This window comes from Scyliorhinus torazame, chromosome 16 (assembly GCF_047496885.1).
Source record: "Scyliorhinus torazame isolate Kashiwa2021f chromosome 16, sScyTor2.1, whole genome shotgun sequence".
Taxonomy (NCBI): domain Eukaryota; kingdom Metazoa; phylum Chordata; class Chondrichthyes; order Carcharhiniformes; family Scyliorhinidae; genus Scyliorhinus; species Scyliorhinus torazame.
This window is the reverse complement of record NC_092722.1, coordinates 186,251,762-186,320,206: the sequence shown is the minus strand read 5'-3', so window position 1 is coordinate 186,320,206 and position 68,445 is coordinate 186,251,762. Positions and strand designations below refer to the sequence as shown.

The window sequence follows — 68,445 nt, the reverse complement described above, 5'->3', positions numbered from 1 at the left end:
AGAGAGTGGAGAGTAATAAAGTCTTGGTTTCTATTTTTCAAATATCTGCTGAGTTCAACAACTTCACGGCTAGTTTCTCAGGAACTCGCACAATGGCCTCCTACTACATTCTCTGGAGAAAAATCTTTCACCTATGTATTATTGCTTTGGAGGGGCAGCGCGGTGGCACAGTTGTTAGCATTGGGACTACAACGCTGATGATCCGGGATCGAATCCCAGACCTGGGTCACTGTCCATGTGAGGTTTGCACATTCTCCCCGTGTCTACATGGGTCTCACCCCCCCAACCCAAAGATGTGCAGATTAGGTGGATTGGCGACGCTAAATAGCCCCTTAATTGGAAAAATATATAATTGGGTACTCTGAAATTTTTTTTTTTAATGATTGCTTTTGACTATGAAATAAGTGTTAAACAAAGTTGACAGTGCATATATACTGTGCAAAAACAAGTAAATTAGTAATGGTTAGCTAAACCTGATTAGTTGTAGGCTAGAAAATTAATTACTGCAAATTTCTGGATTGTTATCATAATGCAACTGGTTCTTTAAAGTCCTTCAAGGAATTAACTTTCCACCCCTACATAGTTTCTGCTTAGCTTCCAATCAGTGTGGTTGAGTTTTTGCCACTGAAGCAACCTAGCAAACAACACAATAACTGTAGAAAGCCCACCATCACAACTTCGGGGCAATTATGAACAATACATTTTGCCTAACCCAACGCCTCACATTAGAAGGGTGATTTAGATCTGAAACATTAACTGTTTCTCTCCACAGATGCTGCCAGACCTGCTGAGTTTATCCAGATTTCCAACATCCGCAGTATTGCTCTCATTCTGATCCCTGTGTCTATATTTGGTCAACTTCATTGTTCCTTAGTAACACTAGTATTTTTGAATTGATTTCCCCTTTTTAAACCTAATTTGCATTTGAGCCTATAACAGGCAGGTGCGATCATAATCTTTAATATTTTTCCCAGAACGGAACTCTGGCTCCAAAAACTAACTTTCACTTCTTTTATAAAACATGGAGCAGAGTCACAGGACTGCTAATTAGTTTTAACAAGAGAAAAAACATTAATTAACCATGAAAATATTGGATTATAATAAATACTCCTCTACTCCCTTTGACGTAACAATTTCACAGTTTTTAGGCTTGATAAGAATTGCAAAGTACATCTTGAACTACAATGGTCTCATTATCACAAAGTCCACTTTAAGCACAATATGTCTGTGGTCAAATATACACACTGTTCTGAACCCAAGTTAGTGTTTGTAGATTTCTACTCCGAAACTGGCTGTCAGGTGAGAGTTTTGAAACTGCACTCCAAGAGCACACTTTAAAATCTTCTCTGATAATTATGCTTTTCCTTAACGGTTTGCATTCCAAAATCCAGACCAGGTTTTCCAAATGGCACTTCTAAACAAAGCTTCCACTCCAATTTTAACAGCTAATCCAATCCAGGAATTTGCACCAAGCCCTTTAGGATTTTTGTTCTGACTGGATGCAAACTGCTCACAACTGCTTTACCTTTCAATTCCCAGACTGTATTAAAATAGCATCAAACGTTTCATCTACATCTGAAGCCTGCTGTCCCACTTTGTGATTGTGCCTTTAACTCAGAACACATTGTTTACTCTTGAATTCTTCTGAACAATATCTTGGTCTCTGTTCTGTTAACTTCAATTGTCTTAAACACTCTCCCTGTTCCAATTCCTGAGTTATTTGGACTTTAACTTGTACTTGAGGAAGCCTATCTCTTTGCAGCTCCCATCCTGTCCAGTCTTTTGACCGGCAGAGTTGAGAGATATTCACTCGCGATCTAAATTCAACCAACCAGCCAGGCGTGATATAGATTATTATAACAAGTGGGTGTGCTGTCATTGTACAATGATAAATTGCTGTTTGCATTCACTGCAGAAAAAGAATCTGCGCCGATCACCCGGGTTCAATCCTGGCCCCAGGTCACTATCTGTGTGGAGTTTGCACATTCTCCCCATGTCTGCGTGGGTCTTCCCCCCCCCCCCCCCCCCCCGCAACAGCCTAAAAGGATGTGCAAGTTAAGTGGATTGGCTATGCTAAATTGACCCTTAGTAATAATAATCACTTGTCACAAGTAGGCCTCAATAAAGTTACTGTGAAAAGCCCCTAGTCGCCACATTCCGGCGCCTGTTCAGGGAGGCCAGTGCGGGAATTGAACCCGTGCTGCTGGCATTCTGCATTGCAAGCCAGCTATTTAGCCCACTGTGCTAAACCAGCCCCTAATTGGATAAAAAAAGAATTGGGTACTCCTTTAAACTGAATAAAGGAATCCCACATGGTGTGTGACAGAAAGCAACTTGCACAGTAAGGAGCATGAACTGAGGCCATCAGGACCATTGAATAAATTAGAGAATTTAATGTCTACATTCTCCAAAAATGCATGTTCTATGTTCTGCCCTGATCGCTAACCAAAATCATTATCCATGACATTCAAACTTTCTGGGGCGGCACAGTGGTTAGCACTGCTGTCTCACGGCCCAAGGACCCGGGTTCGATCCCTCCCCCAGGTCACAGTCTCACCCTCTCAACCCAAAGATTTTTTTTATTTAGCAAAAAAAAAAATGAATTTAGAGTACCCAATTAATTTTTCCCAATTAAGGGGCAATTTAGCGTGTTCAATCCACCTACCCTGCACATCTTTGGGTTGTGGGGGCGAAACCCACGCAAACACGGGGAGAATGTGCAAACTCCACATGGACAGTGACCCAGAGCCGGGATCGAACCTGGGACCTCGGTGCCATGAGGCAGCAGGGCTAACCCACTGCGCCACCATGCTGCTCTAAGATTTTTTATTTTATTGTCACAAGTACGCTTACATTGCAATGAAGATACTGTGAAACGTCCCTAGTCGCCACATTCAGGTGCCTGTTCAGGGAGGCCAGTGCGGGAATTGAACCCGCACTTGATCGGTTACACCGAGGGAGAATTTAGAATGTCCATCTTACCTAACAACACATCTTTTGAGACTAGTGGGAGGAAACGAGCATCCGGAGGAAACCCACGCAGACACTGCACAGACAGTGACCCAGCCGGGAATCAAACCCGAGACCCTGACGCTGTGAAGCCACAGTGCTAACTACTGTGCTGCCTGTGTGATGTGCCGAGTAGGTGGATTGGCCACATTAAATTGCCCGTTAATTGGAAAAAACAATTGGATACTCTAAATTAATTTTTAAAAAACATTCAAACTTTCTAATGACCAGCAAGATATGCTCAAATGAGAGCTGTTATTGCTAGTGTCTCTGGGTGGGTGGAATTCTCCCAAGCAATTTTCCTTCATGTTTAGACCGGATTAACTGGGACTGTGCAGTGGTCATTTCTACTAATACTGTCCTGGACAGATGCACCTGCAGCAGGTATGATTGGTGACAGCGAGGTCAGTAGGTTTTTCTTCTCTTGGTTCCCTCATTGACTGCAGCATACCAAGTCTAACTTATGACCTTCAGACGACTGTCAGTTCAGTACGTCTTGGTGGTTGACATCAAAGTCCATCATCCAGAGTACATTCTCTGTCCTTGCTACCCTCGGCATTTCTTCCAACTGGTATCCAACACAGAAGCACTGATTCACAAACTGAGGCAGGGCTGTAGGTTGAAATTGGGAGGTTTCTTTGTTAGCAACTCCCAACTTCTTGCAAGGCACTTCGCTTATTCAGCACTTTAAAAAAAACATTTACAGTACCCAATTCATTTTTTCCAATTAAGGGGCAATTTAGCGTGGCCAATCACCTAACCTGCACATCTTTGGGTTGTGGAAGTGAGACTGACACAGACACGGGGAGCATGTGCAAACTCCACAAGCACAGAGCCAGAGCCAGGATCGAGCCTGGGCCCTCGGTGCCGTGAGGCAGCAGTGCTAGCCACCGCACCGCCCCCTTATTCAGCACTTTCACTCACTTCCTGCTGCCACATCACTGTTGTTCGCCTTCATGCAATTGCACCTTTGTGTTGAGGTGAAAGGGCAGAACCCAAACCACTGCCAACTGCTCCAGGCCTTCTCTGTTGCATGCCTCTTCACAGGTCAGATGATAAATCATCACTGAGACTCTAGCTCCTCATTACAGATGTATTCATTAATTGAATTTAAATTCCACCAGTTGCCATAAATAAATACAGAAGCCTCTGAAAGGGAGCGAGGCCCCCAACACAGTCTACAAGCAGAGGTTTCCTTTGGTTGCCGTAACGTGAAACTAATCCAAGCCACTCTGGTCACTTTTAATAAGACATAGGAGTGGAAGTAAGGCCATTCGGCCCATCGAGTCCACTCCACCATTCAATCATGGCTGATTTCAACTCCATTTACCTGATCACCCTAGCCCTTAATTCCTCGAGAATCAAGAATTTATCTACTTCTGTCTTAAAGACACTCCACGTCCCGGCCTCCACCGCCCTCTGTGGCAATGAATTCCACAGACCCACCACTCTGGCTGAAGAAATTTCTCCTCATCTCTGTTCTAAAGTGACTCCCTTTTATTCTAAGGCTGTGCCCCCGGGTCCTAGTCTCCCCTGCTAATGGAAACAACTTCCCTACATCCACCCTATCTAAGCCATTCATTATCTTGTAAGTTTCTATTAGACCTCCCCTCAACCTCCTAAACTCCAATGAATATAATCCCAGGATCCTCAGACGTTCATCGTATGTTAGGCCTACCATTCCTGGGATCATCCGTGTGAATCTCCGCTGGACCCGCTCCAGTGCCAGTATGTCCTTCCTGAGGTGTGGGGCCCAAAATTGCTCACAGTATTCTAAATGGGGCCTAACTAATGCTTTATAAAGCTTCAGAAGTACATCTCTGCTTTTATATTCCAAACCTCTTGAGATGAATGACAACATTGCATTTGCTTTCTTAATTACGGACTCAACCTGCAAGTTTACCTTTAGAGAATCCTGGACTAGGACTCCCAAGTCACTTTGCATTTCAGCATTATGAATTTTGTCACCGTTTTGAAAATAGTCCATGCCTCTATTCTTTTTTCCAAAGTGCAAGACCTCGCACTTGCCCACGTTGAATTTCATCAGCCATTTCTTGGACCACTCTCCTAAACTGTCTAAATCTTTCTGCAGCCTCCCCACCTCCTCCATACTACCTGCCCCTCCACCTATCTTTGTATCATCGGCAAACTTAGCCAGAATGCCCCCAGTCCTGTCATCTAGATCGTTAATATATAAAGAGAACCGCTGTGGCCCCAACACTGAACCCTGCGGGACACCACTCGTCACCGGTTGCCATTCCGAAAAAGAACCTTTTATCCCAACTCTCTGCCTTCTGCCTGACAGCCAATCGTCAATCCATGTTAGTACCTTGCCTCAAATACCATGGACCCTTATTTTACTCAGCAGTCTCCCGTGAGGCACCTTATCAAAGGCCTTTTGGAAGTCAAGATAGATAACATCCATTGGCTCTCCTTGGTCTAACCTATTTGTTATCTCTTCAAAGAACTCTAACAGGTTTGTCAGGCACGACCTCCCCTTACTAAATCCATGCTGACTTGTCCTAATCCGACCCTGCACTTCCAAGAATTTAGAAATCTCATCCTTAACAATGGATTCTAGAATCTTGCCAACAACCGAGGTTAGGCTAATTGGCCTATAATTTTCCATCTTTTTCCTTGTTCCCTTCTTGAACAGGGGGGTTACAACAGCGATTTTCCAATCCTCTGGGACTTTCCCTGACTCCAGTGACTTTTGAAAGATCACAGTACGAAGTCTTACAACACCAGGTTAAAGTCCAACAGGTTTGTTTCGATGTCACTAGCTTTCGGAGCGCTGCTCCTTCCTCAGGTGAATGAAGAGGTCTGTTCCAGAAACACATATATAGACAAATTCAAAGATGCCAAACAATGCTTGGAATGCGAGCATTAGCAGGTGATTAAATCTTTACAGATCCAGAGATGGGGTAACCCCAGGTTAAAGAGGTGTGAATTGTACCAAGCCAGGATCCTGGGGTTACCCCATCTCTGGATCTGTAAAGATTTAATCACCTGCTAATGCTCGCATTCCAAGCATTGTTTGGCATCTTTGAATTTGTCTATATATGTGTTTCTGGAACAGACCTCTTCATTCACCTGAGGAAGGAGCAGCGCTCCGAAAGCTAGTGACATCGAAACAAACCTGTTGGACTTTAACCTGGTGTTGTAAGACTTCGTACTGTGCTCACCCCAGTCCAACGCCGGCATCTCCACATTTTGAAAGATCATAACTAACGCCTCCACTATTTCTTCAGCTATCTCCTTTAGAACTCTAGGATGTAGCCCATCTGGGCCCGGGGATTTATCAATTTTTAGACCTCTTAGTTTCTCTAGCACTTTCTCCTTTGTGATGGCTACCATATTCAACTCTGCCCCCTGACTCTCCGGAATTGTTGGGATATGACTCATGTCTTCTACTGTGAAGACTGACGCAAAGTACTTATTCAGTTCCTCAGCTATTTCCTTGTCTCCCATCACAAAATTACCGGCGTCATTTTGGAGCGGCCCAATGTCAACTTTTGCCTCCCGTTTGTTTTTAATGTATTTAAAGAAACTTTTACTATCATTCCAAATGTTACTGGCTAGCGTACCTTCAAATTTGATCCTCTCTTTCCTTATTTCTCTCTTTGTTATCCTCTGTTTGTTTTTGTAGTCTTCCCAATCTTCTGACTTCCCACTACTCTTTGCCACATTATAGGCTTTCTCTTTTGCTTTGATGCATTCCCTAACTTCCTTTGTCAGCCATGGCTGCCTAATCCCTCCTCTGATAACCTTTCTTTTCTTTGGGATGAACCTCTGTACTGTGTCCTCAATTACTCCCAGAAACTCCTGCCATTGCTGTTCTACTGTCTTTCCCACTAGGCTCTGCTCCCAGTTGATTTTCATCAGTTCCTCCCTCATGCCCCTGTAGTTACCTTTATTTAACTGTAACACCTTTACATCTGATTCTACCTTCTTTCTTTCCAATTGGAGATTGAATTCGACCATATTATGATCACTGCCTCCTAAGTGCTCCCTTTAAGATCTTTAATCAAGTCTGGCTCATTACATAACACTAAGTCCAGAATGGCCTGTTCCCTCGTGGGCTCCATCACAAGCTGTTCCAAAAAGCCCTCCTGTAAACATTCAATGAATTCCCTTTCCTTGGGTCCACTGGCAGCATTATTTACCCAGTCCACCTGCATATTGAAGTCCCCCATGATCACTGTGACCTTGCCTTTCTGACATGCACTTTCTATTTCGTGGTGCATTTTGTGCCCCCAGTCCTGACCACTGTTAGGAGGCCTGTACATAACTCCCATTATGATTTTTTTGCCTTTGTGGTTCCTCAACTCTACCCACACAGACTCCACATCATCTGACCCTATGTCGTTTAATGAACGATCCCTTTGCCAAAATGGACATTATCCTCCCAACCCTCTTTGAAAAGTTGTATCCTGGACACCCAAATCTCTTTGTATAATCTAGCTTAGTTCCTAGACTCGTCACTAACACACAGTTTATCTTTCTTGAGTCTGAAGTGGATGATTACAATTCCCCACTACTTACAATATGATTTTTCAACATTTTAAGGTAATGGATTTTTGTTTCAATAAAATTAAGTTGAAGCCTGCCACACAAGTGCATGGCTCTCTCTCTCTCTCCCCCCCCCCCCCCCCCCATCCCGACTTTGCACATGCCCTCAAAAAAGGTGGTCCAGAACCCACTCAGCTTGGGACAGGACAAGAACATTTGGGATTGGTTAGCTGGGCCCCCCTGACATCGCTGCACTTGTCTTCCATCTCTGGGAAGAATCCGCTCGTGCTGTCATGGTCAGGTTTGCCCTGTGCACTGTTAGTTGTGTTAGGCTCAGCTTTTGCTTGAGGAGTATACAGTACTATGCTCCAGAGTCCTCCCTCTATCTCTGCCCAGTTCCTCATCACATCTTTCTCTTGTCTCATCTAGTGGGGCCCTTTCCTCCTATAACAGCCATCCATATATGTCTGCGCATTTACTGTCCCATAATTTGTTGCGGAGGAAATCTCTTAATTGCAGGAGAGCTGAAGCTTCTTTGTTAGCTCTCTCTCTCTTCTCCCCCCCCACCCCCCCTTCCCCGGGTTGCTACTACCATCTATGTAGGATCCCTTACTGTCAGCATCCCTTCTCCAGGTTTTGGAATTTTGCCAGAATGAACCTCTCGTTTGCTGTAGATGGGGACTGCAACAGACATGTCAGTTTCAAGTGGTTCCAAGTTCTTAGCTACCACTACTAGGCTCACCAAATACTTGGCTGGGGGAAGAATGAGAATGGGTTGGTGGCCAGTCCACAGATGTTCCAATAGAGGAGGCCTCCTCCAACTGCACCCATACTGCTTCTGGCTCCCCCAGCTACCCCTGCCCCCTTTCTACTTATGCTGCCCACTGGTAAAATAGGAGATTCAGTGGTGCCAGCCCCCCCCCCCCCCCCCACCACCATGCACCGCCCCCTCAGGACAGTTTTGTGGATCCTGGGGTTCTCTCCAGCCACACGAAAGCCATAATTTGTTTGTCCGCTTTGGTGAAGAAGGTTTTGGGGATAAAGATCAGGAATTTGGGGCAGCATGGTGGCACAGTGGTTAGCACTGCTGCCTCACGGCGCCGAGGTCCCAGGTTCGATCCCGGCTCTGAGTCACTGTTAGTGTGGAGTTTGCACATTTGCCCCCACCACCCAAAAGATGTGCAGGGTAAGTAAATTGGCCACGCAAAATTGCCCCTTAATTGGAAAAAATGAATTGGGTACTCTATATATTTTTTTTAAATAAAGATCAGGAGCAATCTGAAGAGGAACCTTTGCAGCACGTTCATTTTTATCGTCTGCACTCGTCACCCCAGGGAAAGGGAGAAATTTCCACCTTTGCAATCCCTCTTCACCACCTCCACCAGGTTGGACAGGTTCCACTTGTGGAGCCGCGCCCAGCCGTGGGCTCCCTGGATTCCCAGGTATCAGAACTTGGTTTGGGCTGGTTTGAATGGTAGCCTCCCCAGCCCTGCTGCTTCCCCCCCTCTTCTCTTTCCCCCCCCCCCCCCCCACCCCCAGGAGTTCACCGGGAGGATTTCGCTCATCCTCGGGTTTAGTTTGTATCCCAAGAAGGCTCCAAAATTCCACAGGTGTTCCATAATCTTACCCATGCTGACTAGAGGGGTTGAGACGTGGAGGGGCAGCTCATCTGCATAAAGTGAAACTGCTGTCTGGATGCCTCTCCACCCCTTCCCTGATCTTATTTAAAAAAATATGTTTATTAAGAAATTTTAAAACAATTTTCAACCTTACAAACAACCCCCACCCCCGTAACAAAAAGAAAGAACGCACATAGCAAGACATGAACATGGCAAATCAATATGATACAGAACTTTGTACATTGGATGCCTCCCGTACATGTTAGTTTTCCGGATCATTCATGTGTTTTCTTGCTCAAATGCCCCCCAGATAAACCCCACTTCCCCCCCCTCTCTTCCCCCCCCCCCCCCCCCCCCAACGAAAGATATCCCCCCGCTGGGTTGCTGCTGCTGCTGTTCGACCTTCATCTATCGCTCCGCGAGATAGTCTAGGAACGGTTGCCACCGCCTGTAGAACCCCTGCGCAGACCCTCTCAAGGCAAACTTTACCCTCTCCAACTTGATAAACCCTGCCATATAATTTATCCAGGCCTCCACGCTGGGGGGCTTCGCCTCTTTCCACATTAACAAGATCCTTCGCCGGGCTACTAGGGACGCAAAGGCCAGAATGCCGGCCTCTTTCGCCTCCTGCACTCCCGGCTCGTCCACTACTCCAAATAGTGCTAGTCCCCAGCCTAGCTTGACCCGGACTTTCACCACCTTAGATACTGTTCCCGCAACTCCCCTCCAGAACCCCTCCAGTGCCGGGCATGACCAAAACATATGGACATGGTTCACCGGACTTCCTGAGCACCTCCCACATCTGTCCTCCACCCCAAAGAACCTACTCAGCCTCGCCCCCGTCATATGTGCTCTGTGAACTACCTTAAACTGTATCAGGCTAAGCCTGGCACACGAGGAGGAGGAATTAACCCTACTTAGGGCGTCAGCCCACAGCCCCTCCTCAATCTCCTCCCCCAGCTCCTGCCCCCCTTCCCTGATCTAAGAGTGATAGCCAGTGGCTCAAATGCCAGAGTGAACAGCAACTGGAACAGCAGGCATCCCTCCCTCATGCCATTTCTGGTGTCTCCTCCCCGGGTGGGGTCATGACCACTTTCAGCAGACGTCTGATTGCCGTCAGATCGTCCGTGATTACTTCTGATAAGCAACTCTTCATTCGCCTCGCCAGAGATTTCATTGTCAGTGTTCAGGAGTGAGATGATTCTGTATGACCCAAACTCCATTGGGTCTTTGTCTTTCTTTGGTATCAATGAGATCAAGGCCTGTGCCAGTGTGGGCAGCAGGGTCCCCCTCGACAGCTAGTCATTGAACATCTCACGCATATGCGAGGCCAGTACTGCCGCAAACATTTTGTAAAAGTCAACTGGAATACGCCCGGTCCTGGTGCCTTCCTTAATTGCATGGAATTGACGGATTCCAGACCCAGTGGTGCTTCCAGTCCCTACCACCTCTTCACCCACAGCCTGGATGCCCAACCTTTCCACGAGCTGCTTCACCTTGGAGTCCCCGTCACGGAGCGAGGTACAGTCCCCGGTCGAAGGTTGCGATTGTTCCATTGATGACCCCTGGAGCTGTGACCATCTTACCATTCCTGTCCTGCCCCTTATCTGCGCTATCTCTCTTATGGCCTCCTGTTTCCTCAGCTAGTGTGCTAGTAAGCGGCTGGCTTTGACCGTGTGCTCATAAAAGGTCTTCCAAGCAGGGTTACTGCTTTCCCAGTTAAGAGCAGGTGAAATTCCATTTGTAGTTTTTTCTTCTCCACTGTTGAGGCCTTTGAGTACCGCTGATGCACTTCCAATATGGAGTTAATCAGCTGCTGTTTGGCTGCCCTTTCTTCCCTGTCCCTGAGTGCCCTATATGCTATTATACCCCGCCCCTGAAAACTGCCTTCAGTGCCTTCTAGAATGTGGAGGGGGAAACCTCCCTTTCTGGTTGCAGGTTACATAACTGTCGATGGCTTGTCATTCTTTCGCAGAAAGTCTCATCGAGGAGGGCTGTATCCAGCCTCTGGGGGGGGGGGGGGGGGGGGGGGGGTGGGGTGCTGAGCCTGACCCTGGCCCATCTCCAACCTCATCCACGCAGTGCGGTGTGTTCAAGATTGCAATTGCAGAGTATACTACCTCTGGAAGCACCGACTTTCCACTACGAAGAAGTCTATACGGGAATATGGTTTGTGGAATAACTCCTCCCTCAGGTGGTTGAAATTCCATGGGTGCACACATTTCTTCCCCCCCTCCCCCAAACTCTGCTCCATGAGGATGGTTAGTTCCTTTGCCATTCCTGATTTAGCCCCCGTCTGGGGCTGGACCTAACTGCCTTCAGGTCTTATACGCAGTTAAAGTCTTGCCGCATGCTTAGTTAGGGGAAATAGTAGGGGTCGGGGATTTCTGCTATGGTCTTAATTAACTCGACAGTCTCCCAGTTAGGGGCGTACATGTTAAGTAATGCCACTAGGGGCAGCACGGTGGGATAGTGGTTAGCATTGCTGTCCCAGGTTCAAACCCAGCTCTGGGTCACTGTCCGTGTGGAGTTTGCACATTCTCCCCGTGTTTGCGTGGGTTTCGCCCCGACAACCCAAATATGTGCAGGCTAGGTGGATTGGCCACGCTAAATTGTCCCTTAATTGGAAAAAGTGAATTGGGTACACTTAACTAATGCCACCAGGGTCCCTTCTAGTACCACGCTAACCATGATGTACTGTCTCCCTGGGTCAGTCACTGCATCGCCATAAAGGCTATCCTTTTGTTAAATAGTATGGTCACCCCACTCTCCCATGAATCAAAGCATGCCTGATGTGCCTGTACCCCCTAGCCTTTCCTTACCCTCAGTTGGTCCTCTCGAGTGGGTCTCTTTAAGAAAGACTACACCGGCCCTCGGGCTTTTTAGATGGACGAAGACTCTGGATCTTTTCACTGGTCTGTTCAGTCCCGTCCGCAGTCCAGGTGATGTGACTATGCTGACAGGGGTGGTTTCTGTCCCACCCCGTCCTCCGGGAGGAGATGCCTGGGTTCACCTTTGTTCTTGGGCCATCCAAGATCGCCACCGCCACCCTCCTCTTTCCATCACACACCATGTTGTGACCTGTGCAACCAGCATTTTACCCTTTCTCTCCCCCCCCCCCCCCCCCCCAGCCCCTCTGCTCGTGCATTCTAAAACTGAGCATTTTGTCCTAACCCGTACGCACTCACACCCCCCACCCAAGATCCCTTACCCCAGATGAACTGGTGGGCATACCTCCCCAAGTACACCTACTCCAGCCCCGTTTGTGTAAGTCTGTATTTTTATGTCTTCCTGCATTCTTTCCTCCCGAGTCCGTTCTGCTGCCCAAACTCGTTTGCTTCCTCTGCCGTAATAAACTAATGTTCCCTGGCGTTGTGCGCGACCCATAGTCTTGCCGGGTGCAACATGCTGAATTGCTCCGTGTTTTTAAAGAGTGCAGCATTGGCCCCGTTAAACTCAATGTCCTGGTAAATGGGATGGTGTGGCCTTCTCACGTGACCGCATGTTCCTTACCCACCTCTGGACCCGTGCCTTATCTTGGTATTTGTGGAACTTTGCGATCAATGCCTGTGGTGGTTCCTCTGTCTTTGGTTTTTGGCAGAGACCTGTGGGCCTCTGAGAGTTTGGTGAAGCTCTCTTTCCCTGACCAGTTTTCCGTGCATCTTCACAATAAATTCCGTTGGGCTCATGCCCTCTGGTAGCTCAATGATCTGAAGGTTCTGTCATCGGGACATGTTCACTTGGTCATCCACCTTCCTCTTTAGCATCTTCTGGGTCTCTACAATCTCTGGTCAGTGGCTGCTTCCTCCAGGTCCCAAACCGTCGCTCCTTGGTCCATAAGTCTCCGCTCCACCCTGTCCATCACTCCCTTTATTGGGGCCAGCGCGGCTCTATTGCCGACATGAGATCCTTGACAATAATAAAGATTATTATTATTGATTCGATGCCGGGTGGTCTCTGGTTTCATTCAGTTTTTGTGCTTTCGTAGCGGTTGAATACAACCATTTCAGACGGCATTTAAGAGTCAACCACATTACTGTGGGTCTCGAGTCACATGTAGGCCAGAGCAAGTAAGGATGGCAGATTTCCTTCCCGAAAGGGCATTGGTAAAGCAGATGGGCTTTTTTGATAATTGTCAATGGTTTCATAATCATCATTAGACTTTTAATTCCAGATTTTTATTGAGTTTAAATTTCATCACCCCAGAAATCGCCACCAGTGGGCACAGCTCCAACCAAATGTTCACGATTGCTGACATGCTATCATAAAAGGACCTCCAGGGCAGCAAGGTGGTGCAGTGGTTAGCATTGCTGCCTCACGATTGGCCCGCTAAATTGTCCCTCAATTGGAAAAAATGAATTGGGTACTCTAAAATTTTTTCTTTTTTAATAAGTAAAATAAAAGGACCTCCAGAAGCCCATCAGCTTTGAGCATGACCAGAGCATGTGCACATGGTATGCCCACCCCCTCGAACACCAATTGCATCTGTCCTCCACCCAATTTCTCTCATTTAAGTTCTTTTCCAAAATGTGCCCACTCTTCTGACCAACCATTGATCTTCATAGATCCTTTCCAATCTGATATACTTGGCTTCTTTAATTAGCCATGGAGGGTGCATCCTTCTCAGCCTCTTTTTTTGTAAATGTATTTCATTCCAAACTTATTCAAAACGATTACAAGACATAAACAGTCTGGGGAACATACTCCCCAACACACAATGATACAGTTTGTACAAATTTTTTCCCCCATTTTCACTTTTTTCCCCCCCTCCCCCAAGGGACGAGCAACTCCTCCAACATCGCCACGAACACCCCCACCTTGCCTCGAAGCCCTCCACTGAACCCCTCAATTCGTATTTCATCTTTTCCAAACCGAGAAAGTGATATAAGTCTCCCAGCCAGGTCGCCACCCCCAGTGTCATTGCTGACCACCATTCCATTAAAATCCTTCATTGGCATTCCTCCTCTGGCCATCAACTCCGGCTTCCCTGATATCCCAAATATCGGCACCAATGGGTCCGGCTCAACCTTCTTCCCCACAATCCCCGTTAGTGCCGTGAACATTCCCACCCAGAATCTCCCTTGCTTCCCACAGCCCCAGGACATATGTGCGTGGTTTGCTGGTCCCCGTCCACACTTCTCGCACTCGTCTGCCACTCCCTGGAAGAACTCACTCATTCTTGCCCGAGTCATGTGTACCAACTTGAATTGTACCAACTTGAATTGTATCAGGTTTATCCTCGCCCATGAGGAAGTCGCGTTTACCCTGCATAGCGCCTCACTCCACACTCCTCATCACCTCACATCCCTGCTCTCCCAGCCACCCATATATGTCTCCAATCCTGCCCTCCCCATCCACGTCCGAAAGCAGCAGTCGCTCCAGAAGGGCATCCTCAGAGCTTGGGGAACTCTTTCCACCACTTCCGCGCAAAGTCCCTTACCTGCTAGTATCTAAACTCACTTCCTCTCAGGAGCTCTACTCTCTCCTTCAGTTCCTCTATACTGGCAATTCTCACTTACAGGTACAGATCCCTCACCTTAACCAACTCCACTTCTCTCCACTTCCTACGCATACCGTCTGTCACTCTTCCCCCTCCCCCAGCTCAAATCAGTGGTTCTCGCACAGTGGCGTTAACACTGACATCCCCTATACCCGAAAGCGCCTCCTCAACAGATTCCAGACCGTCACTGTGGATTGCACCACTGGGCTCTTGTGTATTTCTTTGGCAATGCCGCCTTCATGATAGCCCTCAAGCTGGACCCCCTACTACAGGATTCTTCCTCCATCCTAACCCATTCTGCCCCCTCTCCTTCCCACCACCGCATCACCTCCTCCACGGTCGCCGCCCAGTAATAATGCAGCCGGTTTGGCAGCGTTGACCCCCCCTTCTGCCTCTGCAACAGGGTGCTCTTTACCCTTGGTACCTTCTCTACCCACACAAACTCTGAGATCATATCCTGCTTCTGGAAAAAAGGCCCTTGGCACAAAAATTGGAAGCGTCTGGGATATGACTAGGAACCTGTGCAGGGCGTTCATCTTCACCACTTGGACCCTCCCTGCCAGTGTCAGGTGCAACGTGTCCCATCTCTTCAGATCCTCCCTAACCTCCTCCACTAGCGTTGTTAGATTCCATTTAAGCAATGTCACCCACTCTCCTGTTACCTGGATATCCACATATCTAAACCCGTCTCTGACTAAATGGTAATCCCCCCCCCCCCCCCCCCCCCAGGTTGGCTCTTCGACCCAAATTTCCCTAAGAGGCCCATAATCCTCCCAATGCTCTCCAGCTGGCCCAACGCATACAGTAACAGGTCATCCGCATATAGCGACACCCGAAGCTCCCTATTCCCCCTCGTAATCCCTTGCCACTCTTCTGACCCCCTAAGGGCCATCGCCAGAGGCTCTATAGCCAGCGCAAACATCAGTGGGCATCCCTGCCTTGTTCCCCTGTGTAATCCAAAGTTTTGTGAGCCCTTATCATTGGCCCGTACGTTCGGCACCGGTGCCACATACAGCAGGCACAAACATAGGCCCAAATTTGAACCTTCCCAGGACCTCAAACAGATACCACCACTCCACCCGGTTAATGCCTTCTCCGCTTCTATGGACACCACTATCTCCGATACCCGACCTGTCGACAGAGTCATGATCACATTTAACAACATCCTTGTATTACTAGCGAGCTGCCTGCCCTTTACGATGCCTGTTTAGTCCTCTGCGACCACTCCCAGGACACAACCTTCCATCCTCCCCGCCACCAGTTTAGCCAGCACTTTTATATCCGTGTTTAACAGCAATATTGGTCTGTACGACCCAAATTCTGACAGGTCCTTCCCCTTCTTTGGTATTAATGTGATTGTTGCCTGCGTCATCATCTCTGGCAGCTCCCTCTTCTCCAACGCCTCACTAAACGCCCCCAACATTGGTGCCAGTTCCATCGCAAACTCCTTATACAATTCCGCCGGTTAACCATCGGGCCCAAGTTCATACCCCTTATACTCTAATACCTCCCTCAGCCTCAGAGGCTCCTCTAATGCCTGTCTCTTCTCTTCCTCCAGCTGCGGAAACTCCAGCCCATCCAAAAACCACCCCATGTCCCCTTCTTCACCCCCGGGTCTACCCTGTACAGCTCCTTATAATATTGCCTAACAATGCGAGTTGCAAGCTCGCACATGAAGTACCATCTTGCATGATTGATTTTGTCTATATATCCCAGATCTCTTTCAATGGGATGACATGGTGTTTCTGGAACCCATCCCTTCATTCACCTGAGGAAGGAGCTGTGCTCCGAAAGCTAGCGATTCGAAACAAACCTGTTGGACGTTAACCTGGTGTTGTAAGACCGCTTACTTTCTCAATGGAGTATATATATATATATTTTTAATGTATTTTATTACAAACCTGTATCAAAACAGGTTACAGCGATTAAACACCCCGGGAACATGCTTCCCTACAACTATAGTCTGTACAGATTTTTCCTCTTTTTCATTCCCTTCCCCCATGACGAACAGCCCCTCAAACATGGTCACAAACATTCCCCACCTTTCCGCAAACCCCACTGAAGAGCCCCTTAACTCATAGGAAGTCGTACAGGTCACCCAACCAAGCCCCAACCCCGGTGGCGATGCCGACCGCCACTCCAGCAGAATTCGTTGGTGTGCAATCAGAGAGGCGAAGGCGAAACCCCAAATATCGCCACCAAAGGGGCTGGATCCACCTCCTCTTCCACTATCCTGGCTAAGACCACGGACCCGCCTGCCCAGAATCTTCCCAATTTTTCACAACCCCCAAAACATGTGCGTGTGATTCGCTGGCCCCCGCCCACACCTCTCACACTCATTTGCTACCCCCTGAAAGAACTCACTCATTCTCGCTCGAGTCATATACACCCTGTGCACCATCTTAAACTGTATCAAGCTCATCCTTGCACATGAGGAGGTCCCGTTTACCCTACGCAGTGCCTCACTCGATGCTCCCCAACTGATCTCCCCTTCCAACTCCGTTTCCCATTTCCTCAGTGGAGTATATATTTGCTGAGAGTTATGAAATATCTCCTTAAATATCCTCCATAAATATCTGCCAGTGTTTTATTACTGAACTACCTTTTAACATACATTCCTAGTTCACTTCAGCCAACTCCTGTCTTCATGCTGGTGAAATTGGCTTTATTTACGTTTAAGACATTAATCTTAGACCCATGTTTCTCACCTTCAAACTGAATATGAAAATCTATCATATGTTATCACACTTGCCTAGAGGTTCCTTTACTGTCCAGTCTTTCATTTTGTCAGGGACCCAGGTTCGATTCCCGGCTTGGGTCACTCTGTGCGGCGTCTGCACGTTCTCCCCCTGTCTGCGTGGGGTTTCTCCGGGTGCTCCGGTTTCCTCCCCAAATCCCAAAACACGTACCTGTTTGGTCAATTGGACATTCTGAATTCTCCCTCTGTGCACCTGAACAGGCGTCAGAATGTGGCGACTAGGGGCTTTTCACAGTAACTTCATTGCAGTGTTAATGTAAGCCTACTAATAAAGATTTATTATTATTATTCAATTATTTGTCACTTTTTAAATTTTCAAATGCAGCCACATTTTGGATATTACAGAAGGAAAAATATGCAAGGGGGAAGAAAATATGGTTCCCGTTCTTTTCAGATGGCCAGCCTGATGTATTTTTCAGGGAAGAACGTGTAGCGATTAGACAGGAGATGGCGCTTACAGATCGCAGATATCTTTCAATGGGATGACATGGTGGTGGTAATGAGAGCAGCCCCGAGAACATATGTCAGCTTGTTGAAGAAAACAAACCTCGGCAGCTATTTGCTGGGTTTTGGGAAAGGTGAAACTCTGAGCCAGCTGGCTGGACTGATGAAGAATGGTTTCAAAAGAGCCTATTGGTGTTCAGTACTGCAAGCAAGGAGATTTAAAGCATGTTTATAGGCATTTGGCCTTGTTGTCGAGTGCTTGACTTTCAACTTGTTTGATCCGTATTGACAGTGGCATGTTGTTTGGTCTCTGATATACAGGTGCTTGAATGACCTCTGGCCTCGCAATCAGGAAAAAAAATAGCAGGGGATGAAATACTGCTCGTTACTAACCACTGACAGCTCTCATTCAGTACATTGCAGCAGACCTCCCAAAACATTCTTACCCTGCCGTGTCTGCCCTACCTTGCTTGCAGCTTTGCTTATCCCTTTTCAACATGTATCGCATTCGATGAGGAATTACGATATGCATTTTTAGATCAGGTGTGATGCCTGTTCTTGACAGCTTGGATCTAACGTGTCTCTGTTGTGAGGACCATAAATTGCATGCAGTCCGAATTTGAATTGGGTTTTGTAGCGAGCAAGGCGATGAATTAAGGGCTTGCCCTGTCCACTCTGCATTGGCTTGGTAACTTTGAGAAAGGAGCATACCACTCCTTATTTTTCAGGAACATGGCAGAGCTTTTTGCTACAATAAATAATCATGATAATCTTTATTAGTTTCACAATTAGGTGCACATTAACACTGCAATGATGTTACCATGGGAATCCCCTAGTTGCCACATTCCGGCACCTGTTCGGGTACACTGAGGGAGAATTCAGAATGTCCAATTCACCTAACAAGCATGTCTTTCAGGACTTGTGGGAGGAAACCCACGCAGACATGGGGAGAGTGTGCAGACTCCGCACAGAGAGTGACCCAAGCCGGGAATCAAACCCAGGTCCCTGGCGCTGTGAAGCAACAGTGCTACCCACTGTGCTAACGCGCCGACCACAATAAATGATGCAGATGCTATGACTTGCTACACAGGCAAATGTAGCATCCTTTTATGATTAGATTTATATTCTGCTGTCCAAGGTGCAAACCACCCAAAACTCCAATTGTTCAGCCCAACCCGTGCGTATTATCTTCCATGCGTGCGAGCAATGGTCCTCCTTCCACGTGGCCTCCCTTACTCCTATTTGCTTCAACCCAATCCTTGTACATTGAATCTTAGAACATGTCTCCTTGTACCAGATTCCCTCAACCATTGGAAACCACTTTTTTCTACCTACCCTATTTCTTCACAGATTTAAACACTTCTTTCTTTTAAATAAATTTAGAGTACCCAATTATTTTTTTCTCCAATTAAGGGGCAATTTAGCGTGGCCAATCCACCTAACCTGCACATCTTTGGGTTGTGGGGGTGAAACCCACGCCGACACGGGGAGAATGTGCAAACTCCACACGGACAGTGACCCAGGGCCAGGATTCAAACCCGGGTCCTCAGCGCCACAGTCCCAGTGCTAGCCACTGCGCCACATGCCGCCCTGATTTATACACTTCTGCCAAATCGCAAGTGAAACAGAAAATGCTGAAATTAATCAGGCAGCATGGGTGGAAACAAGGTTAGTGTTTAGACTTTTTGTCAGAACTCAAAGATGGCAGATGTAATAAGTTGAAGCAAGAATAGAGGTAGGGAAAGGTGGGAGAAGGAAGGATGAAAGGGGAGATTTGTTTTTTTTAAATAAATTTAGAGTGCCCAATTCTCTTTTTTCCTAATTAAGGGGCAATTTAGTTTGGACAATCCACCTAGCCTGCACATCTTTGAGTTGTGGGGGTGAGATTCACACACACGGGGAGAATGTGCAAACTCCACACGGACAGTGTCCCGGGACCGGGATTGAACCCGGGTCCTCAGTGCTGTGAGGCAGCCGTGCTAACCGTGCCACCCACCAAAAGGGAGAATTGGGATAGAATGGAAGGCAGGAGAGAGTAAATGATAAGGTGTTGGTACAAGGCAAAAGGAGGCGATAATGGGGAACAGTAAAGAAGCAAAACAAGTGTCCAGAGGTGGTGTACATGGCGATATAGGAATCATTCCCTTTTCTGGACAGAAGCTGGTGAGAGAGGTTAAGATCTTAAATTGTTAAAACTGAGCCCGGAAAACCATAAAGTGCTTAAGATTTTGTGCTATTCCTCAAGATTCTGTTGAGCTTCGCCGGGATAGAGTGGCAGGAAAAGGACAGGTAGACGAGCGACGACTGGCGGCATCCAGAAGCTCAGGGGTATGCTTGCGGACTGAAGGGATATCATCCATTAAAATGAAATGAAATGAAAATCGCTTATTGTCACAAGTAGGCTTCAAATGAAGTTACTGTGAAAAGCCCCTAGTCGCCACATTCCGGCGCCTGTTCGGAGAGGCTGGTACGGGAATTGAATCCGCACTGCTGGCTTTAATCTGCTTTACAGGCCAGCTACTTAGCCCACTGTGCTAAACCAGCTCCTGATCTCATCTAATCTGTGTTTGTTCCACCAATGTAGAGGAGTTGTGTCAGTTGTGAGCAGCAAATGCAGCATATTAAATGGAAAAAAGTGCAAGCTTGTTTCAAGTGGCAAGGAATGTTTAGAATCATAGAATTTAAAGTGCCAAAGGAGGCCATTTGGCCCATCGAGTCTACACTGTCCCTTGAAAGATCACTCTATTTAAGCCCACACCTCCGCCCTAGCCCCTTAAGACCACCTAACCTTTGGACACATTTAGCATGGCCAATCCACCTAACCTGCACATCTTTGGACTGTGGCAAGAAACCGGAGCACCCGGAGGAAACCCACGCACACTCGGGGAGAACGTGCAAATTCCACACACAGTCACCCGAGGCTGGAATTGAACCCGGGTCCCTGGAGCTATGAGGCAGCAGTGCTTACCACTGTGCCACCACGCCGCCCACCGGGCTTTAGGGTAGCGGGAAGGGAGGAGGTCAAAATGTAGCTGTGGAATCGCCAGTGCTTCCCACAGGAAGGTGTCGGGGGTGATGTAAGAATGTATTAGGATGTCATGCAGAGAAGGTTCCTCCAGAATGTTGAAAGGGGAGGGAGGGCGTCATGGTGGCCCAGTGGTTAGCACTGCTGCCTCAAAGTGCCGAGGAGTCGGGATCAATCCTGGCCCTGGGTGACTGTGTGGAGTTTGCGCATTCTCTCCGTGTCTGCGTGGGTTTCACCCCAACAACCCAAAGATGTGCATGGTAGGTGGATTGGTCAGGCTAAAATTGCCCGTTAATTGGAAAAAATAATTTGGTACTCTAAATTGATTTTTAAAAAAGGAAAGGAAAGGGGGGGAAAGGTCTGCTCTGGTCTAATGAGAACAGCCTGACCGTTTCAGCGCTATCCTCGTATGCATCTCCTCATACCAGGGAACATCCCAGTTCGGTAGCATCATAGTCAATCTATGATACCCCTTCTATTGTCTCAACAGGCTTCTTATTGAATGGAGCCCCGAACTGCTCCAAATCTTAACTGCGGCCTTATTAAGGTTGTTTTATATATTTTCTGTTATGTCTCTATTTATATTCTATGCCTCTTGTCATACAATACAATAATCTATTGACTTTCTTCATGGCTTTTATGCTTGAGTTGTGGCTTTTAATTATAGAATTGAATGGTTTGAACTTGTACCTCACATCCCACTGCTTTCCCGCATCAACCAGCTTTTGCCATTCATTGTATAATCATTACTCTTTCTTTTATTAAAATATGTCGCCACCCATTTCCTGCCATTGAACTCTACCAGCCACATTCCCCCTATCCCACATGAGTCAGTTCACTTCTTTCAGATGAGATATGAAACTGAAATCCCCATATGCTTTGTCATATATAGGAAATGTCCTATGACACTATATCAAAGAAGAGCAGAGGGGTTACCCCTGGTGTCTTGGCCTATATTTATTACTCGATCAACATCGCAGGAACAGATTACCTGGTCACTATCACATTACTGTTTGTAGGGGTTTGCTGTGCACAAATTGGATGCCACATTTCAAACACTACAACGGCGACTACACTTTAAACTACTTCATTAGCTGGAAAGGGTCGAGAGCTTCAAGTTATTAGGTGTCCAGATTACCAACAAACTTTCCTGGTCCCCCCCATGCTGACACTATAGTTAAGAAAGCTCGCCAACAGGGCTGCACGGTGGCACAGTGGGTTGGCCCTGCAGCCTCACAGCGTCGAGGTCCCAGGTTCGATCCCGGCTCTGGGTCACTGTCCGTGTGGAGTTTGCACGTTCTCCCCGTGTTTGTGTGGGTTTCGCCCCCACAACGCAAAGATGTGCAGGATAGGTGGATTGGCCACGCTAAATTGCCCCTTAATTGGAAAAATGAATTGGGTACTCTAAATTTATTTTTTTTAAAACAGTGTGCCAATCCAGAACTCAGAGGACCGTCCAAAAGCCGGTCCTCAGTCCTGCTCGTTATTTCAGTGAGCAGCCTGCACCTCACTGCTGCTCACCTATCGGGGGTCTTATTTTGACAGGTTTGGGAAGGAAGGAATTCAGTTTCAGCTCTGGCTCGTCCAACCTCATTGAGGAACCCAGGGCAGAAATGGGTGCAGACCTTCACTCATTGAAAGATGTTGCCGGGACGTCTTGAGAAAGACTTTGGTCAATTTAGCAGTTGGCCAAACACCAGAGCAGACCATACTCTGAGCTCTGCCCTGTTAAATTGATTGTCATTTGTGCCTGCTTGTACAGTGAGTGCAACTAAACCGGATTTTTGGCCATTCCTCGGGGAGGTCTTGTGGCACAGTGGCAGCGTCCCACTTCAGGACTTGATGGCTATGGAAAGCATGCATCATGAGTTGATTGTCAGCCTATAAATATTTCCAATATGGCTGAGGTAAAAGTTGGAGTTTCCTGGTCAGGCATATTTCAAAGCATAACCATAGACCAACCCAATGGAAGTCCATGGTTGCAAAGAGGGCATGGTAGCTGAAGGAGGAGACCGTCTTGATGTTGCTTACATATATACATAGAATTTACAGTCCAGAAGGAGGCCCTTCGGCCCATCGAGTCGGCCCTTGGAAAGGGCACCCTACTTAAACCCACACCTCCACACTATCCTCGTAACCCAGTAAGCCCACCTAACCTTTTGGGACACTAGGGGCAATTTAGCATGGCCAATTCTCCTAACCTGCACATCTTTGGACTGTGGGAGGAAACCGGAGCACCCGGAGGAAACCCACGCAGACACGAGAACGTGCAAACTCCACACAGACAGTGACCCAAGCCGGGAATCGAACCTGGGACCCTGGAGCTGTGAAGCAACATTGCTAACCACCGTGCTACCGCGCCACCCACTGGTTTAGAAGGAAGTAAAGAGAAAACTGACTTCATTTGAATCATACAATGGGATCTTTAGCATCCACCTGTAAAACTGCAACAAAACAAAGCTGGCATTTTTGTTTCAATGTCTTATCTCAAACAGGGCTTGGAAAGAATTGATTTTTTAAAAATTGGCAGCTACATGCCAATCTAATAATAATAATCATCTTTATTATTGTCACAAGTGGGCTTACATTAACACTGCAATGTGAAAATCCATAATGGACTAAACACCAATGAGTTGAATCAAACATTTTTGTCCCTCCAGTACGGGTGTTTTATAATATAGCAAAGCTTTTCTTTCCAGCACCCCAATGGCTCAATTCATGAATACCACCACCCTCTATGTCAGCGAACCAAACAGACAGGGAGTCAGATTGTAGCCTTTGCTGTGTTAACAAACTCCAGGTGGCAGTATAGTGGTGTTGCAGTTGGCACAGAGGGAAACAAAATCCAGGCTCCTGCTTCCGATCGCCAGCCAGTCAGTGACCTTCTGCAGGAAAGCAAAACAAGACTGAGATTTTTTGTAGAACTTCCTCTTTTTCTTACATCAAATGTTTATAATTTAAAAAAATTTGAGCTAACATCCAATTTGCAACTCATTACTTGGTATATTTTGAGGGCTAATTGAGGACCAACACTTACCCTTCTCGGTGGTTAGCCCAGAGTAATTAGCGAGCAGTTAAGGCAGCAGCATTTAAAATATGGTCGAAGGATCATCCACAGTCCACCTCTCCTGTCTCTGGCTTTTATTGTGTCAAATGTTCCTCGTGCTCTCGATTTCAAATCCACACCACCGTATTTTGAGAATTTGAATTAAGTTACGAAAAAAAAAAATGCTGTTATCTGTAAAATGTCGATGACGCAGTCCGATTGTAATTTAAAAAAAAGAATTTAGAGTCCCCAATTCTTTTTTTCCAATTAAGGGGCAATTTAGTGTGGCCAATCCACCTACCCTGCACATCTTTTCTTTTGGGTTGTGGGGGCGAAACCCACACAAACAAGGGGAGAATGTGCAAACTCCACACGGACAGTGACCCAGAGCCGGGATCGATCCTGGGACCTCGGCGCCGTGAGGCAACAGTGCTAACCACGGCACCACCGTGCTGCCCTAGATTGTAAGCATATGGTAGGGCAGCACGGTGGCGCAGTGGTTAGCACTGCTGTCTCACGGCGCCGAGATCCCAGGTTCGATTCCGGCTCTGGGTCACTGTCCGTGTGGAGTTCGCACATTCTCCCCGTGTTTGCGTGGGTTTCGCCCCTACAACCCAAAGATGTGCAGGTTAGGTGGATTGGCCACGCTAAATTGCCCTTTAATTGGAAAAAATGAATTGGGTACTTTAAATTTATTTTGTAAAAATGAAAGAAAGCACATGGTATATTTAGGGCAGCACGGTAGCACAAGTGGCTAGCACTGTGGCGTCACAGCACCAGGGTCCCAGGTTCGATTCCCCACTGGGTCACTGTCTGTGCGGAGTCTGCACGTTCTCCCCGTGTCTGCGTGGGTTTCCTCCGGGTGCTCCGGTTTCCTCCCACAGTCCAAAAGACGTGCAGGTTAGGTGGATTGGCTGTGATAAATTGCCCTTAGTGTCCAAAAAAGGTTAGGAGGGGTTATTGGGTTACGGGGATAGGATGGAAGTGAGGGCTTAAATGGGTCGGTGCAGACTCGATGGGCCGAATGGCCTCCTTCTGCACTGTATGTTCTATGTTCTATGTTCTATTTGCCTTTTTTAGCCGAGGCATAGAGTTTAATATCAGGGAGATTATGCTGGAACGGTATAAAACATTGGTTCGGCCACAGCTAGAGTATTGTGTGCAGTTCTGGAATCCACATTACAGGGGGGATGTGACAGCACTGGAAAGGGTGCAGAGGAGATTTACCAGGATGGTGCCTGTGAATTTTAGCTATGAAGAGAGACTGGATAAACTGGGATTGTTTTCCTTTGAACAAAGGAGACTGAAGGGGGGCATGATTGAGATGTATAAAATTATGAAGGGCATCATCGCTCTCGGCTCTTTGGCTAAGATTGAGTAAGAGATCAGGAGTAATGTCTGGATCTGGTATGTCTCTCTTGTGGGGACCATGAATTGAATTGAATTTGAATTTGAATTGATTTTTTGGAGCAGGCAAGATGATGGATTGGGGGTTTGCCCCGTTCCCTCTGTGCTTTGGCTTTGTAACTCTGATAAAGGAATTAAAAAAATTATGAGGGGCACAGATAGAGCAGACAGGAAGAAACGTTTCCCCTTGGTGCAGAGATCAGTGGGCATAGATTCAAGGTAAGGGACAGATGTTTTAGAGGGGATGTGAGGTAAAACCTTTTCACCCAGAGAGGGGGTGGGGGTCTGGAACTCGCTGCCTGAAAGGGTGGTGGAGGCAGAGACCCTCATAACATTTCAGAAGTATTTAGATGTGCACTTGTGATGCCAAGGCAGACAGGGCTATGGGCCAAGTGCTGGATAAGGGATTAGAATACTTAGGTATTTGCTTTTGACCAGCTCAGATGCGTTGGGCCAAAGAGCCTTTTCTGTGCTGTAGACCTCTATGACTCTAAAAACGTGCAGAGCAATTTCATTGTAGAAGCGTTGCCATGTAAAAATGGGTGGTAATCAGTCATGTAAATCGAGCTTGTCTATTGAGCTACCACACCTCGAGGTACCCAATTAAAAAAAAAAAATTAGTGTACCCAATTGTTTTTTTTCCAGTTAAGAGCCAATTTAGCGTGGCCAGTCCACCTACCCTGCACATCTTTGGGTTGTGGGGGCCAAACCCACGCAGACACGGGGAGAATGTGCAAACTCCACACGGAGAGTGACCCAGAGCCAGGATCGAACCCAGATCCTCGGCGCCGTAGGCACCAGTGCTAACCACTGCGCCACCGTGCCACCCCCGAGAGGTACCCAACTTTACTGGTTTGTATGGTTCACAATTAAAATCCACAGAGGGGAAGAAAGTCAAACCATCGACCTCTTTGCTGAGTCCATTGAATACAGCCCTGCGTCTATTGACGTTCAAAATGCTGGAACTCTCCGAGGAGGAGAAAATAAAACTATCCCAGTAAAGAGTACTCTTTGTTATCACAGAATCATATATCACAGAATGAGGCCATTCAGCCCAATATGTCTGTGCTAGCTCTTTGAAAGAGTTATTTAATTTGCTCTACTATCCCGGTCTTTCCTATTAGTGACGCAGATCTTTCCTTTGTAAGCATATTCCCTTTCGAAAGTTACTATTGGAACTTCTTCCAGCACCTTTCAGGTCGTGCATTCCCGATCATAATAATTTGCTGCATTTAAAAAAAGATCCAATATTCTTTCTCGTCCATTTGTCAATTATCTTAAATAGATGTCCTCTGGTGTTCCTACCAGTGGAAACCTTTTTTTGTGACTCATTCTTGGGGCATGACTAACAAGGTCATCATTTATTGTCCATCCCTAATTTTCCTTCAGGAGGTGGTGGTGAGTCGCCTTCCTAGAATCATTGAACATGGTGTGTTGAACGAGTTCCCACTATGCTTCAAGTTGAGGAGTTACAGGATTTTGACACAGAGGTGATGAGGGGATGCCCATAGGTGCTTCACTGACAATCATATCTTCTTTTTGTAGCCACTTCTGTAATGTAGGAAACTCGATAACTAATTCACCCATAATAAGCTCCCACAAACAGCAATTTGACAATGACCACAAAATCAGCTTTTTGCGTGATATTGAGTAAGGGATAAATATTGGTTCGGACATTGGGGTGAACCCCAGTGATTTTCTTTGAAATCTTGCCACGGAATTCTTTATATGCACCTGAGAGTGGAAACAGGGTTTGGTTTGAAGTCTCACCTGAAAAGCAACACGTACTTCTCCAATACTGCTGGATATGCTAAGGACTATTGATTTTGGTCAGAAAGTGAATGTTGAAGAATTTTCAAACTGAAATCATCACTGATGAACGGACATCGCGCGGCAATCACCAGGCAGGAATGTTCCCTTCCAGTCGGGGAACACTTCAGCAGTCAAGGGCATTCAGCCTCTGATCCTCCGGGTAAGCGTTCTCCAAGGCGGCCTTCAGGACGCGCGACAACGCAGAATCGCCGAGCAGAAACTTATAGCCAAGTTCCGCACACTGAGTGCAGCCTCAACCGGGACCTGGGATTCATGTCGCATTACATTCATCCCCCACCATCTGGCCTGCGAAATCCTACCAACTGTCCTGGCTTGACACAATTCACACCTTTTTAACCTGGGGCTACCCCATCTCTGGATCTGTAAAGATTTAATCACCTGCTAATGCTCGCATTCCAAGCATCTGGCATCTTTGAATTTGTCTATATATATGTTTCTGGAACATACCTCTTCATTCACCTGAGGAAGGAGCAGCGCTCCGAAAGCTAGTGACATCGAAACAAACCTGTTGGACTTTAACCTGGTGTTGTAAGACTTCTTACTGTGCTCACCCCAGTCCAACACCGGAACCTCCACATCACGAGAAAATAAGGAGTGAGGCTAGGAGAAATATTTTCCTGCAGTTATCATAACCGGAACCCATTGCATCATTTAAGGGGATATTGGATACGCACTGAACAGAATCACAGTATAGGACACCACTCGGCCCATTGTGGCTGTGCCAACCCTCCGAAGAAGCAGTTCACCAAGTGCCATTTCTCCACCTTCTCCCCATAACTCTGATCCTTCCTTCTCCTTGAAGCAAATGATAAAGCACTACGCTGAGATTAGCTTTTGGATTGTTCGAGCAAAGAGTCCAGCAGATACAATGGGATGAATGGTCTCCTTTGGTGTTGTAAATTTCTCTGGTGCGTCTGCCTGGCCAACATTCCTCCATCACCTAATATCACAGTAAAGAGATATGTTTCATTCCTGTTTGCAGGACATAGCTGGCAAGAAATGGAACATAGAAATAGAAGCAGGCCATTCAGCCCCTCGAGCCTGGCTCACCATTAGTTGCCTTTGCTTGCATAAGAATCGTAATTGGCAATCCCAAAAAATAATTTACCCATTTTGACAATGTGTCGGAGCACTGTATCAATGAAGGGATTACTTTAAAAAAAAAAAAATTTAGAGTACCCAATTGTTTTTTTTCCAGTTAAGAGCCAATTTAGCTTGGCCAGTCCACCTAACCTGCACATCTTTGGGTAGTGGGGGCCAAACCCACGCAGACACAGGGAGAATGTGCAAACTCCACACGGAGAGTGACCCAGAGCCAGGATCGAACCCAGATCCTCGGTGCCGTAGGCACCAGTGCTAACCACTGCGCCACCGTGCCACCCCCGAGAGGTACCCAACTTTACTGGTTTGTATGGTTCACAATTAAAATCCACAGAGGGGAAGAAAGTCAAACTATCGACCTCTTTGTTGAGTCCATTGAATACAGCCCTGCGTCTATTGACGTTCAAAATGCTGGAACTCTCCGAGGAGGAGAAAATAAAACTATCCCAGTAAAGAGTACTCTTTGTTATCACAGAATCATATATCACAGAATGAGGCCATTCAGCCCAATATGTCTGTGCTAGCTCTTTGAAAGAGTTATTTAATTTGCTCTACTATCCCGGTCTTTCCTATTAGTGACGCAGATCTTTCCTTTGTAAGCATATTCCCTTTCGAAAGTTACTATTGGAACTTCTTCCAGCACCTTTCAGGTCGTGCATTCCCGATCATAATAATTTGCTGCATTTAAAAAAAGATCCAATATTCTTTCTCGTCCATTTGTCAATTATCTTAAATAGATGTCCTCTGGTGTTCCTACCAGTGGAAACCTTTTTTTGTGACTCATTCTTGGGGCATGACTAACAAGGTCATCATTTATTGTCCATCCCTAATTTTCCTTCAGGAGGTGGTGGTGAGTCGCCTTCCTAGAATCATTGAACATGGTGTGTTGAACGAGTTCCCACTATGCTTCAAGTTGAGGAGTTACAGGATTTTGACACAGAGGTGATGAGGGGATGCCCATAGGTGCTTCACTGACAATCATATCTTCTTTTTGTAGCCACTTCTGTAATGTAGGAAACTCGATAACTAATTCACCCATAATAAGCTCCCACAAACAGCAATTTGACAATGACCACAAAATCAGCTTTTTGCGTGATATTGAGTAAGGGATAAATATTGGTTCGGACATTGGGGTGAACCCCAGTGATTTTCTTTGAAATCTTGCCACGGAATTCTTTATATGCACCTGAGAGTGGAAACAGGGTTTGGTTTGAAGTCTCACCTGAAAAGCAACACGTACTTCTCCAATACTGCTGGATATGCTAAGGACTATTGATTTTGGTCAGAAAGTGAATGTTGAAGAATTTTCAAACTGAAATCATCACTGATGAACGGACATCGCGCGGCAATCACCAGGCAGGAATGTTCCCTTCCAGTCGGGGAACACTTCAGCAGTCAAGGGCATTCAGCCTCTGATCTCCGGGTAAGCGTTCTCCAAGGCGGCCTTCAGGACCCGCGACAACGCAGAATCGCCGAGCAGAAACTTATAGCCAAGTTCCGCACACTGAGTGCAGCCTCAACCGGGACCTGGGATTCATGTCGCATTACATTCACCCCCCACCATCTGGCCTGCGAAATCCTACCAACTGTCCTGGCTTGACACAATTCACACCTTTTTAACCTGGGGCTACCCCATCTCTGGATCTGTAAAGATTTAATCACCTGCTAATGCTCGCATTCCAAGCATCTGGCATCTTTGAATTTGTCTATATATATGTTTCTGGAACATACCTCTTCATTCACCTGAGGAAGGAGCAGCGCTCCGAAAGCTAGTGACATCGAAACAAACCTGTTGGACTTTAACCTGGTGTTGTAAGACTTCTTACTGTGCTCACCCCAGTCCAACACCGGAACCTCCACATCACGAGAAAATAAGGAGTGAGGCTAGGAGAAATATTTTCCTGCAGTTATCATAACCGGAACCCATTGCATCATTTAAGGGGATATTGGATACGCACTGAACAGAATCACAGTATAGGACACCACTCGGCCCATTGTGGCTGTGCCAACCCTCCGAAGAAGCAGTTCACCAAGTGCCATTTCTCCACCTTCTCCCCATAACTCTGATCCTTCCTTCTCCTTGAAGCAAATGATAAAGCACTACGCTGAGATTAGCTTTTGGATTGTTCGAGCAAAGAGTCCAGCAGATACAATGGGATGAATGGTCTCCTTTGGTGTTGTAAATTTCTCTGGTGCGTCTGCCTGGCCAACATTCCTCCATCACCTAATATCACAGTAAAGAGATATGTTTCATTCCTGTTTGCAGGACATAGCTGGCAAGAAATGGAACATAGAAATAGAAGCAGGCCATTCAGCCCCTCGAGCCTGGCTCACCATTAGTTGCCTTTGCTTGCATAAGAATCGTAATTGGCAATCCCAAAAAATAATTTACCCATTTTGACAATGTGTCGGAGCACTGTATCAATGAAGGGATTACTTTAAAAAAAAAAAAATTTAGAGTACCCAATTGTTTTTTTTCCAGTTAAGAGCCAATTTAGCTTGGCCAGTCCACCTAACCTGCACATCTTTGGGTAGTGGGGGCCAAACCCACGCAGACACAGGGAGAATGTGCAAACTCCACACGGAGAGTGACCCAGAGCCAGGATCGAACCCAGATCCTCGGCGCCGTAGGCACCAGTGCTAACCACTGCGCCACCGTGCCACCCCCGAGAGGTACCCAACTTTACTGGTTTGTATGGTTCACAATTAAAATCCACAGAGGGGAAGAAAGTCAAACTATCGACCTCTTTGTTGAGTCCATTGAATACAGCCCTGCGTCTATTGACGTTCAAAATGCTGGAACTCTCCGAGGAGGAGAAAATAAAACTATCCCAGTAAAGAGTACTCTTTGTTATCACAGAATCATATATCACAGAATGAGGCCATTCAGCCCAATATGTCTGTGCTAGCTCTTTGAAAGAGTTATTTAATTTGCTCTACTATCCCGGTCTTTCCTATTAGTGACGCAGATCTTTCCTTTGTAAGCATATTCCCTTTCGAAAGTTACTATTGGAACTTCTTCCAGCACCTTTCAGGTCGTGCATTCCCGATCATAATAATTTGCTGCATTTAAAAAAAGATCCAATATTCTTTCTCGTCCATTTGTCAATTATCTTAAATAGATGTCCTCTGGTGTTCCTACCAGTGGAAACCTTTTTTTGTGACTCATTCTTGGGGCATGACTAACAAGGTCATCATTTATTGTCCATCCCTAATTTTCCTTCAGGAGGTGGTGGTGAGTCGCCTTCCTAGAATCATTGAACATGGTGTGTTGAACGAGTTCCCACTATGCTTCAAGTTGAGGAGTTACAGGATTTTGACACAGAGGTGATGAGGGGATGCCCATAGGTGCTTCACTGACAATCATATCTTCTTTTTGTAGCCACTTCTGTAATGTAGGAAACTCGATAACTAATTCACCCATAATAAGCTCCCACAAACAGCAATTTGACAATGACCACAAAATCAGCTTTTTGCGTGATATTGAGTAAGGGATAAATATTGGTTCGGACATTGGGGTGAACCCCAGTGATTTTCTTTGAAACCTTGCCACGGAATTCTTTATATGCACCTGAGAGTGGAAACAGGGTTTGGTTTGAAGTCTCACCTGAAAAGCAACACGTACTTCTCCAATACTGCTGGATATGCTAAGGACTATTGATTTTGGTCAGAAAGTGAATGTTGAAGAATTTTCAAACTGAAATCATCACTGATGAACGGACATCGCGCGGCAATCACCAGGCAGGAATGTTCCCTTCCAGTCGGGGAACACTTCAGCAGTCAAGGGCATTCAGCCTCTGATCCTCCGGGTAAGCGTTCTCCAAGGCGGCCTTCAGGACGCGCGACAACGCAGAATCGCCGAGCAGAAACTTATAGCCAAGTTCCGCACACTGAGTGCAGCCTCAACCGGGACCTGGGAATCATGTCGCATTACATTCATCCCCCACCATCTGGCCTGCAAAATCCTACCAACTGTCCTGGCTTGAGACAATTCACACCTCTTTAACCTGGGGCTACCCCATCTCTGGATCTGTAAAGATTTAATCACCTGCTAATGCTCGCATTCCAAGCATCTGGCATCTTTGAATTTGTCTATATATATGTTTCTGGAACATACCTCTTCATTCACCTGAGGAAGGAGCAGCGCTCCGAAAGCTAGTGACATCGAAACAAACCTGTTGGACTTTAACCTGGTGTTGTAAGACTTCTTACTGTGCTCACCCCAGTCCAACGCCGGCATCTCCACATCACGAGAAAATAAGGAGTGAGGCTAGGAGAAATATTTTCCTGCAGTTATCATAACCGGAACCCATTGCATCATTTAAGGGGATATTGGATACGCACTGAACAGAATCACAGTCTCGGACACCACTCGGCCCATTGTGGCTGTGCCAACCCTCCGAAGAAGCAGTTCACCAAGTGCCATTTCGCCACCTTCTCCCCATAACTCTGATCCTTCCTTCTCCTTGAAGCAAATGATAAAGCACTACGCTGAGATTAGCTTTTGGATTGTTCGAGCAAAGAGTCCAGCAGATACAATGGGATGAATGGTCTCCTTTGGTGTTGTAAATTTCTCTGGTGCGTCTGCCTGGCCAACATTCCTCCATCACCTAATATCACAGTAAAGAGATATGTTTCATTCCTGTTTGCAGGACATAGCTGGCAAGAAATGGAACATAGAAATAGAAGCAGGCCATTCAGTCCCTCGAGCCTGGCTCACCATTAGTTGCCTTTGCTTGCATAAGAATCGTAATTGGCAATCCCAAAAAATAATTTACCCATTTTGACAATGTGTCGGAGCACTGTATCAATGAAGGGATTACTTTAAAAAAAAATTTTTTTTAGAGTACCCAATTATTTCCCGCCCCCCCCCCAATTAAGGGGCAATTTCGCGAGGCCAATCCACCTAACCTGCACATCTTTGGATTGTGGGGGTGAAACCCACGCAGACACGGGGAGAATGTGCAAACTCCACACAGACAGTGACCCAGGGCTGGGATTCGAACGCGGGTCCTTAGTGCCGCAGTCCCAGTGCTATCCACTGTGCCACATGCCACCCTGAAGGGATCACTTACTACCTTTATGTTATGGCTCAACCACTTACAAGTTACTATCTGCACATGAAAATAAAATACCCGCGGTGCAATCTGAATTTTAAGTGAATTACTCTACATTTTTCTATGTAGATGCTGAACCAACAGAAGGTGCACTGTGATATACATGTGTACAGAACATGAACCTTGAATTGAACATGTCCAAGATACTAGACCACCCCACATATCATTTCTTGTGTTGTCTTTCTTTATGTGACACTTGGCATCACTCTATTCAAATGGTCAGCACTGAACCTGGACCTTGAATATATCAGCATGTGTATGGGCGGCACGGTAGCACAGTGGGTAGCACTGTGGCTTCACAGCACCAGGGTCCCAGGTTCGATTCCCGGCTTGGGTCACTGTCTGTGCGGAGTCTCCACGGTCTCCCCGTGTCTGCGTGGGTTTCCTCCGGGTATTCCGGTTTCCTCCCACAGTCCAAAGACGTGCAGGTTAGGTGGTTGGGCCATGATAAATTGCCCTTAGGGACCAAAAAGGTTAGGAGGGGTTATTGGGTTACGGGGATAGGGTGGAAGTGAGGGCTTAAGTGGGTCGGTATAGTCTCGATGGGCCGAATGGCCTCCTTCTGCACTGTATGTTCTTTGTGTGATTGATGAACATGCGATCTCTGAAAGCTGGGCTGGCGGTGGGTGCTTTGTCCATTTGCTTCTCTTGTTGCAGAATTGAGGTTTAAAATAGTTTTCAATGAAAAAGAAAGTGCGTGGTTAGTTTGTATGTGCATGTGTGTCAAACAATTGTCCGAAACTTGTCTCTCAAATCACCAGCTGGACAGTCAGGGTTGATAATGATATAAACCCGCACGCGGGAAGAAAGGCGGGAAGGGGAACAAAGGAATGCATATGGATTGGGAGACTCCCACGCGGGGAGGTCAATGGGACGGCGGGGGAAGCCGGGGTCAGCAGGCGTCAGCTGACTTACGGGAGTGACATGGGGGGAGCAAAAAAACTAGACAGGGGTCTAGCGGGGGGTAGGGGGGGGGGAAAGGGTTGCTGCTGCACTGGCTGAAAGGGAATGGGACACAGAAGAGGTGGTCGGGACAGGGGGTCCCCCCCTCTGGGGGACTGGAGGGTGAGGGAGGCGTGGACACGGGACTGGCCCAGAAAAGGAGATGGCTAGTCGGCGCGGGGGGGGGGGGGGGGGGGGGGGGGGGGGTCAGGCTAAGAAAGGGATGGGTAGGACAGGTATTCCACTCGGGGCTGGACGCGAAGAATAGAGGGGTTGCAATATTGGTGGGAAAGCGGGTGTCATTTGAGGCCAAGACAATGGAGGGCGATATGTAATGGTGAGCGGTAGGCTGCAAGGGATGTGGGTGGTGTTGGTAAACGTATACACCCCGAACTGGGATGATGCAGGATTCATGAAACGCATGTTGGGGCGCATTCCGGACCTGGAGATAGGAGGCCTGATAATGGGGGGGACTTCAATACAGTGTTGGATCCAGCACTGGACCGCTCCAAATCAAGGACTGGAAAGAGGCCGGCGACAGCCAAGGTACTTAGGGGGTTTATGGATCAGATGGGGGGAGTGGACCCATGGCGGTTTGCAAGGCCGCAGGCCAGGGAATTTTCTTTCTTCTCCCATGTACACAAAGCCTACTCCCGGATAGATTTCTTTGTTCTGGGTAGGGCGCTCATCCCGAGAGTGGAGGGGACGGAGTATTCAGCTATAGCCGTTTCAGACCATGCCCCGCACTGGGTGGAACTGGAGCTGGGAGAGGAGAGGGACCAACGCCCGTTGTGGCGGCTGGATGTGGGACTGCTGGCGGACGAGGTGGTGTGTGGGAAGGTGAGGGGGTGTAGCGAAAGGTACTTGGAGGCCAACGACAATGGGGAGGTGCGGGTGGGGGTGGTATGGGAGGCGTTGATGGCGGTGATTAGGGGAGAGCCAATTTCCATTAGGGCTCATAGGGAGAAGACGTATGGATAGGGAGAGGTTAGTGGGGGAGATTTTGCGAGTGGACAGGAGATACGCAGAGGCCCCGGAGGAAAGATTACTTGTGGAAAGACGACGGCTCCAGACGGAGTTTGACCTCTTGACCACAGGGAAGGCGGAGGCACAGTGGAGGAAAGCGCAGGGGGCGACCTACGAGTATGGGGAAAAGGCTAGTCGGATGCTGGCACACCAGCTCCGTAAGAGGATGGCAGCGAGTGAAATAGGGGGAGTCAAAGATGGAAGGGGAGCCACGGTTCGGAGTGCGATGAAAATAAACGAGGTATTTAAGGCCTTTTATGAAGAGCTGTACAGATCCCAGCCCCCAGCGGGGGAAGAGGGGATGAGACGGTTCCTAGATCAGCTGAGATTCCCGAAGGTGGAGGAGCAAGAGGTGGCTGGTTTGGGGGCACCAATTGGGTTGGAGGAGCTGAGCAAGGGTTTGGGGAGCATGCAGGCAGGGAAGGCCCCGGGACCGGCCGGATTCCCGGTGGAGTTCTACAGGAAGTACGCAGACCTGTTGGCCCCGCTACTGGTGAGGACCTTTAATGAGGCAAGAGAGGAGGGGACCCTGCCCCCGACAATGTCGGAAGCGACAATTTCTTTGATCCTAAAGCGGAACAAGGACCCACTGCAATGTGGATTGTACAGGCCGATCTTGTTCCTCAATGTGGATGCAAAGTTGCTGGCAAAGGTGCTGGCCACGAGGATCGAGGGCTGTGTCCCGGGGGTAATCCACGAGGACCAGACGGGATTTGTAAAGGGCAGGCAACTAAACACCAATGTGCAGCGGCTCTTAAACGTGATAATGATGCCATCGGAGGAGGGAGAGGCGGAGATAGTGGTAGCTATGGACGCGGAGAAGGCCTTTGACCGAGTAGAGTGGGAGTACTTCTGGGAGGTGCTGCGTAGGTTTGGGTTTGGGCTAGGGTTTATCAATTGGGTTAAGCTCCTTTACAGAGCCCCGATGGCAAGTGTAGTGACGAACCGGCGGAGGTCGGAGTACTTTCAACTGTACCGAGGGACGAGGCAGGGGTGCCCCCTGTCCCCCCTGTTGTTTGCATTGGCGATCGAACCATTGGCCATGTCATTGAGGGAGTCTAATAAATGGAGGGGGGTGGTCCGAGGGGGAGAAGAGCATCGGGTGTCGCTATATGCGGATGACCTGTTGCTGTACGTGGCGGATCCAATGGAGGGGATGGGGGAGGTCATGCAGACTCTAAGGGAGTTTGGGGAGTTTTCGGGCTATAAGCTCAATGTAGGGAAGAGTGAGCTCTTTGTATTACAGGCGGGGAACCAAGAAAGAGGGATAGGGGACCTACCGTGAGGAGGGCTGAGGGGAGCTTTCGGTATCTGGGGATCCAGATAGCCAGGAGTTGGGGGACCCTACATAAACTGAATCTGACGAGGTTGGTGGAGCAAATGGAGGAGGATTTCAAAAGATGGGACATGTTACCGCTCTCGCTGGCGGGTAGAGTGCAGTCGGTCAAAATAGTGGTCCTTCCGAGGTTTCTGTTTGTGTTTCAGTGCCTTCCCATTGTGATCACTAAGGCCTTTTTTAAGAGAGTAGGCAGGAGTATTATGGGGTTTGTGTGGGCGAATAAGACCCCGAGAGTAAGGAGAGGGTTCCTGGAACGCAGTAGGGACTGCGGAGGTTTGGCGCTGCCAAACCTGGGGAGCTACTACTGGGCAGCAAATGTGGCGATGATCCGCAAGTGGGTTATGGAGGGAGAGGGGGCGGCATGGTAGAGGATGGAGATGGCGTCCTGTAAAGGAACGAGCCTGGGGCATTGGTGACGGCACCGCTGCCGCTCTCGCTGACAAAGTATACCACGAGCCCGGTGGTGGCGGCAACGCTAAGGATCTGGGGCCAGTGGAGACGGCACCGGGGTGCAATGTGAGCATCGGTGTGGTCCCCGGTCAGGAGTAACCACCGGTTTGTCCCAGGGAAGATGGATGGGGGGTTCCAGAGCTGGCATCGGGTGGGGATTGGAAGAATGGGGGACCTGTTCATCGACGGGACGTTTGCAAGCCTAGGGGCACTGGAGGAGAAGTTCGAGTTACCCTTGGGAAATGCCTTTAAATATATGCAGGTGAGGGCTTTTGTGAGGCGACAGGTGAGGGAATTCCCGTTGCTCCCGGCACAAGAAGTTCAAGATAGGGTGATCTCGGGTGTATGGGTCGGGGAGGGCAAGGTGTCGGAAATACACCAGGAGTTGAAAGAAGAGGGGGAAGCGCTGGTAGAAGAGTTGAAGGGTAAATGGGAGGAGGAGCTGGGGGAGGAGATTGAGGAAGGGCTATGGGCAGATGCCCTAGGTAGGGTTAATTCCTCCTCCTCGTGTGCCAGGCTCAGCCTGATACAATTTAAGGTGGTCCACAGAGCGCACTTGACGGGGGCGAAGTTGAGTAGGATCTTTGGGGTGGAGGACAGATGTGGAAGGTGCTCAGGGAGCCCGGCGAACCATGTCCATATGTTTTGGTCATGCCCGGCACTGGAGGGGTTCTGGAGAGGAGTGGCGGGAGCAATATCTCAGGTGGTGAAAGTCCGGGTCAAGCCAAGCTGGGGGCTAGCAATATTTGGAGTAGTGGACGAACCGGGAGTGCAGGAGGCGAAAGAGGCCGGAATTCTGGCCTTTGCGTCCCTAGTAGCCCGGCGAAGGATCTTGCTAATGTGGAAGGAGGCGAAGCCCTCCAGCCTGGAGGCCTGGATAAATGATATGGCTGGGTTCATAAAGTTGGAGAGGATTAAGTTCGCCTGGAGAGGGTCTGCGCAGGGGTTCTACAGGCGGTGGCGACCGTTCCTAGACTATCTCGCGGAGCGTTAGAGGAAGGTCGGTCAGCAGCTGCAGCAACCTTGGGGGGGGGGGGGGGGGGGGGGGGGGGCTGCCTGGGAGGGTGGATGAGCAAGAGATAACATGAAGGGTTGGGGAAACTGGCACGTACGGGTGAGGGCCAGTGTACAGAGCTGTGTAAATATATCAATTTGCCATGTATATATCTTGCTCTGCGCGATTTCTCGTTTTTTTTTGTTACGTTGAGGGGGGGGGTTATTGTTTGTAAGGGAGAAAAATTGTGTTAAAAAACTTTAATAAATATATTTTTAAAAAAGATAATGATATAAAAACAGAAAGTGGTGGAAAGATGCAGCAGGTCAGGCATCTGTGGAGAGCGTTAGCATTTCAGGTAATTGACCTGGCGCTGGGACCTCCACTGAACCAATCTTTTGTTCTTTTCATTATTCCATTATCATCATTGTTCCCTCATATTTTTGTCATGTTAAGTATTCCCGCTGCCCAGCCTGCAGAACCTATAAATAAAGACTTTTCCCAGTGTTCTTTCCTCTCCCCTCCCCATCTTGCCCCCCTGGTTCTGTATTTGCTGATAAGCTGTTACATCTCTGCCCTCTCCAAATTCTGACAAAAGACCCTCACCAACCTGAATCGTTAACTCTGTCAACCAAAAATTAGCTAGGCATTGGAGACTCGATTGTTTCCGGAGGCTGCCTGCTGCTTGTGGGTGGGTAATCATTACACTCTGACCCGGATTCCTTGGAAATGGCTTGGAGGTGAGAAGGCAAATTGACACTCCGCACTCACATGCAGTTTTCCTGATGGTCGCCACTGGTCCCATTTCCAGGCCATTTGTAAAGGCCCCCCCCACCCCCATCCCCTGTCTGCCTTTCAGATGGGCAGAGAAGAACTCGGGCAGCATGTTAGCATTGTAGGGCAGCACGGTAGCATTGTGGTTAGCACAATTACTTCACAGTTCCAGGGTCCCAAGTTCGATTCCCGGCTTGGGTCACTGTCTGTGCAGAGTCTACACATTCTCCCCGTGTGTGCGTGGGTTTTCTCCGGGTGCTCCGGTTTCCTCCCACAGTCCAAAGATTTGCAGGTTAGGTGGATTGGCCATGATAAATTGCCCTTAGTGTCCAAAATTGCCCATGGTGTTGGGTGGAGTTACTGGGATATGGGGATAGGGTGGAGGCGTGGACCTTGGGTAGGGTGCTCTTTCCAAGAGCCGGTGCAGACTCGATGGGCCGAATGGCCTCCTTCTGCACTGTAAATTCTATGAACTCATGATACTATTTCAGAGAAGACATGAGGAGTTAGCTCCAGTGTCATGGCCAATATTTATCTCCAAATCAATTTCTCAAAAACAGATTATCTGGACATTTTCACATTAATGTGTGTGGCAGCGTGCTGGGTGAACATTGGCTGCCATGTATCCAACAGTATAACCGTGATGACACTTTGAAAGTATTTCATAGATTTACTTCTCGGCTTTTTGACTAAGATCAACCGTAGGATCAAGAACGGGATTGGGTGTAATGCCTGTTCTTGTCTGCTTTGATCTAGTATGTCCTCCTTGTGGGAACCATGAATTGGATTCAATTTGAATTTTTATTTGGAGCAAGCAATGAGATGGATTAGGCCAGGCATTGTCAAACTCAGGGGCGCGACCCACGGGTGGGTCGCGGGCGAATGTTGGGAGGGTCGCGGAGCTGTCCGTCGCTGTGCTCCCGATCGTGCAAATCCGTGCGCAACAGCTGTAGCAGCCGGCTTTTAATAATGCCGGCTGCGAGCGGCCTTCAAAATGGCCAGGAACAGATTTTAAAAATTCGGCCCACTGCGCATGCATGCCCGATCATCGGTGCACATGTGTAAAACAATGCGCATGCGCACCGATGATCGGGCACGCATGCACAGTGCTGCCGCATTTTTTTAATATGGTCGCAGCCTTTTTTTTTTTCAAGTTCGGGGGGCCAAAGGTACCATTGGGGCCAAAGGGACCCAAAACCATTTCCTCCATTTTTGTCAGCAACAAACAAGGTAAGAGAAAACGGTGGGTCGCAAAGGTCGGCCGGCGTGGGTCGCAAAGGTCGTCCGGTTGGTAAAAATGGGTCCCCGGAAAAAAAGTTTGAAAAACACTGGATTAGGGGCTTGCCCCGTGCATTGCCCATTGGCTTTGGAACTCTGAGAAAGGATTTTTTTTTTTGTGAAAGGCTGTGGTGGGGAAGGATCGGGGTAACTGTTTAACTGCTGCCCAAGACCTGCCTAATACAGTTATCAGACAGATTGGTGAATTAGCAAACAGCCCACCTATTTGAGTGTGCAAGGCAATAACATCGGCGGTGGGCATTTTCAGGCCCAGATGGACAGAGTGTGTGCCAGGCATCGAATGAACCGCCTAGCTGGTGACCCTTAAAGGGATTTTTCTTTTGTTGCCTGGATGAAAAGATATCAACCTTCAGGCCAGAAACACAGGGGCTGTTTAGCACAGGGCTAATTCGCTGGCTTTAAAAGCAGGCCAGCAGCACGGTTTGATTCCCGTAACAGCCTCCCCGAACAGGTGCCGGAATGTGGCGACTAGGGGCTTTTCACAGTAACTTCATTTGAGGCCTACTTGTGACAATAAGTGATTTTCATTTTCATTTTTTCAGAAGATGGTAAAATATTTCCCCCTTACCCCCTTCCAAAGACATTGGCTCGTACTATGAGACCATTCTACAGTTGCCAGAAACCCTCTTTTAATTCTTGCGGCGACCCTTTGTGGCTGAGTTTAGACAGCGAGTCTCAGCAAGTTAGACATTTAAAGAAAAATTGGTGCACTGAATTACCTTAGCAAGAAAAAAGGCCAGTCTGTGATTACCTGGTGACATTGCAGCATTACAGGGACCCTGTAAGTACAAGATAGTTTGTGCACAGCTCTTTACCTGTTGTATTCTCAACTTTACCATTCTGTTTCCTGGTATTGGAATTCCTCCCCTAAATCTTTCACTCTCCTCCCCATAGCCTCTCCTTATGTTTCCTGTACACACATTGGCTGCCACATTTCCTACAGCGTAACGGTGACTAAATGCACTTCAAAAGCTTTTCCATTGGCTGTACAGTGCTTTGGGACGTCCGGAGATTGAATGAAAAACACTATCGAAATTGAAGTCTTTTTTTTACTCTGAAATATTTCTCCTTCACCGAGTTTTTGGTCACCTGCTTAAAATCTCTATGTGGCGCAGTGTCGGTTTTTGCCTCATTCCACTCCGGTGAAGCAGCTGGGGGTGTTTCTTTCCCTCTGTTGAGGGCGCTGTCTCAATGCAAATTGTTGATCTTGTTGCCGCCAGGCTTTGAATCAAACCTACGGGATAAGGAAAACAGGAGTACATTGCGGTCTCCTCTACATAGAGCAGATCAAACGCAGACTGGGTGACTGCCTTGCGGACCACCTTTAACTCAGTTTACAAGCATGACGCCCAACCTTCCTGTCTCTCTTGCCATTTTAACTCAGCACCTTGCTCTCATGCCCACATGTCTGTCCTTGGCCTGCTGCCGTGCTCCAGTGTTAGCCTGGCTCAAGCTGGAGAAGCAACATCTCATCTTCTGGTTGGGCACAATGCAGCCCTCAGGACACAATGTACATTCAAGAGGCGGCTGGATATAGCACTTGGGGAGAATGGGATCAAAGGCTATGGGGGGAAAGCAGGATTAGGCTATTGAGTTGGATGATCAGCCATGATTGTGATGAATGGCGGAGCAGGCTCGAAGGGCCATAAGGCCTCCTCCTGCTCCTATCTTCTATGTATCTATGTATCTATACCACAATGTTGAGTTCGGCAGCTTTAGATTGTGACATTTCTCCTCCATCTTAAACCCCCTCCCCTTTCTCATATTTTCCTTTTAAAAAATATTCCATACATTTATAGCCTCAATGCAAGTGAGCCCCACTCCCTCTCATACCAGGCCACCTGTCATTTGTTCTAAGAGAGCCACTTTTTGCTGCAGTTTCTATTGTTCTAACATTCTCCCTCCTTTTGGTTCCAACGAAGGATTCAGACTCGAAACATTAGCCCTGTTTCTCTGCTGATGGCCTGCTGAGTTTTCCAGCTTCCTCTGTTCTTGTTTGACATTGAACGTGTTTCTCCAATAGAAACCGAGGGCGGGATTCTCCGATTCAGAAAGCTAGGTGTTGAGGCCGGGACTGAATCTGTGGACTTCTGTGACAACAAAATTGGCACCGCTCCCGGACCAATTTATCAACCGTTAATGGGCTAGCACCGGCGCCACGTGGAACAGGATCGACTCCAATGAAAAATGGTGTCGGAATCGCCGGGGTCGGGATTGACACTCGAGAGGCTGACAAGCTGCAGCCGCATGTAAGCCCTGAACTCCCCACACACACTCATCCCAGCCAACAAGATGGCAGCACGGAGAGCGGTATCTCGGTTCACTGACCCTGAACTCGAGACGCTGCTGGATGCCGTGGAGGAGAGGTGGGCTACCCTGTACCCCCCGGGGTGCGAGGAGGTTTACATCTACCTGGGCGCAGGTACAAGATGCCGTGAGTGCTGTGGGCAATGCCGCCAGGACTGGCCAGCAGCGCAGGAACAAACTGCACAACCTTCTCAAACGGCCAGGGTGGATAGGCAGCACTGTGCCCCTGGTACCAGCCCCCGTATAACACACCCATAACCTCACCCCTCCCCCACCCACCCGGAGGGTGACCAAACCCCCACCCTGCACCATATGCCAGCACCCATACCGGCCACCATGATCGGGTGCCCTGGCCAGGAAGGCCACCAGCGACCCACGCCCTGTGCTGTATGCATCCAACTGCTTAACACTGCGTTTTACCCTCCTGCCCCAGGAGCAGGCGGCCCACACTCGCCAGGAGAGGGAAAAGGCTGGAGGGGGACCACCAGCCCTGTGGCCCCTCACCGCAGCAGAGCAGGGGGCACAGGACCCGGTTGGTGGGCCCAGAGAGAGAGGGCAGTCGCTGAGGCGGAGGTCGGCATCGGGCAAACAAGTGAACATCCCCACACCCCCCTCCACCACCACCATCCTTACACCCCCTCCTCCTTCCTCCCCACCACACACCCCTCCTCCACAACCACCCCAACACCACCCCCACACCCCCTCCACCACCACTGCACTGCCCCCTCCATCCACCCCCCCTCCACCACCACCCCCAAACCCGACCTCCACCACCACTGCACCGTCCCCCTCCTCCACCCCAACCCGCCATGCATCATGTCTTGTGTCTTGCAGGAGCGCCTGGTGATGAGGCGGGGCCCCTCTGGTGTCCCCTAACCCCAACCCCAAGTGGACACAGTGAGGATGAGGACACGGACAGCGACGGGAGCCCACAACCCGCAGTCCGAGATACCCCAGAGCACCAGTCCGAGACGACACTGACTTCCCGACACAGCTGTTTACAACACCCGCCTGCATCCCAGAGACACTCACCTCGGTTGGGCATGTTCGTGAAGAGGCTCCTGGGGCACTATCTGGTGCTCACCATGCACGTGCTGTGGTATGTCAGGTGGCGATAGGAGCTCCCAAGGGGGCAGACGGGCGGCCCAACCACGGGGACTAGTTGCCAGATGGGTTTCGGGCTTCTGGAAAGGGCTGACCCATCGATGGTGGAGACGCAGCCACAGAGCCGGAGGTTGCATGAGGGGATGCCAGCGACCCTCCAGCAGCTGCAGGTGCAGTTGGAGGGGTCCAACCACCGCAGGAGCAGGAGGTGGTGCCGACCATGCGTGCCACCCAGGCCAACACCGCAAAGGTGGCATCTACAGTGGAGGCCTTGGGGGGGGGTGAAGGTTTCGCCCATGGGTCAAGATGTCCAAGGCCTGGGGCATTCTGTGCAGGCGGTGGCCGAGGCCTAAGACAGGCTGCCCTGTCGCAGGCAGCCATGTACCAGGGCCACCTGGACATTGCCGCGGCATTCCAGAGCGTGGCCCAGTGAGAGGAGGCCATTGCTCAGGGCATCAGCAGCATTGCCTGGGTACTGGCTGATGTGCCACAACCCAGAAGGTAATGGCACCTTCACAGCGAGATGCGGCAGCAGTCCCAGAGGGAGGTGGTCTACTCCTTGTTCTCCATAACCGGGAGCATTGAAACCCTGGTTGAGACGGGAGCGGGCCTCCAGGACCGGCAACGCCAGGTGGCGGGGATGTCTCTGGGGTTAGCTCTGCTCTCACCCCAGTCCTATGGAGTAGCCTGGGGACTATTGGGCACCCCGAGGAAGGAGGAAGCAATGAAGCCCGTGCCGGTGACTCCCGCAGGGGACGTGCCGGAGCACCACAGCATCTCGAACTCCCCCGCCCCTCCTCCTGGCGCATCTAATGGGCAGAACAGGGCAGTGCCATGCCACCGTCACCCGAGCCGGAGCCAGGCCCATCCATCCCGGTCGCCCCAGAAAACGGTGGTCAAAGGGGACCTAGGTCACAGGGCAGGAATCGCAGCAGGCTGCCTCCACTCCTGATGTACCACTGGGGACCCACCTAGGTGTAGCATTAGGGCCCGTAAGGCCAGAAAGGTAGATGCCAATTAAGTTGTCATGGGTATAACACATAGGATAGCGATAGGGGCTTGAGACAAACCTGTATATAAATGTTCACAGTTGCACAATAAACACATGTTCACAATGTTTCAACCTGCCTCGGTTCTCTGTCAGAAGGTTGTGAGGGATGGGGGGGCGGTGTTCATGGGAGAGGGTGATACAGGATGTCCGTGCCAATGGCCAGGCCCCCTAATCGTTGAACCTGGAGTCGATTTGAGCGTCCTGTGCACGCCGGCCCTGATGCACATGTTGTGCGGCCTCCTGTGCCTGTCTGGGCCCTATGTCCTGCTCATCTTCGCCTTCCTCTGCATCCTCCTTGTCGGACGAGGCCTGGCGTTCATCCTCCTCCTCCAGCATGTTGATCCTCTGCTGCGCGATATTGTGGAGGATGCAGCGGGCCACCATGATTTAGGAGACTCTCCGAATGCTATACTGAAGGGCCCCTCCAGAGCGGTCCAGACACCTGAAGCACCGCTCGATCACGCCCCTGGTTGTAGTGGGTCTCCACGTCGGTCTGTGGCCTCCGGATAGACGTCATCAGCCACAACCACAGCGGGTAACCTCTGTCACCCAAAAGCCAACCCCTCAGCTGGGGGGGCGCGCCTCGAAGAGATCAGGAACTGTCGAATGTTTTCGTTGTGCACACTGCCTGGCGATCGGGTACAGATGTACTTGAAACGTAGCTCATGGTCACATGTTCATCGAGTGGACTCCCTTTCGGTTTGTGAAGACATTCCTGTCATGCGCACCGCAGTGCCCTTAGGGGGACATGTATCCTGTCGATCACCCCCTGGACCCCAATGTCTGGGCATCCTGGTGGGCTCAGTTCACATTAACTTTGTGTATTGTGGTGACCGGGCATAGCGGGCATTTGTGATGTCGCGGATGTACCTGTGCATTGAGCTCTGTGAGATCCCGGACAGGTCACCACTGGACGCCTGGAAGGACCCCGATGCATAGAAGGTCAGGGCCACTGTCACCTTGACAACCACCGGGAGCGTTTGTTCACCCCCATTTCCCTGCGGTGCCAGGTGCGCCATGATCTGGCAGATATGTAGCACTGGTCCCCGTGCTCAGCAGGAGTATGTCCGGTTTGCCCGGTCCGGCAGCTCCTTGAATGACAGGCGCTGTTGGTACACCCGCGGCCTTCTGGGATGCCTCCTTCCCACCTCCTCCTCAGCCTGTTGGGCGACTGGCTCCCCATCCTCACCGGCTGCCTCCTGTTTCTCTGGGGTAGGCTCCACTGCTGCAGGGTCTCCCTCGAACAGCTTCAGCTCGTTCAGCCTCTGTGCATCCCCCAGGCTGCGGCGGCCAGGATGAAGGTCACCATACCTGTTTGAATACCAAAGTCCATTGACTGTTGGGGGTGAAAGTCAGACATTTTAGCATGGTGCTTACCCCCATGCCCAACCAGGTCCACTGGGCTGCACGGTGGCCCGGTCTGCATTGCAGACCCTCCCGCATGTCCCCCTCCCTCTCCCGCTCCTACACCATCCCAGGGACAGGTGCCAGTGGTACCTGTGGCTCGTGCTACCCATGCCAGCGGTACACTCCGCGGCCCCTTTCCGGTGCCCTCCTGCAAGGGTACTGTGGCCACTGCCCTTGGGTGGGTCGCATGATTCCCCCGCATGTGGGTGGCGGCCGGTTAGGGGGGGACAGGGGAGTTGGTGGGATGGAGGATGGGGGGTGGAAGGCAGGGGTGATGGGTGGGTGTACCCATACAGCCAGTGTCACTGCACAACCACGGGCCGCGGAGGGTACTCAGTGGGGCGCACAGCAAGTTGGCTGCCTTGCATGCCACGGTAATGGCATTCCATGTCTGGACACCCCGGTCCCGTGGGGGTCACCCTGAGACCCCCCCAACCCTGCCAACAGCAGTTCCGGCAGCCCACGGTCACACCTCTGCATGTCCACCTCCTGTCCCCCCGCCCCGCTAATCAGCCACGGCGCCTGTTTCCCGATTTATTGAACCACAAATGAAACCTGCTGTCGGGGTTTCCTCTCGGTGGAGATGAAGCATCGCTTGGCCGTGGAGAATACCAGGTCAGGCCCGCTAATGATATGCAAACGGTGTTTACTGTACTGTGCGGAGAACAACGCATTGACGCCGCTGGCGAGGAACGTGGGCGTCCGGCGCACGCCTCGATTTTGGCTTCATGACCGATTCTCCGCCCAATCGCCTTTCCTGATTTCAGCGTCGGCCGACAGAGTATCCCGCTCAGGGTTTGAGGAAGACCTGCTCTGTAATGTACTGGCTGCAGAGTACTTTGTGAGCACCTGCTCTTTTGAAACAGCTCTAATTTCACCTCATCAAATCTGCTTCTTTATCCAAATTGCTCTTGGCACACTATGATCGCAGACATCGTGTACAGACCAATCACTGCCTTTTTAACAGGTTGTTGACAGGGACCGAATGAAGTGGCAGTACTGTCTATAGTCCCATTAACAGGCTATTAGATCATAGAATTTACAGTGCAGAACGAGGCCATTCGGCCCATCGAGTCAACACCGGCTCTTGGAAAGAGCACCCTACCCAAGGTCAACATCTCCACCCTATCCCCATAACCCAGTAACTCCACCCAAAACTAAGGACAAATTTGAACACTAAGGGCAATTTAGCATGGCCAATCCACCTAACTTGCACATCTTTGGACTGTGGGAGGAAACCGGAGCACCCGGAGGAAACCCACGCACACACGGGGAGGATGTGCAGACTCCGCACAGACAGTGACCCAAGCCGGAATCGAACCTGGGACCCTGGAGCTGTGAAGCAATTGTGCTACCCACAATGCTACCGTGCTGCCTTCTCAAAGTCCTGGTTTGGACAGGCCTTCCTGATTCCAGAAGGGCCCGAGATACACAACACATGCTGGATTCATTGGGTGAAAGAAATCCCCCAATGATTTCTTAAAGGGACACTGCCTTAAACAAAAACGGATCACAAACGAAACATAAAACATCAAACCAAAACCTGATTTAGGGTCGATAAGGCACCTCAGTCCCCGCCAGGCACGGAAGACCTTGGACATCACCTGTGTCCTCTCCAGGGCCACCCACCTGCGAATGTAACCGTGGTGTAGGGACAGACAGTCGGATTGGAAGTCCCCCTCAGTTGCCTGCTGTCTGAACCTTTCGATTGCAAGTTTGACCAGGCCCAGGAGCAGGTTCACGAGGAGTCTTTCCTCCTCCTCCCTCCGCACCGGGTGATCCTCTTTCTGTTAATCTCCAACAACTCAATAAAATTTGCAAATGAAACTGACCAGCAATGATCAATGGGCCTCTTCGTACACTGTTAAAGTAATCGGCTCTCGTTTGCTGAGTGAAAGAAACAGAAAGATTGAGACACCTTTTTGTTTCCAGTAAAAAAGTAGTAAACTTTGCAATACAGTCGAGGGGCGAGGGTAGGCTTCCGCACCTGTTTAAACAAGCTCGGGGGGGGGGGGGGAGAAGAGATGGCTTTGTACTCTGCAGTCCCAATGTACAAAAAAGTATATGTTTGACTTTGAGTCCAGCAGGAGCTTAGCACAAGCCTACATCTTGAAGTCGATTATTTGTGTTTCTCTGGAAGAGTTTTTGTGGGGTCTACTAGATCCACAAAGCCACGAGCCAAGAAAAGCACACCCAGCCTGGCCACCCCCATCGAGCAATGTTTAGGGTAGATGAGAGTCAATATTACTTCCTTGTGAAAATGACATGCTTTCAATTTATTTACACTGAGGAGAGTACATGTCTAATAGGCACTTTTCTGTACTCGAAAGTGAAAGACACGAGCAGTAGCCGCCGCGCTGTGCAGTTGCCCATGAGTTCCCCACTGTTTGTTTGACGCTGAATGATTTCGGCTGTGAGTTCCATGACATGTTTTGGAGACAGGGCTCCCCTTTGTGGCCTGCTGCCGATATCAATGGGGCTGTGCAACCCCCCCTCCGACCTGAGCGAAATCCACCCACCTTTGGGCGTTTTGTCAGCTCGGCCAGGGACGGCTGAAGGCCCGGTGTCCACGGTAGGAGTCAGGTGGCTTTCCCCACCTCCAAGGGGAAGGCTGACGGAGGCTCACCCCACTCGCCCTGCCTGCCCAGCCGGCCAATCCCAGCCCTGCATCGTTGGTGGTCCCCCTTTCATGGTGTGAGCCGCCCAAGTTCTTCCTGCCCAAGTGGAATGTGCGGTTGGGAGAAATAGGAAAAACTGCAACGTTGATTTACGGTGCCACCCACACACACCCACCTCCGAGAATCCACTTGATGTATTTCGATACCACAGAATGCTGCAGTGTCCCTTTCTGAGGGAATCATTTTTCGAATTCTATACTGGTTGCACATTGCTCTCGTTGTGTATTTTTGCTTATGTCTCACCTGCAAGTTTGGAAATTGGATGGGGCTGCCCCTGGTTTGTGGGTGCCCAGTTCTCCATCACAGCGGACCAGGAACCGTGGGTTCAACATGAGATGGAAGTGTGCTGCCTGCCACTAAGAGTAAAGAAGGCCCTACTCCTTTGCATATTTAATTAAGGAGCCTAACTTTCCTGTTTGAACCTCTTCAGTTCTGAAGGAGGGCCATCCAGACTTGTGACAATAATAACAATTATTATTATTATAGGCTTACATTAACACTGCAATGAAGTTACTGTGAAAATCCCCTAGTCGCCACATTCCGGCGCCTGTTCAGATACACCGAGGGAGAATTCAGAATGTCCAATTCACCTGACAGCACGTCTTTCGGGACTTGTGGGAGGAAACCGGAGCACCCGGAGGAAACCCACGGAGACACAAGGAGAATGTGCAGACTCCGCACAGACAGCAACCCAAGCCAGGAATCGCACCCAGGACCCTGGCGCTGTGAGGCATCAGTGCTAACCACTATGCTACCATGCCGCCCATTAATTCTGTTCCTCTCTCCACAGATGCTGTCAGACCTGCTGAGCGTTTCCAGAATTTTCTGTTTTTATCACGTTCCGTCGCAGGGACTGAGCACCAACCAGCTGTATTGCTGTATCGTCGCCAATGGATTGGATTGAGATGGAGCAGTGGAGTTTGGCAGTATTGAGGTTTCTGTCAATGGGTGTTGTATCTGTGCCTTTTCAGGTGGATGTTGTATAACCCAGGTTATATTAGAGAAAAGCAGTGAGCTCTCCTGGTGACTTACACCATCAAAAATTAATCCAGCGGACCATTTATTTATCACTCTGCTTGTGCCTAAAATGGCTGCTACACTTGCCTACAAAGTGAAAGCTACCCTTTCAGTCTAAAGTGATCAATCGTTTATGAATCCAATGGGACTTTTGTAAGAGCTGCGAAAAAGGATTTCTAAATCTTGATCCATTGGGAAAGATCTGCTGCCTAGCGTAATCAATACGAATGAAAATCGGGCAGTCCAAAGATGTGCAGGTAAGGTGGATTGGCCACGCTAAAGTTCCCATTAATGTCGTGATCAATATGCTGAGCTCTGGGGATAGAGCGGGGAGTGGGTCTTGGTAAAATGCTCTTTCGGAGGGTCGGTGAGGGCTCGCTGGACTGACTGGCCTTCTTCTGCACTTGTAGGAATTCTACAGGTTCTATCTGTAATTCTCAATGTTGGTTTTATGTCCCAGGAGCACAAGGTGAAAATCTGTCCCTATGAGCTGGGTATCATTAGTGCCACATCTGGAACACTGCAGAATCAGGGTACTCCAAAAGGTTGGCAGACAAGGATATGCAGGAACTATTTTATCTTGCCTGGATACTAACCGCCACCCTATCCCCATAACCCAGTAACCCCACCCAACACTAAGGGCAATTTTGGACACTAAGGGCAATTTATCATGGCCAATCCACCTAACCTACACATCTTTGGACTGTGGGAGGAAACCGGAGCACCCGGAGGAAACCCACGCACACACGGGGAGGATGTGCAGACTCCGCACAGACAGTGACCCAAGCCGGAATCGGACCTGGGACCCTGGGACCCTGGAGCTGTGAAGCAATTGTGCTATCCACAAGGCTACCGTGCTGTCTATGTACATCTCAGTAGCTAAACACTTGGGCAGCACCGTGTCACACTGGTTAGTATCGCCGCCTCACGGCGCCGAAGTCCCAGGTTCGATCCCGGCTCTGGGTCACTGTCCGTGCGGAGTTTGCACATTCTCTCCATGTTTTGCGTGGATTTCGCCCCCACAACCCAAAACAGTTCAGAATAGGTGGATTGGCGGTGCTAAATTGCCTCTTAATTGGAAAAAATTAATTGGGTACTCTAAATTATTTTTTTTAAAGCTGTACATGAAGTTGCACTTCTGCTTCGCTCCAGATTGCCGTCTCTTAGTCATGTGACATTGCATCACAGTTCCATCAGCATCAGATGCACCTGATGTTAACTCTTTACTCTAAAAGGAAGATAATGAAATGAAAATCGCTTATTGTCACAAGTAGGCTTCAAATGAAGTTACTGTGAAAAGCCCCTAGTCGCCACATTCCGGCGCCTGTTCGGTAAGGCTGGTACGGGAATTGAACCGTGCTGCTGGCCTCCCTTGGTCTGCTTTAAAAGCCAGCTCTTCAGCCCTGTGCTAAACCAGATAGTAGGTGGTAACCAGCAGTAGGTTTCCTTGTCTGTGTTTGTGCTGCCACATCTCGTGGGTCTGTCCTGCCGATGGGACAGGATGGTGATGTCTGGTGTTTGTAAGGTATGATTTGGTAAGTATGACTGTGTCAGGCTCCAGCAGAACTAGTGTGTGGGATATCTCTCCCAATTCTGGCACAAGCTCTAGTGATAGCTGGTCTGTCAAGTTTCGTTCCTTCATGGCTTTATAGCTGTTTGGTACAACTGAGCTCGCTGGGCCATTTCGGCAGGTGGTTGAGAGTGAACCAGGCTGCTGTGGGTCTGGACTTGCACGGAGGCTAAAACAGGCAAGGACAACGGATTTCCTTCCCGAAAGGGCATTAATGTTTTTATAACAAATTCATGTTCACTATTACTAAGCCTAGCTTTTAATTCCATTGTGGGATTTGAACCCATGTCCCCAGGACATTAACCTGGGCCTTTGGATGACTAACCACTCTGCCACCACCTCCCATGTTTATTTTGATGCCATATTTCTCTTTCCTCTGCTGTAACCGTTCTGGGCTTTCATTAATTTAAGCTGGTTTGATTTCAACAGTGTTGATCTAATGGTGTGCTGGAGCCATTCAGCCCCTTCAGCTTGTTCCATTATTCAAAAGAAAGACTCACAGTTATATATCACTTTTCACAACCTCTGGAAGTCTCCAAATACTTCACAGCCAATTAAATAGTTTTGAAGTGTAGTTCCTGTTTCAATGGTGGAAGCGCAGCACCGGGGCAGCCCCCCCCACAACCCAAAGATGTGCAGGCTAGGTGGATTGGCCACGCTAAATTTCCCCTTAATTAGAAGAAAAAAGGAAATGCAGCAGCCAAGTTGCTCACAGCAAACTTACACAAACAGCAAGGTGGCAACAGCCAGACAATTTGTTTATTGTAATGTTGATTGAGGGATAAATATTGGCCTGTACACTGGGGATAAACGTTTTACAAAATAATGCCCCAGGATCTTCCATACCCACCCGAGCTGGCAGATGGGGCCTAAGTTAAACCCCTCATCTAAAAGACAGCACTTCCAACCAGCGTCAGAAGGAGAAATCATGGGTCCTTATGGGCGGCGCGGTGGCACAGTGGTTAGCACCGTTGCTTCACAGTGCCAGGGACCCGGGTTTGATTCCCGTCTGTGCGGAGTCTGCACGTTCTCCCCGTGTGTGCGTGGGTTTCCTCCGGGTGCTCCGGTTTCCTTCCACAAGTCCTGAAAGACGTGCTTGTTCGGTGAAGTGGACATACTGGGCGGGGACTGTCTGGCTCACTCTCAGTCTCCAGGGTATACAGTTAGTTGGTCACACCACGAGGTCAGATTGGCATTTGGCCAATTCAAATGAAGAAGTAGTTTGGAAAGCAGCTCGATAATTGAACTCCAAAATATAATTGCTCAGAGAATTCCACGTATATCACACATATAGAGCGATGGTATTTGACTTTAGTCGTCAAACAAGAGAAATGATTTTATAAATGATATAAAAAGCTGTGTTAATAACTTATGGCCATAAATAAGATATTAACTAATCAAAAATTAATAAAGAAATGAAGTGAGGGCAGCAGAGAGAAATGAAAGAGTAATGGTCCAACATTAATGGTCCACTTGTTATGTATAACCTGTCAGGTATGGATAAAACAACAAGAACAATACAAAAACCACTGTAATAAATCAGAGGAATTCGCACAATAGCAAATAAAAAAATTAAAAGCCACAAGACTTACTCACATCTTCACTTTGCCAAGCTCGGATGAAGACATTTCAATTGCCCATGTGGGAAAGCGTGCTCTGAAAATAGCACATGGAGTCCCTGCACAGGAGGGAAGAGCACAGCCAAAGGCAGACATGGACTATGTCACCCAGAATGCACCCTGGATGGCAAAACAAATGACCGCACTTGCTCGGGCTCTCAAACCAGAACAATCAGATGTCAAGCACTGGAATTTTAGCGGAACACCCATTGCGTGCTTGTTTGTGAGCGCATTGAGGCACGAGACAGCCACTTGAGAGAGGGGCGTGCTGCTCAAACCTAGGCCTGGGCCCCCCCTTAAGACACGGGCCCCAGTGATTAGCACTGTGTAGAAGCCTTCTCTGAGTCCTGCTTCCAACAGTGCATCTCTACTTCAATATTGCACACGGGTATCAGCGTAGAGTTTTGTACCCAATCCCTGGAGTGGTTCTTAAACCTAAAACCTTATGATTCAGAGGCAAGAGTGCTGCCAACTGAGCCACACGCTGACCCACAACAGGATTCTGACTGATCTGTGACCTAACGCCATTTAGCCACCTTTTCCCCTTATCCCTTAATATCTTTGGAACACAAAAATCTTATCAACCTCAGATCTAAAATCTACAATTGCCCGAGCATCAATTGCTATTTGTGATGAGTGGTAAACTGAGGGGTTCTTCGAATCAGACATTCTGATAAGGTGAATGGTTGGATGGTTGAACTAAATGAAGGTTCCTTTAGCAGCTGGTGAAATACAGCTTTAATCTCTGCCCGAGTGATGGGATGTTATACACAGGATATACGTTTATCAACGCTGAAATAAATGCGAAAGCAACAACCAGCTACAATGCATCCATTTGCAGAAATTTCCAGGATACTGGTTCCCAACAATCCTTAAGATGGAGGCAGGGTCGAGGGAGCAGAACAGCTGCCAATAGAGAAAGATGAGTTTCAATTTTCCAGGAATCGTTTGGGTGGTTTTCTGCAGTGATGCCCATTTCCTTCCGCAGTATTTCATCCAGACACTTGATACAGAGCGTATTGTCAGTCCCCTTGGCACAGCCTGGCCCCATTCGTAAACAATTTAGTCTTCTGAGGTTTCTCTTCAGATCTGTATGGTTACCAGATGGATTATGGGCTGGCTATACGAGTGCAATGTCTGCAACAGGTGCAATTTAAGTGCTACGTTTGCTGCAATTCCCAGACTCTCAGGTTCATAGCTGGACACCTTGGCCAATACTTGTATTTAATTGTGCCCTGATATGTGGCAAAACTACCCAAGGCGCTTTGCAGGGGTGTTATCAAAGAAAATCTGACACCAAACCACTTGAAGAGATAATTGGACTGGTGAGTGATAAGTTATACAGAATGGCTGAAAGAAGGAGACATAATCTGAGAGTCTTAGGGAAGAACTTCAAGAACTTAAGACTTGTAGATGAAGGTGCAGTCCCCAATAATGCAACAATAAAAACTGAGGACCCACAAGAGGCCAGAACTGAAGGAATGCACAGTGGCCAGGCCAGGCCATGGAGGGATTTGAAAATGTGGATGTGAATTTTCGAATCAAGGAATTGTGGGACCGAGAACCAATGTAGAACCGGATACACCGTGCTGGGTGAACAGAACTTGGTGCGAGGCAAGAAATGGGCAGCAGGGCTTTGGGTGAGTTTAAGTTTATGGAACGTACAAAGTGGAGGCTGACAGCCTGCCTAACAGCAGGGCGGGTGTACCTACACCACATGGACTGCAGAGGTTCAAGAGGGCGGGTCACCACCACCTTCTCAAGCCAGGGATGTCCCCATAATTAAATGATTATTTAATTTTTTAAAATAAATTTAGAGTACCTAATTATTTTTTTTCCAATTAAGTGGCAATTTAGCGTGGCCAATCCACCTAACCTGCACATCTTTGGGTTGTGGGGGTGAAACCCACGCAGACACGGAGAGAATGTGCAAACTTCACACGGACAGTGACCCGGGGCCGGGATCGAACCGGGTCCTCGGCGCCGTGAGGCAACAGTGCTAACTACCGTGCCACCATGCCGCACACTAAACTAGTGTTTAATTGGGGGAAATTTCTGCTCAATCTATATTGGATGTGAAATGGACATTAATGGAGGCAGATAGAATCAGTAAATATAACATGGATTTAAATTTGTGAGAGTGCAGTGCGGTCCTTTATATTTTGGCCAAATACAGCCCGAGATTATCATTTGCGTCTCTCAATTGCTACTTTCTCTTGAGATGTCATTGGTGGCTCAATTGGTAACACTATCACCTGAGACATGAGCACAAAATGCAGGCCCAACAGCTCAGTGGAATACTGAGGGAATGCTTCACAGTCAGAGGCGTCAACTTGCAAAGACAATGTGAAGCTGAGGTCCAGTTTGCCCTCTCAGGTGGATGCAGAAGATGCAATAACCATTCCGTCACAGCAAAGCAGAGCAGTTCACCCTAGTGCCTTGGCCAACCAACATCACAAAAACAAAAATACCCTGGACTTTGGTGAATGCAACTTGACTCCTGGATTCCAACAGTGACTCTGTTTCAAAATACTTCAATTGGCCATAAAGTGCTTTGGATATCCTGGGGTCACGAGAGGTGCCATATAATTTTCTCTTATTATTATACATTGTTTTCTTTAGCTTGAGAAATCTATGATCCCAGCAACTCGGGAACCTGTTTGGCACAGTTTGTTTCTCATGGTTTCTCTCTATTAAAGAGACTAGGAGGAGGCAAGCAAGGGCTTACATCTCTGAAAGCTGATGTTTAAGCCATAGAATCATAAAATAAATGGGCTGCATCACACATCTAAGTTTCAGACATGAGCATGAACAAACATGTCACTTCAGATGAGAGTTGACAACGCTGAATGACGGCAGAATTTAGGAAATTGAAAATGGTCTTAGTGGAAAGCCAGGGTTCCTGCATTTTACCTGGAAACGTTACCCTTTTTGCTGTAATACACATTACATTAACTGACGAGTAGTGATGAAGAGACGAATGCTGGAAACAAGCTCCCACATAAGCTGTTAAAGCATCACTTCATTTCAATCCCAATGTGTCTTTAAACCTGGGGGTCAGTTGCAATTAAAGGCACATCATATGTGGCAAAATTGCCGAAAAAATCAGCTTAACATTCAATGGCATTAGAATCACTCAACTCCCCTGTTCACAACATCCTGGAGGTTACCACTGACAAGTTGGGCCAACAAAATACTCTTTTTCAATTATTTCACAATGTGCGTGTCCTTGGCTAGCCTAGCATTTGTTGCCCATCCCTAACTCCTCTTGAGAAGGTACTGGTGGGTCACATTCCTGAACCGCTACAGTCCATGTGGTGTAGGCACACCCACTGTGCTGCTGGGGAGGGAGTTTCAGGATTTTGACCCAGTGACAGCGAAGGAACGGCCGATATATTTCCAACTCAGGGTGGTGTCAGAATTGGAGGGAAACTCCCAAGCGTGGTGTTCCCATGAATCTGCTGCCCATGTCCTTCTAGATGGTAGACTTGTGGGTTTGCAAGGTGCTGTTAAGGGAGCTTTGGTGAGTTGCTGCTGTGCATCTTGTAGATTGTACACACTGCTGCCATGGCGTTGGACTGGGGTGAGCACAGTGATAAGTCTTACAATGCCAGGTTAAAGTCCGATAGGTTTGTTTCGAATCACTAGCTTTCGGAGCACTGCTCCATTCACCTGAGGAGACTGTTCTTCACCCCTTTCTCATGGGTGCTTGGATATGGTCAATAAATGCCGCTTTTGCATTTCTCACATCTCAAGGACGAATAAAACGGTATCTTAATGAGCTTATCGTGATCACATTTTCTTATATTAGTCAGCAACATTTCCCTGTCCACTCTGTCCAGTCCCCTCATCGTTTCAAATCTCCCCTCAGCCTTCTCTTCTCCAAGGAAAAGAGGAACACCAGGCAGGAAACTGGAGAATTATTTGTGCGCTTATTAAATCCATGCAATTAGCAGGAATTTAAAGTAATTGGCAAGAGAAGAAAAGTGTTGTGAGAAAAAAGTGATTGGTTAAGGCTTGGAATTCACTACCTGAGAGTGTGGTGGTCGAGGCAGGTTCAATCGAAGCATTCAAAAGGGAATTGGATTGTTCACTGAGAAGAATACGCCGGTTTACGGGGATCAGGTGGGAAATTGGCACTAATGAATTGCTCATTCAGCAAGCAGGTGTTGCATTAAGGGCCCTAAATCCTGGATTCCATCCCGAAACTTCGCCCCTCTCTTGTCCTTTAAGTCGCTCCTTAACACCTGTGCTCATTGGCTCCCAGATCTAAACATCTGTATTTTAAAGTTCTGGGGCGGGATTCTCCGCCCCCCCCCCCCCCCCCCGGCCGGGTCGAAGGATCGCGGGGGGTGGGGGGGGGGGGGGGTCGGCGTATGAATCCCGCCCCCGCCGGCCGCCGAATCCTCCGGCACCGAACATTCGGCGTGAGTGGGAATCGCGCCGCGCCGGTCGTCGGGCACGCCCCCCCCCCCCCCGGCGATTCTCCGGCCCACGATGGGCCAAAGTCCCGCTGCTGTCATGCCAGTCCCGCCGGCGTGAATCAAACCACCTACCTTACCGGTGGGACTGGCGGCGCGGGCAGGCTCTGGGGTCCTGGGGGGGGCGCAGGGCGATCTGGCCCCGGGGGCTGCCCCCAAAGTGGCCTGGCCCGCGATCGGGGGCCACCGATCCGCAGGCGGGCCTGTGCCGTGGGGGCACTCTTTTCCTTCCGCCTCGGCCATAGCCTCCGCAATGGGTGATGCGGAAGTGGACGCCCCCCTGTGCATGCGCGGGGATAATGTCAGCAGCCGCTGACGCTCCCGCGCATGCGCGGACTTCCGCCGGCCGGCAAAGTTCTTTCGGCCCCAGCTGGTGTGGCTCCTCAAGGTGAGGACTTGGCCCCTGAAGGTGCGGAGAAATCCACACCTTTGGGGCGGCCCGACGCCGGAGTGGTTCCCGCCAATCCATCCCGCCGGGACCCCCCGCCCCGACGGGTAGGGGGGAATCCCGGCCCTCAGTCCTAATGGTCTACCTTGTATCTTGAGACTATGAACACCTTGTTCTAGACCCTCCAGCCAAAGGAAACAACATCCCTGCAGCCTGTCTGTCAGTATCCCCTCTCATTCTTCGAAATTCCTGTGTCATTTATTGTTACCATGGTAACTGTTGTTGTTGTTCCATTTCGCTGGCTAGGGACCAGAGGATCTCTGTAACTGATGGTCATTCTGTACTCTCTGCAGCTGGTGAGATCCCAAATTCCTGATCGGCCGCGTGCTTCTTTCGTTGTTTGTAAATGTATTACCGAGGTGACAACTGCACCATGTAGGTCTCAAACTAGCGCGGTACGGTGGCACAGTGGTTAGCACTGCTGCCTCATGCTGCCGACGACCCGGGTTCAATCCTAGCCCCGGGTCACTGTCCGTGTGGAGTTTGCACATTCTCCCCATGTTTGTGTGGGTTTCACTCCCACAACCCAAAGATGTGCAGGGTAGGTGGATTGGCCACGCTAAATTGCCCCTTAATTGGAAAAAAAGAATTGGGTACTCTAAATTTCTATTAAAAAAGTATGCCTCAAGCCGTCACATGGGCTGACTCCTGTTGAGAGCACTGGAGGTTTGTACCCTGACTGACTCTCCAATGCTCAACTCTGGCAATGGTTTGGCAATCTTATCAAAATAAAAATTGTTTTTCCATTTAACTTTGATCTTTTCCCTTATGGCTGTTACTGCTTCTGCCTTAGTAGCTTTTTTACTATTGGAAGAGTAATTTAGGTGTGCTCTAACATTAGTCTTTGGCCTACTTTCCATGCCTTCAGTCAGTGTGTTTCTCCACTAGAGGTTTGCCGTGTCGGTGCTAGGTTTGCTTAATTTTATGATGAGTCCTTTGAAGATTTTCATTGTCACCTCAGCCTTTCCATTCAATTGAGGATGGTGTGGAGTTGATGTATAATGTTGAATTTCACAAACCTTTGTGAAGCGGCCAATTCTTCACATGTGAACTGAGGGCCATTGTCACTCATCAAAATGTCTGAAATGACTGAAGTATTCTTTCAAACATTCTACTACTTCTGTCATTGTTGAAGTTAGCTGGTCTATCTCTGGGTAGTCAGAGTAATAGCCTACATTGACAAGATAATCACTTCCTACTATAATGAAGAAATCTGCTCCCAGCTTCAAACATTATCTGTCTGGGATGTCATGCATCATCAGTTGCTGTCTAGCCGGCTTGGTTTGATACTCGTTACAAGCACCACATTGACCGATGTGTCCTTAATTTCATTGCTCACGTTTGGCCAGTAGAGCACTTCTCTCACCTTTCTTAGACTTAATCCAATTCCTTGATGGCTTGGATGGATACGCTTCAGCATCTCTTCTCTCAAAGAACAACAAAGAACAAAGAAATGTACAGCACAGGAACAGGCCCTTCGGCCCTCCAAGCCCGTGCCGACCATACTTCCCGACTAAACTACAATCTTCTACACTTCCTGGGTATCCTTCTATTCCCATCCTATTCATATATTTGTCAAGATGCCCCTTAAATGTCCCTATCGTCCCTGCTTCCACTACCTCCTCCGGTAGCGAGTTCCAGGTACCCACTACCCTCTGCGTAAAAAACTTGCCTTGTACATCTACTCTAAACCTTGCCCCTCTCACCTTAAACCTATGCCCCCTAGTAATTGACCCCTCTACCCTGGGGAAAAGCCTCTGACTATCCACTCTGTCTATGCCCCTCATAATTTTGTATACCTCTATCAGGTCGCCCCTCAACCTCCTTCGTTCCAGTGAGAACAAACCGAGTTTATTCAATCGCTCCTCATAGCTTATGCCCTCCATACCAGGCAACATTCTGGTAAATCTCTTCTGCACCCTCTCTAAAGCCTCCACATCCTTCTGGTAGTGTGGCGACCAGAATTGAACACTATACTCCAAGTGTGGCCTAACTAAGGTTCTGTACAGCTGCAACATGACTTGCCAATTCTTATACTCAATGCCCCGGCCAATGAAGGCAAGCATGCTGTATGCCTTCTTGACTACCTTCTCCACCTGTGTTGCCCCTTTCAATGACCTGTGGACCTGTACTCCTAGATCTCTTTGACTTTCAATACTCTTGAGGGTTCTACCATTCACTGTATATTCCCTACCTGCATTAGACCTTCCAAAATGCATTACCTCACATTTGTCCGGATTAAACTCCATCTGCCATCTCTCCGTCCAAGTCTCCAGACAATCTAAATCCTGCTGTATCCTCCGACAGTCCTCATCGCTATCCGCAATTCCACCAACCTTTGTGTCGTCTGCAAACTTACTAATCAGACCAGTTACATTTTCCTCCAAATCATTTATATATACTACAAAGAGCAAAGGTTCCAGCACTGATCCCTGTGGAACACCACTGGTCACAGCCCTCCAATTAGAAAAGCATCCCTCCATTGCTACCCTCTGCCTTCTATGGCCTAGCCAGTTCTGTATCCACCTTGCCAGTTCACCCCTGATCCCGTGTGACTTCACCTTTTGTACTAGTCTACCATGAGGGACCTTGTCAAAGGCCTTACTGAAGTCCATATAGACAACATCTACTGCCCTACCTGCATCAATCATCTTAGTGACCTCCTCGAAAAACTCTATCAAGTTAGTGAGACACGACCTCCCCTTCACAAAACCGTGCTGCCTCTCACTAATACGTCCATTTGCTTCCAAATGGGAGTAGATCCTGTCTCTAAGAATTCTCTCCAGTAATTTCCCTACCACTGAAGTAAGGCTCACCGGCCTGTAGTTCCCGGGATTATCCTTGCTACCCTTCTTAAACAGAGGAACAACATTGGCTATTCTCCAGTCCTCCGGGACATCCCCTGAAGACAGCGAGGATCCAAAGATTTCTGTCAAGGCCTCAGCAATTTCCTCTCCAGCCTCCTTCAATATTCTGGGGTAGATCCCATCAGGCCCTGGGGACTTATCTACCTTAATATTTTTTAAGACACCCAACACCTCGTCTTTTTGGATCACAATGTGACCCAGGCTATCTACACCCCCTTCTCCAGACTCAACATCTACCAATTCCTTCTCTTTGGTGAATACTGATGCAAAGTATTCATTTAGTACCTCGCCCATTTCCTCTGGCTCCACACATAGATTCCCTTGCCTATCCTTCAGTGGGCCAACCCTTTCCCTGGCTACCCTCTTGCTTTTTATGTACGTGTAAAAAGCCTTGGGATTTTCCTTAACCCTATTTGCTAATGACTTTTCATGACCCCTTCTAGCCCTCCTGACTCCTTGCTTAAGTTCCTTCCTACTTTCCTTATATGCCACACAGGCTTCGTCTGTTCCCAGCCTTTTAGCCCTGACAAATGCCTCCTTTTTCTTTTTGACGAGGCCTACAATATCACTCGTCATCCAAGGTTCCCGAAAATTGCCGTATTTATCTTTCTTCCTCACAGGAACATGCCGGTCCTGTATTCCTTTCAACTGACACTTGAAAGCCTCCCACATGTCAGATGTTGATTTGCCCTCAAACATCCGCCCTCAATCTATGTTCTTCAGTTCCCGCCTAATATTGTTATAATTAGCCTTCCCCCAATTTAGCACATTCATCCTCGGACCACTCTTATCCTTGTCCACCAGTACTTTAAAACTTACTGAATTGTGGTCACTGTTACCGAAATGCTCCCCTACTGAAACATCTACCACCTCATTCCCCAATACCAGGTCCAGTACCGCCCCTTCCCTAGTTGGACAGTTTACATATTGTTTTAAGAAGCCCTCCTGGATGCTCCTTACAAACTCCGCCCCGTCTAAGCCCCTGGCACTAAGTGAGTCCCAGTCAATATTGGGGAAGTTGAAGTCTCCCATCACCACAACCCTGTTGTTTTTACTCTTTTCCAAAATCTGTCTACCTATCTGCTCCTCTATCTCCCGCTGGCTGTTGGGAGGCCTGTAGTATACCCCCAACATTGTGACTGCACCCTTCTTATTCCTGATCTCTACCCATATAGCCTCACTGCCCTCTGAGGTGTCCTCTCGCAGTATAGCTGTGATATTCTCCCGAACAAGTAGCGCAACTCCACCTCCCTTTTACATCCCCCTCTATCCCGCCTGAAACATCTAAATCCTGGAACGTTTAGCTGCCAATCCTGCCCTTCCCTCAACCAGGTCTCTGTAATGGCAACAACATCATAGTTCCAAGTAGTAATCCAAGCTCTAAGTTCATCTGCCTTACCCGTAATGCTCCTTGCATTAAAACATATGCACTTCAGGCCACCAGACCCGCTGTGTTCAGCAATTTCTCCCCGTCTGCTCTGCCTCAGAGCCACACTGTCCCTATTCCCTAGTTCTCCCTCAATGCTCTCACCTTCTGACCTATTGCTCCCGTGCCCACCCCCCTGCCATACTAGTTTAAACCCTCCCGTGTGACACTAGCAAACCTCGCGGCCAGGATATTTATGCCTCTCCGGTTTAGATGCAACCCGTCCTTCTTATACAGGTCACACCTGCCCCGGAAGAGCTCCCAGTGGTCCAGATAACAGAAACCCTCCCTCCTACACCAGCTGTTTAGCCACGTGTTTGTCTGCTCTATCTTCCTATTTCTAGCCTCACTGGCACGAATCCCGAGATTACAACCCTCGAGGTCCTGTCTTTTAACTTTCTGCCTAGCTCCCTGAACTCCTGCTGCAGGACCTCATGCCCCTTCCTGCCTATGTCGTTAGTACCAATATGTACAACGACCTCTGCCTGTTTGCCCTCCCCCTTAGAGATTTCCTTAGAGATGATAATTCTATTTCCTTTGTCCAAGATGCCATCTTGGGCTGTCACTTCTTCTCGATATGCCCAATATGTTCTTGTGACTACAGGTGTGTCCTTGATGCTCGCAGGCCACCCGTTTAACACTGCTTCTTGGAGCAGTTGGAGAGTTGCATCTTGTTTGGTAGTTCGCTGGGTTTGAGCAAGGCGCTTGTTGATGACTTCCAGAGCATGTCGAGCTACTGCTTCTCGTTAAATCTGGAAGGTTTCACATTCTATTGTAGCATCCTCAGCTTTCTTCATGGGGAGTTCTGCTCTCGCCAGCATGTCAGCAATATACAATAGACAGATATATTTCTGATTTTAAAAAACAGGCTAAAGGGATATGGGGAACAGGTCGGGAGGTGGATTTGAGACCAGGAAGAGATCAGCCATGATCTGATTGAATGGCGAAGCAGGCTCGAAGGGCTGAATTGCCCACTTCTGCTCTTAATTCCTATGCTCCTGTGTCCCTAATATCTGTTTTTCATGTTTGTATGTCACGCCCAGATTATATCTCTCAACAAAGTAACGTTCTTTTCAGACGCTTGGAGCAGATAGTAGCAGTTTGAGCAAAATGCTTTGAAGTGGCTTGTGGTTGGGCTGTTATTTTGTCTGAGTGTAGCATCATTCAGTTTGTGTTAATGCCCTGGATGCAAATGCGACTGGTTGTCCTTGCTGCATTAAGATTGCTCAAAGCCCTTTCTCACTGGTGTCTCACTTCAAGGTGATTTCATCACTGACAACATAGAACTTGGACACTGGTGTTGTCATCACCAGTTGTTCACTGCTTCTTGTATTGTGTCCCAATACCATCGCACGGCGTTGGTTTGCACTCCGACGACAAATTAGGCAAAGATTTTGGAAAATAGTTCCCAAATCCAACAAATCGTTGCACTACTTTCACATCTTTTGGTTGCTGTTACAGCTCCCACTTTGCCAGGATCTGGACAAAGACCTGTTCCTGTCAGCACATGGCCCATGGACTCGACTTCAGGCATCTTCAATTGTAATTCTTTTTTCGTGTTCAACTTCAGGTTCATCTGGCGATCATATTAAATTCTGATCTTGGTCAGCTACAGCTTCTTCCATTGTGTCTGCACACCTATAGACTTAGCAGATCATCCACTCTGGCGTCCACTCCAGGGAGATCACTGACTTTCTCACTCTGTCTTTGTTGATACTCTTCTGGAGCTATGGAAATGCCAAACAGCAAGCAGGGCCGCCTGTATCTCCCAAACCACATCCAGAACATCATTGAAAAGCTTCTGCTTTCATTTAGCTGCACTTACCAGTAACCATCCTTCGCATCTGGCAAATTGTGGCAAAATTCCTTTGATGGTTCACGTAGGGCAGTGAGATCGCTTCAGCGCTTTATTGAGACCTTTTGGGTCTAAGCATACGCAATGTTACCGTGCTGCTAATCCAGTCTGTGCAAAGTGTCACTTTCTTGATTACTCCCCTCTTTTCTGACTCCTCCAACTTTGTTTTTTAGCTTGGCTTCAGGGCAGCTGGAACTCTTCACGGCAGACGCTGAATTGGTCTGACACTCTCGTCTACTTTGAGATATTCTCCAGGTAAACATCCAAACTCTGTAAACACACCTTTGTACTCCTGTACGATCTGTTCAGCAGTGACTGGTTTAGTGAGCCGTGGCACATTGTGAATCTCCGTTGACCTGTTTAGACTTACCAGTCTAAGCTATAGACTTGCTCCAGCTGTGATGAGTGGCTGTTACATACCACCTCTGATCTGGAACTCCAGATCTTCACTCTTGCCATTGCATTGGGCTCTCAAACTAATTTGAACTCTTGGTATGAGTATTGTACCAATAGCCTGAACCTTACTTTCGAGGGCTTCATTTTTGGATTGCCTTTTTGAGCCACTTTGCACAGGTCTGTGTAGGGCATGATGTTGCTTGACGTAGCAGTGTCTACCTGACACCTCTTGTTCACTTGATGCTCTCCTTCTATGGTCATCATTTAACCATCACAAACCATTTATCCCCTATAGACTTGACAGAAGCAACCTGTTGTATGGTGCATAGTTCTTTGTGAGACTTCTGCTGATATCTCTCCTTTGACCATCAGTACAGCTTGTTTTGCATCTTTCCGGAGGTCATCCATGAAGGCCCCGCCTTCTCAACCTTGCCCCTCACCTGAGGTGTGGTGATCCTCAGGTTAAATCACCACTATTCCGCTCTCCCCTTCTAAAGGGGAAAGCAGCCTATGGTCATCTGGGACTATGGCGACTTTACCTTTACCTTATCGTCGCATCTTTCTAGCCAAATACCTGTGTGTAAAGTGGTTTGGTTTCTTGCCATTAAAACACCGCTTTCCCCACACTGGGAAATTGTTCTTTTCCTTTATATGATGTCCTCTGCACTGGGCGGCAGGGTAGCTCAGTGAGCCAGCACTGCTGCCTATGGCGCTGAGGACCCGGGTCATTGTCTGTGTGGAGTTTGCACATTCTCCCCATGTCCGTGGGGGTTTTGCCCCCACAATCCAAAGATGTGCAGGATTGAACACGCTAAATTGCCTCTTAATTGGAAAAAAGATAATTGGGTACTCTAAATTTATTTTTAAAATCTGATGTCCTCTGCACTATTTGCTTCCTGCTCGTTATCCGGGATTGTTATGTTCTTTCAGCCTGGAATGTCTCTCAGCATCATGTGTCCCCTGGTCGGTTCTGTCATGTATGTGCTCCAGTTGACATTTGACAGCCTCTGCATTTCTGCACACGCTCTCTCGAGAGTATCTCCTCTCAATAGATCTGCTCTCACTGTTGGATCTCTTACACCGTATACAATTCTGGGCACGATCTTACCGGCTCTTCACGTCGGCAGGATTCCGGCCCCAAGCCAGCGCACTGGTTTCCCGGCAACAAGGTGCAGTCACTGGGAAATCCCGTTGACAACGGGTTGGGCACAAAACTCCGCCCTCTATCTTTATTGAGATCAGCTTTTAGTTGGCTGAATTCACATGATTCCACGAGCTGTGTTACTGCAGTCACACACTGACCAATGGATTCATTTTCACCTTGAACCCTACTGTTCATAAGTCATGTTGGGGTTCAAAGCGTGTCTTCAAGGCTTTCAGAATTTCGGGAGTCTGTTTTTCAAATAGATTTAGGGTGGAATACAATTTTAAGATCTCTCCCTCGCTGTGTTAAAGGCATTGCTACTTGTATCAGCTCTGGCCTGTTTGTTGAATCTGTTGCAATCTCATTGCCATTGCAAGTGGAAAGATTGCCACTTTTGCCGCATATCTCCCTTGAGCCACTTTGCACAGGTCTATGAAGATCATGATGTTGCATGACTCAGCAGTGTCTACCTTACACTTCTTTTTCACTTGATGCTCTCCTTCTATGACTTCATTGACAGGAGCTGGGAATGGCAAAGTTACAGTTACTTGATGTGACCATCAATTCACTTGAGACGGGAGTAGAAGTAAACTGTGACTTTAATCAACTTTGAACAGTGCCTGCCTGCGACTGATCCAATACTGAGAACCACCTACAGGTCGACTGCTCTTTATACCTCCCTTCAAGGGGAGGAGCCATGGGCGGAGCCCATACAGGCCCCACCATGTTCCCCTATGGATAATGCCCACAAGGGCAACAGCATAGCATAGATATAAATACAAGGGCAACAGCACAGATACAAATACAATGGTGGATTATTGGCATAATACATTCACCACATTCACCCCCTGTTAAAAAAATGAAGTCCGGCAGGGGTGACAGGTTCATACGTTCAGCCGGTCCGGCGCACGGATTGTGCTCTGTGATCGCTGAAGCTCTGGCGTTGTTGCTGGCCCGGGTGTTGAGCTCGTCCGTGCTGGCATCGGTAGTGAGGTCGCCGGTGCGGTTACAGACATGGACTCCGGGAACGTCTCTTCTGGAGCTTCATTCCTGTGGATCGGTGAAGGGGGGATGGCGGGCGGGAGGGGGCGCAGGAGCCATATAGGGGCGGGGGCGCTGGTCATGGTAGGTTGAGCGGGATATGGTGGGGGGGCGGTGGTGGTGGAACTGGCAGGCGCGGGAGCCATATAGGGGCGGGGGCGCTGGTCATGGTAGGTTGAGCGGGATATGGTGGGGGGGCGGTGGTGGTGGAACTGGCGGGCGCCAGGTCCCGGAGGGAGACCGTATCTTGTCGGCCATCGGGGTGTTCGATATAAGCGTACTGGGGGTTGGAGTGTAGGAGCTGGACCCTCTCTACCAGAGGATCGGACGTATGGCTCCTGACGTGTTTTCTGAGTACGACTGGCCCCGGTGTCTTCAGCCAGGATGGAAGCGAGGCCCCTGAGCTGGATCTCCTCGGGAAAACAAATAGGCGGTCATGAGGGGTCTCATTTGTGGCCGTGCAAAGTAGGAACCTAATAGAGTGGAGCGCCTCAGGAGGACCTCCTGCTAGTGAGAAACTGGGAGATTCCTGGAACGCAGGGTCAGTAGGATGGTCTTCCAGACCGTCACAATCTCCCTTTCCACCTGCCTGTTTCCACAGTGCTGCCAGTGGGAAGGCCATTTGATCAGAGTGTACCAGGACATTGTGGCAGACCTGGTCAAGCACCGAGCTGAATTTAACGCAGCCAAGGTGGCCCTTTACAAGAGTGGGGTGCAATTTGGAATGCTGGAATATAATAATCTTTATTAGTGTCACAAGTAGGCTTACATTAACACTGCAATGAAGTTACTGTGAAAAGCCCCTCGTCGCCACATTCCGGCGCCTGTTCGAGTCCACTGAGGGAGAATTCAGAATGTCCAAATTACCTATCAGCACGTCTTTTGGGATTTGTGAGAGGAAACTGGAGCAGCCATAGGAAACCCGCGCAGACAGAGGCAGAACGTGCAGACTCCGCACAGATAGTGACCCAAGCCGGGAATCGAACCTGGGACCTTGGTGCTGTGCAGCAACAGTGCTAACCATTGTGCTACCGTGCTTCGTAATGTTTTAATCGTGGATAATAATGTTTAATTGGATCCAATTTTACTGAATTCTCCTTGCAATACATCCTGATGCGATACTTGCTTTTGCAACAGCCTCGTGGAATTCCTCATGAGCCCTTAGAGATTCCTATTCCGTGACAATGGCTGGCATTCTCCGGCCATTCTCGGGCAGGGTAATTATCTGGTCCTGGCAGCAGCGTGCCCCTGCCCGCAGGTTTCGCGGCAGCGCGAGCGGCTTCAGTGGAAATTCCCATTGACAGCGGCGGGAGCAGAGAATCCCGTCACCAACGAACGGCCAAATTCTCCGTCCTCATTAGCAGCGGCAGCGGGGCGGACTCGCAATGGAGAATCCAGCCCTTCCGGTTTAACAGTCTGTATTTCAGAACCAGGGGCGTCATTCTCCGCCGGCGGGAGTCTCCGTTTTGCCGGCGCCCGAGGGTTTCCCGACGGCGTGGGGCTGCCCCACAATGGGAAACCCCATTGACCAGCCGGTGTTACGGAGACTCCCGCCGGCCGGTCGGGGCAGAAATGTGGCGGGGCGGGTAGGAGAATTTCGCCTCCTGCATGGGACATTTTATTGTGTTAAAGGAGCTACATGAATGCAAATTATTGTTATGGTATACGCATGTCTGGAATTACGACTTACCGATGTGCATTATATTCATGTATGTTTAAAAGCAATCACCTGCATTACCATTATGCTTTGGGTGTTACAGCTTGGTGTTTTGTATTTATGTCGCAAAAGGAATGACTAAGTCATGACAGCAGAACATCAGAGTGGTAAACAGAGAATCT

General features: G+C 48.7%; 1 long non-coding RNA gene across 1 annotated transcript; it reads right to left on the bottom strand.

The window, feature by feature from the left end:
* Positions 1 to 23,444: 23,444 nt before the first annotated feature.
* LOC140392466 (uncharacterized) lies at positions 23,445 to 48,636 on the bottom strand. Its single transcript, XR_011935377.1, has 4 exons — positions 48,584 to 48,636; positions 47,694 to 47,951; positions 41,285 to 41,429; positions 23,445 to 23,752 (listed from the first exon to the last, which is right to left on the bottom strand). It is a non-coding gene; the product is annotated as an uncharacterized lncRNA (long non-coding RNA).
* Between the last annotated feature and the right edge of the window lie 19,809 nt (positions 48,637 to 68,445).